The following is a 60,948-nucleotide window of genomic DNA, read 5'->3' on the forward strand; positions in this document are numbered from 1 at the left end:
CTGGATGCTAGAATTTTTGAAATTATTTTATATGCTGAGTTGCATAAAGAGATTGGCCGAAATCTTGAAAAAGTGGAGGGTCGATTCTCTTTTGGGATTAAAGCCAGATAGGTGGAGTTGGTAAATCCCCCCATTTTGCCTTTTTTTAGAACCCAACGAATCATCTTTAAGAGATCTTTTTTAATCATCTGCCAATATTCTCGATAAAAGGAAATGGGAAATCCATCAGGTCCTGGAGCTTTTCTGGGTGTAAACTCCAAATTGCTGCTTGGATTTCTTCTTCTTCTACTTCTTTTCTGAGACTGCTGCTCATTTCTTGTGTGACTCCTTTAGGCAAATGCTGAAGCATGCTTGAGTAATCCTCCGCGCCTTTGTCCTCAGTTAGAAGGTTATTAAAATGCTTGGTAGTTGCTTCCTTTATAGAGTCCTGTGTGTTGTAACGATTCGTTTCATTATCCATTATCGTGCTCACTGTATTTCTGGCCTTTCGAACAGTGGCCTTCTTGTGAAAATAGGATGTGTTTCTGTCTCCCTCCTGCAACCAAAGTTGCCTTGATTTCAGTCTCCATTTTGTTTCTTCGTCTCTAATAGTTTGACTCAGCTGTGAGTATAATCTAGTTTCTTGTTCTTTAGCTTGCTGAGATAGCCCAAGCACTTCGATTCTTTGCTGCACTTCCTCTAGATCTTGCTTATTTTTCTTTTTATTCATCTCAAGCTCTTGATAATTGTTCTTTGCCCAATTTTTTAAAGCTTGTCGCACTCTCTTCAATTTTGTCTCCCAAATATAACTTGGCGAACTTTCTACATGTTGAACTCAAGTCTGTCGCACCACATCTTTAGCAGCTGGGATACGGTTCCAAATGGCGCAGTATTTGAAGGGTATAGGCCCAAGCTGATAGTGACTATGAAGAGTAAGTGTTATTGGGTAGTGGTCGGAGGCAGAGACATTGAGGATGTTTGAGTGACCTGTAGAGAAGGTGGACAGATATGTTATGCTTATAAGGAACCTGTCAAGTCATTCCATGATATTGTCTGCGCCAATCCTTCTGTTGCTCCAGGTGTACCTACGGTTTTTGGGTCTGATATCAACTAGGTCGTGCTCCTGCATGATGGCCTCTAGTCGACTTCTGGATGGATCAGGAGTGAAATTTCCTCCTCTTTTTTTCGTTAGCATGCATCACCAGATTTAAATCTCCTACTATAATAAGATTGTTTTTCTGCTCTTCTTCTATACTTGCTTCCAATGTGTTCCAACACATTTCTTTCTCTCTGTACTGATTCGGAGCATATACGTTATAAACTGTTACCTTTGAGCCTCCAGTTTTACTTTCTAAGGTAGTTCGAATCCAGTTCTGGTGAACGCTGGTGGAGTCACAGATCCATTTATTGCTATCCCATATAGTTAATATACCGCCTGAGGCTCCTCTTGCTTCGCTTGCGCATCCATTAAAATGCTTTTGCTGGCTAATTACTCTACTCATTTCTGATTGATCTTGCTTTGTTTCTTGAATCAGAACAATTTTAGGGTTTTCACTGTGAATTAAGTCCTTGAGGGCAGCTAGCTTGGAGAGGTGCCCTAAGCCCCTACTATTCCAAGATAGTATTTTCATCATGATTTACTGGTTACATGGAGATGTGCTCGCCTCTCATGGCCTTTATTACTATTTTCTTTTTCCAAGTGTCAAAGGATGAAGGACTCTATTGGAGTTTGGGTGCCCAGTGCTATGTCTTTCTGAGCATTTTCATCCCTCTGTTGCTTGGCTGATTTCCTGCCAGGCCCTTGCTTTTTAGGGACATCACTGGGCACTCCATGTTCCTTTGAAGAGCTCCTGGTAATCCTTGAAGAGGGGGGATCAGGAGAGGGTTGCATGATGAGAGGAGGGGAAAGATGAAGAGGGGGATCTGTGGAAGGGACATCATGCCCCGATTCTGCCTCAGAGAGGGTCGCGAAGGGGTTACAAGATGGAGGGAGAGGAGGATCGCGAATCAGAGGAGGGGAGGAAGTATGTTGCTGGGAAGGGCCAGGGGCATCAGGATCCATAGACTTAAGAGAAGGAGATGATTTTTTCCTTTTTACAGTTTCCCATTGCCCCTCCTGATCTTCAGAATCTACATTAACTATTTTGGTGCATCTATTTGCAAAATGTCCATATTCATGGCATACCTTGCATTTGAAGGGTAACTGCTCGTAATCCAGTTACTGAATATGGCACCAATCATCGACTTTCAATTTGATCGCTTTCGGCAGTCCTCGGCCCAGATCGACTTCAACACAAATCTGCGCACACGCCTGCATGTTGTCTTTAGGTTCACTGCGATCTATGTATTTTCCAACCGCATTTCCTATTGCTTTGACCGAGTCATCCCCCCAGCAGTGAAGGGGAAGGTGCGGCAGTCTAACCCAGACTGGTACAACATTCGGTATATCAAGTTCTGGATCAAAATCCGGGGTCCATTTGTTGAGATAGAGACCCCTGGAGTCCATAAAGTAAGGCCCATTCCTGAATATTAGATCTTTGTCCTCTTTGGTTTCGAAATGGAAAGTAAAGTATCCTCTGCCACAGAACCTGATGGATATTTTACCCTGGATCTTGTCCGACCAGTTTCGTTCAACCCACCTTTGCACTATTCTGGGTGATGGCCACAATCCTGTAAATTGCCCAATCAATCCTTTCTCTGCTAGGGAAATGGCTGCCATGCGTGGGATGGTAGGCGGCAGTTGAACTTCCTGTAATACATCAAGCTTTTTCACAAACTTTGTTGCTGCAGGTCTAGGTCTTTGCGGAGGGAGTGACTTTACCAGGTTGGAGAAAGCTCTTTGCAGGTCCGGATCCCCACCAGGAGGGTCCGGAGGGTCCATGTTGAAGCTCGTTCAGGCGGCCCAGGCCAAGGCTCGATCGCGGGTTGCAGTCGCGCGCGCAGCAGTTGCCCTCACACTCTTTCGACTTTGAATGTAATTGTCTACATTCTTATTATTCCAATTTTCCATCATTCAACATTTTTAGTCACTTTGCATTCAATAGTGGTAATAGAAAACAACTACCATTGCAAATTACTTGGGGTTTAAAACTCTATAAGTCACAATGATTAACTTTGGAGAAAATTACTAATAATATTAGAGAGCAAGAGACACAAGGTATAACGTTTACTAAAATAGCTCGAATTAAATATTTGAATGGTCTATGACAAAATAAGATGCAAATTGGGAGTGTGTCATGGAACAATGAGTCGGCAATTGTTCATTGAGAGGACAAGTGGCGCAAGATTGTAGCGCTGGACATTGGATGCAACTTTGACTTAGGCAGTGGATTTTGGATTTCCTAGAAAGGAGGTGAATCCTCGTATTACTTTGAGGGTGGAGGTGCGAGCCTCTGGATTCCCTTGTTGTTGATGCAAGTATCGTACCCTTTATTTGTTGGTTGAGAAAATGTGCATATGTGTATATGTGGTTATTATTGTAAATAGCATAATGATTTGTGTTATTAAGCTCTAGTAAATGGTATGATTGTCGTGTTTAGCAGGATTTCATTGTAAATACTGTAACAAGTTGTGTAATAAAGCTCCATGGTCAGTATGTTTTTATTTTCAGCGGTCTTGCTGGTTATAGGTTTCATTGAACACCGAGGATGGTGTTCCCCAAGGAAGAGGGTTTTCTAATAGCCCTGGTTAAAAATCAATGTAAAAAAAATATAAGACCAAAGTCATGAGACACGTATTCCAAGCTGAATGGTGGACAAAAACATCCTAGTAGGTGTTCATTTGGTTATTATGGCTAAAGGAAATTGGAAAAGGCAATGGCAAAGGTTTTGGAAAGACATGAGGAATTAATTGGCATTTTATTTATGAAAATAATGGAAATTAGGAGAAAAGGAAGGTGAAAGGCCATAGGTTGCATGTGAGGAGGAAAATGAAGGAAAATAATGGAAAATGAATAAATTAGAAGCCTCATTGATAAAAAGTATTATGAGGATTAGTTGGTAAAAAAAATTCAGTTTTAGCTTGGACCTCTCTCTTCTACTTGCTCTCTCATACTCTTAGACACTTAAAGTTTTCTTGGAGAAATCTTGGAGGAGTGTGGCATACCTAGGATTTGGAGCAAGAAGGAAAAGGAAGGGCAAGAAAGCACAAGAGGACATCGATATAAGCAACCACAACAAGTTTTTCTTGCAGGTATCGAGTTCCATGTATGATTTCCTTACTATTTTTGGCATGCATGGCACATGCATGTGGTTTCTTGGTTATGATCTGTCATTTGCATTGACGATTGTGTAGATTGATAATGTATTTGTCGGGCCTTTCCATTTCCTGGATAGCCATGGTGTTGTAGGTTTTCCTTTTTTTTTGGTTGGTTCTCGTGTTCCTTTAGTTGTGGGTTGAATTACTAGTTCCTAGAGCTTTGGTTGGACAAACGCTTTGGAATCCCTGTAACGGATTGGGTTGGGTTACTAGTAATTGAGCCTTGGTTGGAAAAATGTTATGGATCCTTGTAATAGCTCGGGTTGAGTTATTAGTCTTGGAGCCTTGTTTGTACAAACGCTCAGGAGCCCTTGGTGGGTTGAGTTACTAGTCCTAGAGCCTTGGTTCGAAAAACGTCCTGGAGCCTTTAGTGGGTTGAGTTACTAATCCTAGAAGTCAAGTTGGAACAAACACTCTAGAGACCTGGACAACTTCGATAGAGACCAATCTGGTGATGGTTAGTGATGTCTGACCATGAGGTGGAATCACTGGTTGAGGGTTGAGGTGGTTTGGCCTCTGGAAGACCTAGATGGTTTTGATTGATTTGTTTTATGAGATCCCACATTCATGCTTGGAATATGGCACGAGGGTGATTGGTTGAAAGAAAGATTTGGTCTAGCCTAGTCTATAGTCGGGTGGTTCATGGAAGTCCCATACCTAGTCGGATTATGCAATCATCAATAAGAGCTCTCTTTATCCTTGGTATTTTATGGGTAAATATACTTGTTTGTATGTGGCTTATATGCCTATTATATCCCTGGTATTTATGTTGATTGTATGTTGGTTATGAATGAGTTTTATGACAGTGAAAATGTATGGATCTCATCATGTTTTGGTTAACCAATAAATGTATAATGAATATGTTACTTAATAGATGGTAATGTAGTTATTGTGATGAGGCATCAATGCTTCTTAGTGATTCTTAGATAAGTGTGAGACCCCTATGCTCAGATATGTTGTTTAAACTTGTAGAATGCGTATTTGTGATAGATTTGATGAAATGCATGTATGGCTAGTATGGGTCCAATCAAGTCCTTATTCAATTAATTACATGTGTATCATTATTCCTATGTTATCTTTAATTTTTGGAAGTGTCATGGAGTTCTATGCAGACCTGAGCCCTGGGGCTGAAAAAGTGACACATAATTCGAGGTCCCAGGCACAAAACTGCTTGAGAAATTTCCTAATCACAAGCAAACCCATGTTGTGGGAGCGGTTGGAGGGACCTAGTCACACTCATGCCCATGTCATGGGTGCGACTGGTGAATTAATGCAGTAAAAAGTTATTTTGTCTCAGGGGCTAGTCACCTAGAAGGTTTGGATGGCTCCAGGGGGTTCTGCAGTAGGTCTAGAAGATTTGCGTTGTTGTGTTTTGTCAGCTCAACTTCCTTAACTGACATATAGGGAGTTGAATCATATCATAGTAACTCTTCGTCACATGTTCACCCTGGTTGGTTGGTTACTTGGGTAGATGTGGGAGGAGGGTGTTACAGAGTGGTATCAAAGTGAGTTTCATTCTCTTCGGGGAATGTCTAGTTTATGTTCTATTTGAGTGTTATATGATACCATAGAGTGGTATCAGAGCATGCTTCAACACTTGGACTAAATGGGCAGTGCGTTGGTCATGCATACATGTCGGTTGCATATGTGTTATTTATGCTTCTGGTCTATGTGCTTGTTGGGTATGCATGGTGGTTGTCATGGTTACAGTTGTGTTGTCATGTAGGAGTTGATGATTTTGTTTTTGGGATGCCTTAGTCATTAATGCATGTCAATTGTATATGCATTTTTTTATGCATGTTGGTGTCTATATGTTGTTATGCATGCATTATCATGGTTATAGTTATGCATCTATAGTAGGTCAAACATGCATTATGAGGTCATTATATGTAGTTTGTGTCATCGTGATTCTAATCTGTTGGTTGAGATAGAGCGGGAGATGCAGATCATTAGAGAGAGGTTGCAACACTGGAATTCGAGGTAAGAACATATTGTCGTATAGGTTTGTACGTTTGGCATGCAAGTGTTGTCGCTAAATCTTGCACCTGCAACACATGTGCAATAGGAGACAAGAAAGCTCCCTAGAGACAGCCTATGGGTTGATTGTAGACCGGTGCTTATGACATCTTAAATAGAGGAGTGCTTGTAAGGTTATATGTGAGGGGGTTGCAACACTCCAATTATCACGTAAAAAACAAAAAATAAAAGGAAATAGGAGGGCCTGGTTCATTCCTCCAAAGACATGAGTATGTATTTCAGGTATTCCCTCGCACACAAAGTTCCCAGAAGTATCACATAGGACAGTGGAGGTCGATTACTTCAAAGGGGATTACATATTAATAGCCTTTGTTGAGTAAATGAGAGAGGATTAGGAGAAAACATAACTCATAATATAGAGCCCAACACATCCAAAACTCTATATTGAACACATATACCTGCAAGCAATGGGAAATTCTACACTTGTTTGAGTTACAAGTAGAAGTAATGGATTGGAGAGAAGATGGGTGCTATGATTCCTATAGAGTAGTTTAAAGATATAATTTGACCCTTCATACAGGCATTATGCATTAATAAATCAACACACGTGGATCTGTAAGGAAGCATGAAATAATTTCTAGCAGTTATTGTAGCATCAACGCAGAGAGGAATATGAAACATAATGGAATTAACAGAAGGAAAAACATGTTGTAATGCTAAGAAGGAGGAATCACCACAATTTTTGTTATAGTCTATCAAATCTACATGGGTAAACAAATACTATCTCAAATAATAGTCATTCACTTACAAAGTTATGAGCCAAATTGGTATCACAGAGTTCAGACCCCTCGGGTGATAAATTTTGGAACCACTGTATAATATTGCTTCCCCCTATTTATAAGGGGAGGGGGAATTGGAATTACATTTTACAAAATATCTGAGCTTGAGCCCCATCTGTCATGTTAGACTAGTTGTCTTGGTCAGTCTAAGGCTCTGCTACCCCAAAAATATTACAATCAAGATCGAATCTCTTCTTGGAAATAAACAGAAATTAATGAACAGAGAAAGAAAATGGAGAGATGAAGGAGGAGGTGTCCCCTTGCATATGACAAACCTAGATGGCCAAATGTATCACATTATGCAAATGTAGAAAACATTAACTAATAGATGCAATCCCAAAAGTGAAATCAAAGATAAAGCAGATTGTTCATGTAAATACATTTTGTTAGGAAATAATGATTCGGGTTTCCAGCATCTAGAAACATCTCAAACTACTAGCATGCAGGTTCCCTTGGGACAATAACCCTTATCCCGCATTGCTTGGACTTGATTGGACATTTGATAACATGGATATAATTAATATAAAAAGGAGACAAATGATATTCAAAGGGAATAATAGGAGGGTAATTGTTCCCTTAGATCCATCATAAGGAACAAGGTATACAAATCCAATTAGAGAAGAGTATTGCGCAACCGATATAGATAATATCTATCAATTGACAACAAAGGAACAATATTTTGTAAACCCTACTACAGAGGGCAAGCTATCTTGGGAACATGATAGTTCGTATGCATCAAACTCAAAAGAAGAATTAGAGAATTGGCAGAACATGCTACATGAAGTATGTACAAGGCATTATGCAAGAGTTGCTAAATTAGTTCGTTGCATGAGATATGAGGTATGTAACCTGCCTTCTTATGATGGATTAGGTGATGTGAATATTTTTCTTGATGATTATGAGGAACAGTTTCTAGAAATTCAAAGATTGTTAGCTTTGGATATAGCCCTAAAAGCTACTCCTGCTAGATGGTGGGGTACACATAAGAAGAATATAGAAGGTTGGCAGGAATGTCAAAGGTTGATGTGGATAATATTTGGTCAGATAAACACATAGATGGAGTTGAAATATGATGGTGAAACCAGTCCTAGGGAGCATATCCGATTATGTACTACAACATGGAAGGAAATTCCACAACAAGAATGGGTACATGGGTTCATTCATACATTGGAAACAATTCCTCAGAATTGGTACTTGGAAATGGACCTTCGATGTGGTACTGCGAGCTAGGCACGTATGGTTGATGGGTTTATATTGACATTTAGCTTTGAAGATGATTTTCCATATATAGATTCATCCCTTCAGATAGTTAAGAGGAAGATCTTTGAAAATACAGCTCCAAGGACATGGTAGCAACCTGATTGGGTTGTGCAGATAGAACATGCACTAGAATGCTACAACCTTATTGCAAAAGAAGAAGAAGATCCTCGCAACATTGACATAGCAGAATTATAAGGACACCACGAAGTAAATGGACCTGAGCCAGAGATACCAGATATAACAAAGCCAGTAAAGACAAAGAAGGTAAATATAGGATCAGAAGAGGAACCAAAGTTTGCAACTATAGGAGATTATTGGGATGAAGAAACAGTCAGCAAAGTGACAGAATTTCTTCACGAATATCAGGAGTTGTTTCCCACTAAGTTTTCATAAATAAAGGGTATAATAGGAGATTTAGGAGTTATGAAGATACCACTTAAGCTTGATGTGAAGCCAGTCAAGCAAAGACCTTACATATTGAATCCAAAGTATAAGGAGAAAGTAAAAGTTGAGATGGATAAGATTATAGCAGCATGAGTCATTGAACCCATGGAAGAATAAAAATGGGTAAGTCCTATGGTGGTACAAGAAAAGAAAACTCAAGGGGAAATCAGGATCTGTGTTGATTTGAGGAAGTTTAATGATGCGTTCTTACATGATCCTTTCCCTACCCATTTCAAAAATGAAGTATTGGACAATGCGAGAGGTCAATAAGTTTATTCATTCACAGATGGATTTTCAAGATATCATCATATAAGAATTGTACTTGAAGATCGATATAAGACCACCTTTGCTATAGAATGGGGTTCATATCAATACACAGTGATGCCTTTTGGACTTAAGAATACCTCTGCATAGAAAGATTACTGCGCCTATGGAAAAATTGTTGAAGAAAGATGTCACTTTTCAATGGGATGAAGAATGTCAAAAGAGCCTTCACATATTGAAGGAAAAGATGGTAGTTACTCCTATACTAGTATTCCCGGATTGGAATAAGGAATTTCATGTACATGTGGATGCTTCTTGTATAGATTTGGGAGTGGTACTAGCACAACCTGGTACAAGAGAAATTGATCATCCCATAGCCTTTGCAAGTAGAAAACTATATAAACTTGAGAAGAACTACATAACTACAGAAAGGGAAGGATTGGAAATGGTATATGCCTTGCAGAAGTTTAGAAATTATTTGTTAGGATCACATTTCAAGATGTTTACATATCATTATACATTAAAGTATTTGGTTAATAAGCCTGTTTTAGGAGGGAAGATTTGTAGATGGTTATTGTTGTTCCAAGAATATGACTTTGAAATTTTTGTTAAGCCAGGAACACTGAATGCATGACCTGATCATTTGTCAAGATTAGAAACAGGTGAAGAACCAACCAGTATAGAAGATAATCTCCCTGATGCGTAACTATCTGCAATCAGAATTGCAAATAATCATTTTGAAAATATTATTTAGTTTTTTAACACAGGAATGCCTCCTTCGAAATATACTATGAAGTAGAAGAAGGAATTAGTGGTGAATGCAACTGATTTTTCATTGATAGTAGGACACTTATATAAGATGGGACCAGATGAGATACTGCAAAGGTATGTTCCTGAACATGAAAGGTTATTAGAGGGTCACGAGGGCGTAGCTGGTGGACATTATGCAGGGAAGTCTAAGAGAAGGATTTTGGTGGCCTACATTACACAAAGATGTAAAGGAGTATTGCGAAGCTTGTGATGTGTGTGAACGAATAGGAAAACCTTCAAGAAGAGATGATATGCCATTCATACCATAGGTTACATTGCAGGATTTTGACAGATGGGCTATTGATTTTGTGGGACCTATCAATCCACCTGGAAAGAGGACTAGTGTGAGGTACATAATTACTACAATTGATTATTTGATAAGATGGACTGAAGAACAACTAGTAAGAGATTGCAGCGCAGAGACTACTGCAAAGTTCATTTTTGAATACATATTGTCTAGATTTGGGTGTCCAAAGATCTTGATGAGTGACCAAGGCTCACATTTTCTGAACAAGACTATTGAAGCATTGATTGATCACCCTTAGGCCAATGGAATTGTGGAAGCATTCAATATTTTGGAGAATGCACCGACCAAGGTATGTAATGTGAATAGAGATGACTAGGACATTGGGATTCCAATAGTATTATAGGCTTATAAAACTACATGCAGGAAGTTGACAGGTCAGACACCCTTCATATTAGTTTATGGGCAAGAAGTTGTGATGCACATGGAATACATTGTCCCTAGCTTAAGTATTTCAACTTTTACAGACATGGAAGACTCTGACATAATGGAGGAAATAATTTCACAATTGATCACTTTAGAAGAAGACAGATTTATAGCAAAATTTCATCAGCAAGTACAAAAAGCAAGAGAAAAGGCTTGGCATGATAGACATATTAAGAAAAATAAGTTCCACGTAAGAGACCTTGTTCTCTATAATAGTAATTTTGTGAAGTTCCCAGGAAAATTCAAAATGCATTGGTCAGGCCCATATATTATCAAGTATATTACTAATGGAGCCGCAATTTAATTAGTGGAGTCAAATGGAGAAGTGATTAAGGGAAAAGTAAATGGCAGTAGGTTGAAGTTGTGCAAGGACAACCTTGACCCTACAATGTTTCTTTGAGGAAGAAAGGGGAAAATTCTTAGTTCCACATGTAGTTCAAAGTGGGCACTGGACTATAAACTACGCTATAAAGAGAGCTTTGACGTAAGAAGTTACTTTGCTACAGTGTGGAGTATGTCGAAGTTCGCAGAAGCTGAGACAAGAGATGGGATGTGCACTACAATGTGGAATGCATCGAAGTTCACCGAAGAAAAAAAAATGACCGTTAAAAGTGAAAAATACGCGAAAAGTTACATTTATGAGGACAGATTAGCAAAATCTAAGGATTGATATGCAATTAATGAGCCAATATGAACGCAATCTTGACAAAATCAAATCTAATGATGGGGTTCGAAGTGCAAAATTATTATAAATAAGTCGTCTTCCACCCAGAATAAGAACTTTGTTGAATCGAGAGCTTGAGCGTTCATAGTGCGAATAAATATGTAGAGAATTTCTGCATGAATGTTTTATCAACTAAAGAATTTGTGCATATATTCAAGGGAAGAGGCATAAAAGGAGTCATAGAAGCATCTGTCATAGCAACCACTGGTACACTCGCAGCATCAGCCGAGATGCCTGCAGTAGCATCGCCCCAAGTAGCACCAACTGCAGCACCATCACCGCAGAAGCAGCGGAGATCCCATAGAAAGAATCTAATTAAGGAAGTAAGAAGCAAGAAGAAACATGATAAGAAACTCGCTAAACCTTAGCAAAATACAATAACGAGGAAGTGGAGGAAATACCAGAGGAGGAAGGTGGCACAGTATTTTTATCATCCCTACCACCATACATCCTTCTGAGAAAACCAAATGCCAAACCCATCAAAGAATTAAAAGATGCGAAGTATGACATGTTTACAACTTTTTTGCCGAAGGCGGTACCCTGTAAAGGAAAGGTTTTAGGAAAAATTCTACAGCTCTAGTTCATGTATTACAATTTTAACGATAGAAAGAAGTACTCTCAATTTGCACCAAACCGATATTTGAAATAGGTGCACTACCCAGAAAGCAAAGTGACAAGGTTAGATCCATAGTGATGGGCAAATGGGTTGGCGCAGTTAGGGGTGTTAAATATGTTGAATCTACCTCGCTTTGACAGAAGTGTGGGAAGCACAACATGCATGCGGTAGTTGCTTGTGCTGGCAGACAATGGGAATTTATGGATGGGGGATAAGATCCCAATAGACTCTATGTTTATTTTGAGGATCACGTAATTGCCATATCAAGGATGGAACCTCACGAAGGAGTCCGTCGGAAATGATCAGGACTACACTGTAGTGGAGAGTATGAAGAGAAAGTTTGGGCTAGTCAAAGGAAAATGAGGTTATGACATAAATTCAATCAGTGACAAAGCAATTCCCTTCGCGATGCACATATTGGCTGGAAAGATTATGAGGAAATGTCACACAAACGAAGTCCCTACGTTTTTTTTTTTTTTTTCTGAATATGACTACTTCTATTAACTGTGTAAAACATATATACAAAAAGATTACATAGGGCAAGGTTTAAGATTTCTCAGTCTCTTTGGCCTTGCCCACATTGCAGCACCCGCGAGCTCTATTACATGACACTGATAAACTGTCCATGGCTGGACTGAACAAAAGAAACACATAAACATATTGACACTTGGACACAGACATATAACACTGAACACATACATTGGACACTTGGACAGGAAGGCCGACATATGGAAATTGAGACAAAAATCCAAAAATACCATAGCAACATCATTCTTCATTCGTAGACTGGAGCTGCTCTTTAATTCGGCATCCGAAGTGAAGCGTGTTCTCAGAATCCGAGAGCTGGATGATTTTGTGAGGACTGTCATTTCTGGCAAGTTCCCTTGGACCTGGCCAGGGAGCCGCATGCACCAGGGAATCAGCAACATAATCCAAATTGAAATCTAAGTCCTCCATTTTCTGTTTTCCTTTGCTCAAATCCGGCGGATGAAGGTTTACGGGAACCGAGGGGCCTGCGTCTGGATTCATATGGAGGCCTGGTCTTTCCAGTTTCCTCTCTCCTGCAGTATACGGAACAGACCATCCCATCCCCGGTACAAGCACAGGCTGAACTCCTCCGCTCTCTCCACCCATGGGCAGGCAGGCAATAGGGGATTCATCCCTGCTGTTGTGCTGCTTTTGTTGCTGAGGCTCCAAATCATGTTCAACTTCAATTGTCACAATCAGAGAGGAATTAACATGCGGACAGGGGAGGCGATACCTGAGAATTGGAAGCTCCCTGCGACTGTCTCCCTCAGCTGGGCTACTCTCCCCCTGCCCTCCCACTTCGTCGTTGCTGTCCTGAAACCAACGAGGATGGGAGGTGACCTCAATTGAGGAAGAGGGGGAGTGATGGTCATCTCTCGGCGGAGTGCGTCCCTGAATTCCTCCTCTCCTGCTACCCATTCGCAGCCTGTCTCGCGGCATGCTGTCACCGTCAATGCTCTGGATAGTCGCCCAAATCAACGCTGCTCCCAGTGGCAGGTCCGAATGCGGCCTCCAATCTCGCTCAGGAACCAGAACCAGTCCTGAGGGCTCGTTCCACGAGCGGGCGACCAGTGCCCCTTGCCAGAACGCACTCCTAATTCCTAAATCTTCCTCACAGACCTTACCAACCCAGTGACAAAGCAAATGCATCTGGCGTACCCAATGACCCTGCAAATTCACCTCGCTAACAGCAAGGAATGTCAACCAAACGTTCAACAGAGAACTCACCGTCGTTTTCCCTGTGCTCTCCGCCGTCTCACCTTTGCCAGGTTCCCACCTCGGCTCTGCTTTCACCTTGCGGCGAGCACAGTGGAGGGTCACAGAACCAGACGCGCTTGTAACCTGCAAACCCGCCATACTCTTCCACTTAACCTCCTTCCTCCCTCGCATGCTTACCTGCTTCCCTCGAGCCGAGAGGACTGGCATTAATGCCATCCCCTTGCCAGCCTCCGCCTTATTTACTCCCCTTGAATTTCTTGCAACGTGGTACCGTCCCACCTTGAGGTCTTGGCACCCGGCCACGTGATGGCCCGTGCCACTCTTGCTTGTCTTAATCACCCGCATCCGGGTAAGTCCCTACGTTAGTAGTATCACTAGCCACGATAACAATGATAACAAAATAACCAAGGGAATTGCATACATATACCATGCATCCAAAAACCAAGAAGGAAATCACACATGCAACCTATTACCCACAATGGAATATGGATGTAGTTGTTGATCCAACCTTCTCCTTGCACTCCCTTGCGTTAATTTGCTTGTCCTATGCTTGCTTCCTTGCTTGTCTAAGTGCTTGTCTCTCTCCTTTGCTACACCTACTCAAAAGTTGGCCAAAAAGCTGTGAAATGTTTCTCAGGTGCCTTTTTATCATTGATGCCTCTATTTTCTTTATTTTCCTTCATTTTATTTCTAATTTCCCTTGCATGGATATTTGTGTCGCTTCACCTTCCTTTTATCCTATTTTCCTTTTTTTCCATTCACCCCAATGGTCCCAACCAACCCAACTGGTTGTCATATTCTTGCCTTCAACTGCATGTTATTAATGAACCGGGCTTCATCTGGGTCTTACATTCCCTGTTAGGTACTACTCATCTCTCCATGAGCTCCATTATATTTCCTCTTCCCCCAACCAAATCCCAATACTCTCAAAACGTAAAAGGTAAGAACAAGGAGGAAAGATAAAGAAAAACAAGGAAAACTAAACAACGATGCAACACCATAAATAATGTGGCATGGCCATGCACTAAACACAATCAAAATCACAAATCAAGCACAAGCAAATCATAAAACACCAAAAGCACAAACGTTTCAACGGACACCATGACTCAACCCCCGTGCTTCCCAGTGATTCTAAGGGAAAGCTCAACCTGAGCCTTTCTCAAGATCTATGGCAGTCTCTTTGTCATGCAATTCCCTGCATCATACTACCATAAACGCACAATTATCGGTGCATAAATAAATATAACAATATACCAGTTACGTTACCTATTGCTCCCAACACATTGCCCTGCAACTAAGCACATGCACATAACATCCCTCGAGGGATTCCAATTCCCTTGACGAATCCAACCATAACTGAAAACCAGTTGGTATTTTTGCATCTGATCAATCATCTTCCAAGTAGCTTTCTTGGCCCCAAAGTGCTTCCACACACCTTAACTTGCTCTATTGCTCAGTCCCAGATCACGAGCTCCTTCCATTACAAAATGCATTGAGGCTCTGCCTAGAACTCTCCCTTTGGTTCCACATCCACCTCAATGATGGATGCGTGGTGACCTGCCTGCCTGTTATCCACTGCTGCATAGATCTGGTGCAACTTTGACTTTGGTAGTGGATTCTGGACTTCCTAGAAAGGAGGTGAATCATGGTATTACTTTGAGGGTGGAGGTGTGAGGCTTTGAATTCCCTTGTTGTTGATGCAGGCATTGTATCCTCTATTTGTTGGTTGAGAAAATGTGCATATGTGTATATGAGGTTATTATTGTAAATATCATAATGATTTGTGTTATAAAGCTCCATTAGATGGTATGATTGTCATGTTTCAGCAGGATGTCATTGTAAATATTGCAATGAGGTGTCATGGAATAACGAGGACAATGTTCCCCCAAGGGAGAGGATTCTGTAACAACCCTGGTTAAAAATCAATGTAAAAAAAGAAGTATAAGACCAAGGTCATGGGACACGTATTCCAAGATGAATGGTGGGTAAAAACATCCTAGTGGGTGTTCATTTGGTTATTATGGCTAAAGGAAATTGGGAAAGGTTTTGGAAAGGCATAAGGCATTAATTGGAATTTTATTTATGAAAATAATGGAAATTAGGAGAAAAGGAAGGTGAAAGGTCACAAGCTGCTTGTGAGGTGGAAAATGAAGGAAAATAATGGAAAATGAAGAAATTAAAGGCCTCATTGATAAAAAGGATTTTGAGGATCAGTTGGTAGACTTTTTCTAGTTTTGGCTTGGAGCTCTCTCTTCTACTCTCTCTCTCATACAGAAAAGGAAGGTGAAAGGTCACAAGCTGCTTGTGAGGTGGAAAATGAAGGAAAATAATGGAAAATGAAGAAATTAAAGGCCTCATTGATAAAAAGGATTTTGAGGATCAGTTGGTAGACTTTTTCTAGTTTTGGCTTGTAGCTCTCTCTTTCACTCTCTCTCTCATACTCTTGGACACTTAGAATTTTCTTAGAGCAATTTTGGAGGAGACTGACATACTTGGGATTTGGAGCAAGAAGGCAAAGGAAGAGCAAGAAATCGCAAGAGGACATCGGGGTCAATAGCTACAATGGGTTTTTCTTGCAAGTACCAAGTTACATGTATGATTTCCTTACTAGTTTTGGCATGCATGTAGTTTCTTGGTTATGACATGTCATTAGCATGGGGGATTGCCTTGATTGACAGTGGATTTGCCTAGCCTTGCCATTTCCTGTATAGCCATGGTATTGTGTGTTTTCCTTTTGTTTTCTGGTTGGTTCTCATGCTCCTTTCACTATGGATTAAGTTACTAGTTCCTTGAGCCTTGGTTGGAAAAACGCTCTAGAAGCCCTATAACGGCTTGGGTTGAGTTACTAGTCTTAGAGCCTTGGTTGGACAAATGCTCTGGAGCCCTGTAACAACTTGGGTTGAGTTATTAGTCCTGAAGCCTTGGCTGGAGAAACGCTCTGGAGCCCTTGGTGGGTTGAGTTACTAGTCCTGGAGCCTTGGTTGGACAAATTCTCTGGAGCCTGACAACCACTGTGGGTTGAGTTACTAGTCCTGGAGCCTTGGTTGGAAAAATGATCTGGAGACCAGCAACAGTCGTGGGTTGAGTTACTATTCCTGGAAGACAGGTTGGAACAAATGCGCTGGAGCCCTGGACAACTTGGGTAGAGACCAATATGGTGATGGTTAGTCTATTTTCCACAATGAGCAGCAGTAGAAGAGACACAAAGTGGATAATAGTGCATTATGTGGCCATGGAGTTAGACTAGAGCACTCGACTTGTAAGGTGTTGCGTTGATTTGTGTTTAGCAACGTCTTTGGCTTTATCAATGAAGTAAACAACCAAAAAGAATTGTTTGACATGTGGAATTGTGATTTCTTGGCGTAATACACAGATGTAATATGGTGAATATTATGTCTAGTGATTGCTTGGCATTAATATTGCAATAATGAATGCAATAATAACATTATTGTGTAGTGATAACAATTTACATTGTGATAATAATATCAGTGAAGATTACATCTTGCTCGGCGTAGATATACTCTCTAACGTTGAATAACTATTACACAGTAATAAGGCTATTTTGCAGTGACAATAATAATGCCATTGAACACTTGTTGATGCCATCAAACACTTGATAATAATGATAATGCCATCGAACAATAATAACCATCTTGATAATAATAACAATAATAATGCTTAATAATCAATAATGATGCCATTGAACAATAATAATAATGTCGTTGAACAATAATAACCACTAACGTTGCTCCAAGGTAATTAATGTTGAAGGTATCAGTAAAAATTCTCCAATAAACACACTAAAATGAAATATATTAACGTTGCATGTAATTTATTCATGAATAATGTATCAAATGTTAGAGGTATCAATATTTACACCATACTGAATATTAATTTTCCACTGATAGGTTGTCATCGTTGTTTATGCATCATTATTTCATTATCAAATTAGTATTCCACTGCTCTAGGAGATTTCATGTTGTCTCAGGGAATTTTAATGCTGCTCCAATCCCACTAGCTGTCAATACTATGTATGGGCATGTCTTTCTGTCCCTGACATTTCTACTCCAGTCAAATATTGACATTCATAATTGCACATAAGTGTTACTCTTCCTTTTCCTTGCCTTACCTTCCTTGCCACCGTTCATATTTTATCATTACATATAGAAATCATTTGAGCACTCAATTCTCTTTGAGCTCCTCATTCTCAAATTGTTTGGTTACTCCCTTGGTTTTCTCTTATGGACAGTTCACACAAAGTAGATCTGAACCAAATTCTCAATGTATACAATTTTCGTTTTATTCTGCAATACAATAGATTTGAATGCCGACCTTCTGAATTGAATTCTTCAATATGTTTATTTGATAGAATTTTCTCCTAGGGTATTTGATATTGCAAATCCTCATTTTCTTCAAATGACCGTCGTTGCTTGATATGTGACTGATGAGCTCTATTTTCTTCCTTGATATGGAGAATGACCTCTGTGTAGGCTTCAATTTCTTTTGCACATAAACTCTGTATCAAAATAGGTTCAACTTATTTGATCTTATCCAGAAATGATCCAAGTGGCTCCAGACACATGCAGAACTCCCAGAGGACTTAGAAAGGGTAAAAATTCAACGTGGTCAGATTTCTTCCAAACCAGTACCAAATCGAAGTGCTCGTCACCCTGATTCCAACGACACCCAAATCCGAGCTCGTATGAGGGAGAAAAAGACAGTCAAAGTCTTGGTCAAAGTTGGGCAGTGGGCCAAGTTTAGGTATCCTACAAATTCATCGTCAATCGACACGGTAACCTAGCTCCCGAAAATGGGCAAATTTGTTGGATACTTAATTTTTCTAATATCCCTTATATTAGACAAAATCAAAACAATGATTCTAGTATTAAAAAATAATAATAATAAATATATTAAAGAGGTGGCGGACCATGATCCCTGCCACCCCCATCGGACCCAAAACTGTTATAACACATTAAAAATGAAATGGGGTGGGTGGGCCACCTTCGATGGACCTGGCCCACACCCCAACTACAATGCACAACATACACTATTTATGGGTCGTGGGAATCGAACCGCCCAACCACGTGGTCGGCCCAACCTCACCCTAACAGTTACCATGTGACATAACCAAACTTCGCCTATTTAATACAACACTTAAAGCAAATGGTTGCAACAAAATAAATTATGCCCTAATAAAAAATTGCACGCGGATTCTACGGGGAGGCAAGATTTGATCCCCCAACCTCCCCTTAACAAATTGCCCATTTTACCAATGCGCCCAAACAACTTGCTTGTTTTATTTGCCCACGAATTTTAGTATAAACCCACATTTCCTCAGTGCACTGAGGCTAAGGCAGAGCACAAAGTTCGAGACAAATTTTTAATTAATTGCAGGTGGAACTATGATCATGGAGCAAAGGTAGGCAGAACCATGATTGAGCCCAACTTTCAGGAGGGCGAAATTTTTCCAGTGTCTAAATTGGACAAACTTTATGTCGATCCTACACCTCTCGGCGACACGAACCTGATGGCATAAACAAAATTTTGATCGGTGTAGCAGATCTTCAAATGACCCGGAGGAGGGAATATTTGAGGAATCTAGGGGGAATCTTAAAGATTCCTGTAGCCCCAGATTTTCACTTTGTCAAAATTCAAAAATTTGACAATTGATTTTACACTATTCGATGCCACGAATTTGAGGTGTAATCAAATTTTCCATTTTATCATTCCATTTTTCAGACACTTTTCAAAGTGGAGTGGAGGTGTCAGCATTCAATGTGCGAGCAATCATTTCCATGATATTCGATGCGACGAGATTGATGGTACAACGAGATCCAATAGTTTATCATCCTCTTCTTCAGATAACTCCTTGATGTGAGGTATATGCAGCGTGATCATGTACTTCTTTGTCTCTTTGCTTGAGATGCATTGTGTTGTATAGATCCCTGTTCGATGTTTGATGTGGGATCTTGGTTTGTTCTTGATGTGAGATGTACTTATTGTCATGTTTTGATAAAGATCCCTTTGTCACCATGTTGACGAGATACTCATGTGTCACCATGTATGTTTGAAGTGAGATCCCTTTGATGCCATGTTGGCAGGATGCTCATTATTATCATACGTGAAATTATGCCATGTTGATAGGAGTCCTTTTGTGAATGAGAGTTCCTGCAGCGGAACATCTCGTGGAGCCACTCCTGCGTGAGGGCATATTCCTTGCATGATAGAGAAAACACATTCATGTACATCAACTCTTTCCAACATTTAATGCAGCAGCCTACACCATCTTGACATCGGGCCCAGAGATGTAGTCCACATTGGACGAACTCCATTATCAACATCTTGTGTTTTATGTTGTTGATTCTTGTCATGTTTCCTCTTCTTTACGTCATGTATATATGTTCCTTTATGCTATTTTAAATGCAATTATAACAACATCACAAAAGTAAAATATCTTGGTTAAATCCAGGAGTTGAGTCAACTCGGATAAAGTTTGGTATCAGAGCGGTCTTTGCGTGGATGTGAATTCCGATCATGAACAATGAAACGTGCAGCGATGGAGGATGACAAAGCGATGTACGAGACCATGCTCCCAAAAGGTGGAAATAATGTATGAAGCTCTACAAAAAGAGACAGAGGAAAAGCAGTGATTGCAGCTTCAGTTGCAAGCCACAAAAGAGACCCTGGAAGAACTGAAGCACAACAACCAAAGTCTTCAAGCAAATAATGTTGAATTGAAGATGCTTCTACAACAAGAGAAAGAGGATAAACATGGTTTTCTATGACAGCTGCAAGCTAAGGACGAGGCCTTGAAAAAGCTATAGCGTGACCCATGTGAGGTAAAAATTAATTCTCCGAATTCATGTATGTTTCCTGATGATGATTTCACTATTTTTGAAAATCATACCACAGGAATTGGCTCCAAACTGCTGAAGAGAATGGGGTATGAAGGAAAAGTCTTGGGTATTAATGGCCAAGGAATTTTCAACCCCATCAAAGTACACAAATTACTTCATCAAGTAGGACTTGGGTATGTCGAGAAGGAAGTCAGGGAATGCGCCAAGACAACCAATGAACCACTAACAACAGATGATGAGAAGCTCTCATCGGTTCTTTCCAACTCGATAGTGGAGGTAAAAGATGTTTATTTCCCTTCAGTTTCATCTTCACATAGTATGATTTCTATTGGAAATGTGGAGATACCAATTACAGGGACAAACATGAGGCTCCTTACCAGGATGAGGTACAAGGAGGAAGAAGAACTTGGTGATAACAGCCAAGGCATAACTCAGCCATTAGAGGTTGTGTAGAGACCTCGTTTTGCAAGCTTGGGATATACAGAAGGAGAATGCTCAAGAGCGTCAGATTCTTCCAAGACATCGTTGAAATTTTCAAGGAAAGAGAATGATCGGAACACATCCCCATCATCCCATGACAGTGCCCTTTGCAAGGAAAGCGCTGAGGCAAGCTCTCATCACCATAATGGCACTAGAGACGACAAGGAAAGACATAAAAAGTCTCGATATTCAAATGTTCATTTCAATTACAATCATGTTATTAATGATGGATGTAAAACATGGCATAGAAAAACATGTACTTTTTTGTGGATTACATAAACATACATTTGTTGAGTCCTCGAAAAGAATAACAACACAAAAAAGGAGGAGGCATGAAAGACCCTCTCAACAGCATGCAAAGAAGAAGGTAAAGCAGATCTGGAGGAAGAAGACTTATTGTAGCCATTGCAACCGAAGTGGTCATCAAAGGGCTACGTGTTGGAGGCTCCATCCAGAGCAGCGCCTTAAAGATAAAGTGTCGGTGCATGAACTAGTTGAAAAAGACATTCGACAAGAAAAACCACCACAGGGGGATGACCCATTCACATCGATAAGTGAAAAATGGTTTCTAAATATGTTAGCTTGTCATGGTCGTGCTTTTGTAAATCATTTGTTTCATTTTGAGATGTAAAATTGATGATGTGTTTTACATCACCTGTTAAGCAACAATGATGTCTGGTCTTATTTTGTGTGGCATGTTAAACTATGAAAGTGATGTTGTGTTTTCCATCACTTGTTAAAGCAACAATAGTGTTTGGCCTATTTGTTGTAAATCATGTGTTATAGTGATGATGTGTTTTCCATCACTTGTTGAAGCAACAATGATATTTTGGCCTTGCTTTCGTAGTTGGGGTATTGTTTCCATTTTGATGTAAACTTGATCACCGAGTATGTGTTATAAAATCGTCGCAACTATGGGATGCTTGGGTCATTAGTTGGTCATGTAAGTCAACCATGTAATTTGAAAAACAATGTACTATAGATTTGCGGAGGTTGTAGGTGTCGGCTCATCGCTTATGGCTTTGAAGTACAAAGGTGAAGGAGAAGGAAGGGTGACTTATCAGACACTTGTAAGTTCGGACAAGGTACAAAGAAGTTGCATATTATTTTTCATGCTTTTGGAGGACAAAAATCTCCTCAATGGAGAGGATTGATCCAGGTGGCTCCAGACACATGCAGAACTCCCAAAGGACTTAGAAAGGGTAAATATTCAAAGTGGTTAGATTTCTCCAAAACAAGCACCTGACCCACACCCCAACTACAATGCACAACATACACTATTTATGGGCTGGCAGGAATTGAACCTGCCTAGCCACATGGTCGGCCCACTCCATGGGCGACCCAACCTCACCCTAACGGTTACCATGCGACGGAACCAAACTTTGCTCATTAAATACAACACTTAAAGCAAACGGTTGCAACAAAATAAACCGCGTCCTAATAAAAATTGGCACGCGGATTCTATGGGGAGGCGAGATTTGATCCCTCGACCTCCCCTTAACAAATTGCCCATTTTACCAATGTGCCTTGTTGTTGCATAGAATGTCTAGGCACCACAACAACGCTCAGATTGGGGGTTGTCACCCTGATCCCCAATCTCTCCATTTAAGTTGTTTCCCTACAATAGGCTAAGGGGGGTAGACCCTATGGAAAAATGGAATGAAGAAGAACTAGTTAGGAACCAACCAGTTTGGGAGACACATTGAAGCGATCAAGTACTTGATTAAGATTTTAGCAAGACTTAGGGATTTGATTAGATTTTAAATGATTAATATCAGTGCCTTATGGAGTCAACGATCTTGTTAGGGAAACTAAGACCAAGTAATTCATTAGCGACTGCTACTTAGATGAATGACTATCTTATATGAAATGCACTAGATGATGGGATGATTTTAGACTCGAGGAAAGGAAAACTCTTGTGTCGCAAAAGCCTTCAATCACCAAAATGAAAATGTTCCCTTTACGGATAAAGACTTAAAAATAAACTTCTGAAGATACTACAATCAAACCACATGTTTATTTTTAATATTTTCTGATACAATTATAGCTTAAAGAGAACATAAACTTCTTTGCAATTTAATATAGATCTTCACAAATATTTAGCTTAGGAAACAGAGATATGAAATCTATTATAATTCCAAGACAAAATTCTTTAACAATCACTTGAAAATATTTGCAAAATGTATAACATGTAACGAACATTAAATAATTCAAGCAATGACGATAGATGCAAGATATTCAACAAATGCACAATGTTCTAGCAATTAAATTTTTAGAGATCCAAATACTTTAAACAACCATGAAATTTAAATGCTAACCAATTTAGAGCCTAGAATTTAAATGATTATGCTTAATGACCCAAATCTAGGAAATTTACCACATTTCAATGGTTAATCTTTAGATGCAAAAATAAAAATAAAAATAAAAAATAGCGCGTTTAACTATAGAGAAAAAGAAATGTTGATACTACAAAAATTCTCCTCTAGATTTTATCCTTCACAAATTTGATTAGTCTTTAGGAAAACTTTTTTCAATATGCTAAGCAAGACTTAATGTGGTAAGTGATTAATCATTTTTTTTTTAAACCAAAACAAATCACATTGACTTAATAATTGTTTAAAATTTTTAATGGGCTAGAGGCCACATAAAAAATTTAAAAATCTTTAAGTGTGAAAATTAATTTTGATTTATTTCCTAGCCACATAAAATAAACTTTTTAGGGTTTTTTAGATTTTGATTAGATTTTTTTTAATGATTTTTTGAATTTAAATAAAAAAATCAAAGTCAAAATAAAATCAAAATAAAACAAAGTTACAAAAGAAAAAGAAATAAAATAAAACCAAAATCTAAACCCCCCCTTATTTTATTTGCTTCTAGATTAACAAAACTAAAATGGTTCTCTACAAAATCAAATTCATAAACCAAAATGTCGAACCTAACTTAACAAAATAAAAAGGATAATGAAAATCGAAATTGCTAATTGATTTATCTAAACCCTAAACTAACTTATTGAATAGAGAAAAACTATAAAACACAAATAAAGTCAAAGTGTTTGCAGGTTTGGACAGGTTTCGACGACGAGAGGGAAAGAGGAACTCGACGGTAGCTTGGGATGCAGCGAGAGGAGAGAAAGACTGTGAGAACTTGTTTGCAAGTTTGCACAGATGGCAAAGGAGGAGCGATGAAGAGCTTCGACGTAGGAAGGATAGCGGATGCGCAGTGGATGAAGGGACTGCGGGGGTTTGGAGGTGAATGGTGAGGAGATCCACAGGAGATGACGCAAGGCAAGATGATTTGTTGCATGTTTGGACGGAACTGAGGAGTGAATGGGATAGCAGCAAATGGACTGCGGTAGCAACGAAGGAGGCACTACAGGCTTAGAGACAACATGGGTGATTTGCGAGGTAGAAGGACGCAAGATGATGGAGCTGAGAGCTTAGGCAGTAAGGAGAATAGACACATACATGGATGGGGATGCGATGAATGAAGATGTGTGAGGGGGGGCCGCCATTTGAGGGTTGTTGGAAGCACGTAGATGAAGAAATAGATGCAGCAATGAGTCTGGCTGCGGATTCGCAGGTTTGCTGATGATTGAACGACAACAATTTTTTTTTCGAAAATCTCTTAAGAAGAGGTAAAACCCAACAAGCAAAATAACAAGGCACTAAAACAAATCTAAAAATCTTCTGTTGAAAACCCCAGGCAACAGAAACGATTTCAAAATGATTTCAAAAGCCTCAGGAAGATAGCCCAAACTCCAGACAACCCAGAAAAAGCTAATTCCACACTTGTACTTCAGATTTATCAATGACACCCCCGTAAGATTATTTCCAGTGTCACCATGTGCATCAAAGCAAGTAGAGGCTATAATAGAAAGCTTCTTTCTTGAAACGGTTTCTATACAAAGGATTTTTCTAACTGAAACTGTCTTTGCATTTTTTTTGTAGCATAAAATTGCATTTGGGTTTTTTTAAGATGCCTTGATAAGCCACAACACATACAACTTGTGGGTTTTTTGTAGCATAAGATTGCATTTGGGTTTTTTGAATCACACTTGACTTCGAGACGTGAATAATGTTCGTGAGCCTCAATAATAACCTTCCTTGCTTATGTCTCCTTTACCAACATGTCTCTTAACCTACTCATCTCAGTTATAAACAAAAAATTACCGTTGGATACATGTACTGTTGGATACATGTGGACACATGTGGAGGATTGTCGAGAAGTCTCCAACATGTGGCATCAATGGCATCCGACACCAACCGCCAACAATTGACTAATGTGCATGACCAAACTTTAAAACTTTGGATATAAAAAATCTTTGGATACCACAAAACTTGCCCCAACTAGACTTTGGATAAAATAAGGGTTTTGTTTACCGAGACCACAAATTCGCCGAGACGACATATTTCTTATCGGAATCTGGTAAAAGAAATTCAAAAAATCAGAATATTGAAGTGTTTGAATAATTTTAATCCTGAAATTTGAGAAGTGATGCAACTCATTTCCAAAATTTCTGCCAAATTTTATCATAATCTTACATAAATTTCAATTATTTTCCAAACTAATTTATAAATTTTTTAAACTACACCTAAAATAAATTTTGCACAACTTTCCTACAATGAGCTAAACCAAGTTTACAATAAAGGATCGATTTTATTCCATCCAAAAACTTTTATACTTTTATTAAAATTTCAATGGATGAAAAATGACTACAGCCCTAGCCCTAAAAACAATTTAAAACAATTAATATCCGACTCATATAGGTATAAACCTAAATCTCGCGATGCCACGTTCTTTAGTTTCAGGCGTGGTAATTTAATCCATCTACCAATAAAATTTACCGTACTTCACCGCCTTCTGGTTTCAGCGGGGTAATTTAATGCATCCACTGATCTAATAAACCATTCTTTTCAGCTACACCTATGCGTGCAGAACAACTGTCGTTATTAATTGAATGCAGCGATGTTTAAATGGCGTATGAAAATGGGGGGTTATTTTCATTTTCGTTGGGCTTGTCTTCCCACTGAAGGGGTTACAATTCTTCACCTGCCCTGCCTTTACTGCACGGGCTTTCATAGCTCTTTATTTTTCATTTTTCTGTTCCATCATTGAAGTTGCGTTTTGACAAGAATGGAGTTTGGGAGTGCTCTGATAAACTTCAGGAAGAGGGAAAAATCGGCTTCAAACATCTGCCTCTCCGGCTAATTTGGTGGTCTCGTCCCTTCAACAGCAGCTCCAACTCAAGGTGGAAGCAAAAAGAATCAGCGGAGGAGAGATGGGTATTTGGGGAGTCATTCTTGAATCTGAATTTGGGTCTGAACAAGACTGTGAATGCTATGACATCTACAAGAAGAGGGAAAAATCAGCTTCAGTTTCTGGCTCTTCGGCTGATTTGGTGCTCTCTCCCTACTTTCAAGGCCAGCCCCAACTTAGCCACGGCTCCGAAGTAATTATAAATTCACAAATAAGCAATGAAAGGAAAAGGTTGCCCAAGGGTAAAGCCAATGTCAAAACCAGGCCCAGAGTTAAGGCTGACGGAAAGTTGGTTTCTCCTTATTTTGAAAAAGGCAACCGAGGCGAGCGCGAGGGCTCTGAAATAATTATCAACTCACAACTGAGCAATGAAAGGAAAAGGCTTCCTAAGGGCAAAGCCAATGTCAAATCCAGGCCCATAGTTATGGCCGACGGAAAGTTAGTTTCTCCTTATTTTCAAAAACAGAACCGAGGCGAGGGCGACTGCTCTGAAATAATTATCGAGTCAGAAATGAGCAATAAAAGGAAAAGGCTGCCCAAGGACAAAGGCAACGTCAAAGGCAGGCCCATAGTTATGGTTGATGGAAAGTTGGTTTCTCCTTATTTTCTGAAAGATAACCGAGACGAGGGCGACGGCTCTGAAATGATTATCAAGTCAGAAATGAGAAATAAAAGGAAAAGACTGCCCAAGGGCAAAGCCAACGTCAAAACCAGGCCCATAGTTACAGCTGACGGAAAGTTGGTTTCTCCTTATTTTCAAAAGGACAACCGAAGCGAGGGCGAGGGTCAAGGTCTTATGGGTATAATGGTCCGCAACAATAAGGTGGAGATGAAGGCAAAGACGCAGGCCCCGAACAATAAGAGGTTGGTTTCCCCTTACTTCCCCCATGGAGAAAATGACACTGTAGTGGCAAGCAAATCTGAAACAAAGTTTTCCCGTCACTTCCGAGGCGAGGGTGAAGGCTGCATGGGTATAATGGTCTGCAACAATACGGGGGAGACGAAGGCGAAGGCTCAGGCCCCAAACAATGAGATGTTGGTTTCCCCTTACTTTCCCCATGAAGAAAATGACACTGTAATGACAAGCAAGTCTGAAACAAAGGCTTCCCGTCACTTCCAAGTCGAGGACGACGGCGAGGGTGACGGTCGTATGGGTATAAATGTAATGGTCTGCAACAATAAGGTGGAGACGAAGGCGAAGGCGAAAACCAATGAGAAATTGGTTTCCCCTTACTCCGCCCATGGAGATAACGGCACTGTAGGTGCAAGCAAGCCTAAAACAAAGGCTTCCCTTCACTTCGAAGCACAGCAGGACCAGAGTTCCTTGCCTTTGAAGAAAAAGAAGGGAGATGATTCCTCGATGGAAAAGAAGAGGCTGGTTTCTCCCTATTTTCCGCATGGATTCAATGACATCGTAGTGGTAAACAAGCCCACTCTCAAGAAGAAGAAAGAGAAAAATGATGCTTACCTGAGAAAATCACCAGAAAATGCCTGGATTCCGCCTAAATCTGTTCATGGCCTCCTCCAGGAGGAATACTACGAAGATCCTTGGAAGGTTTTGGTCATATGCATTCTTCTCAATAAAACTGCAGGAACCCAGGTACACACACATTACCCTGCTTTCTTCACTCCTTTTTATTAAACACAGTTAATTGTAGAGTAGCCCATTGGTCTGGGTAGCCCACAGTATAATAGTCAGTAGCAGGTTATGGAATGCCATAATAGCGTTGATTTAAAGCCACCCTGATGATGTTTTGAGAGACCAGTCATCCAGCAACTTGCGAGTGAATGAAGGATTTACTATCCAGAACGCAGGGACTAAAGTGGAAATCAATTCTGAAAGCCCTTCAATTTTGACTTTTAGGTTTTTGAAGTTTCTTTTTACTACTATCTATAAACAATTATTTTTTTCTGAAAAGTTCAGTTTGGTTTTATAACACCAATTAGGAAAACCAATCAAAAAAGAATTAACATTACGTCTTTTTAATGGACCACCTATTAGCAGGAGGATATATTATGTAAGAATGTTAGGTTGTTTGATCTACAAAATGCAACCATGACATATGATTTGGTTGACCATGGTATCATACAAGAGTAAATGCAAATCATGGCACATATGAGGAACATTGGATGATTTGTCACAGGGCTATATGAGAACTATAAATTCTTATAAGGGAAGGCATGCAATCACCTTGGCTGTTAGCTTTTAACTTTTGTTCAAACGTAGGTTCAACATAGTAGGTGGCTGGAGCCATTTATAACCTAATGTAGGCTTACATTTAACAGAGTGCTTTGTGTAGTTTGAAGCCCCCTCCTTTCATCAATTGTGTGTGGGAGCAACAAACAATTTAAAAGCAAGGTGATTAGGAACTAGGCTTTGCATTTCTCAAAAATAAGTTTTCGAAATTTCAAGTGTCAAAGCATGCTTTAGTTGGGCCGAAGGGATTTATTTTCTAGTCTATGTGAAGTGATTATCTTGAATAGCTCCAATGCGTTTGTCAAGAAAATGTAGAGGGCTTACTTGCAAAGACGGAAAGTGGAGAGAACTAAATGGATGATTTTAAAATTAGAGGCCACTTTTAAAATGATTTTGGTGCACCATCTTTTTATATGTCCTTACGAGCCAAAGATTCATTTGTCTTGATGAGGCTTTTGGTGATCAACGAGGTTTGTAAGTGTGTTTAGTTGGGCCAAAGGGATTTATTTTCTAGTCTATGTGAAGAGATTATCTTGAATAGCTCCAATGTGTTTGTCAAGAAAATGTAGAGGGCTTACTTGCAAAGAAGGAAAGTGGAGACAACTAAATGGAATGATTTTAAAATTAGAGGCCACTTTTAAAATGATTTTGGTGCACCATCTTTTTATATGTCCTTACAAGCCAAAGATTCATTTGTCTTGATGAGGCTTTTGGTGATCAACGAGGTTTGTAAGTGTGTTTAGTTGGGCCAAAGGGATTTATTTTCTAGTCTATGTGAAGAGATTATCTTGAATAGCTCCAATGCGTTTGTCAAGAAAATGTAGAGGGCTTACTTGCAAAGAAGGAAAGTGGAGACAACTAAATGGAATGATTTTAAAATTAGAGGCCACTTTTAAAATGATTTTGGTGCACCATCTTTTTATATGTCCTTACGAGCCAAAGATTCATTTGTCTTGATGAGGATTTTGGTGATCAACAAGGTTTGTAAGTTAAGGCCACACCACCATCTTTTCTTGCATGGAGCACTTGACACAATACCATGGTGTAACATGGATTTCTAGGCTTTGTTGCATTTTACTAATCAATAATACATTTGATGAACAAAGCAAAACCTTGTGTATTGGCATTGACAATACCTAAGCCTCAATCTTTTGGAGCGAAATGCATGGCATGATGGAAGCCTTTATTGCCTTAATAATTTGTTGGTCCTAGCATAGACAGTGGTAGGATTTTCTTAATAAGAAGATAACTAGGCATGACTTGGTGTTTTTAATAGAATGAAATTGAAATGAGGGGCTTGATTACCCACTAGCCATTTCTTGCTCAATTTTGACTCACCTCGATGTTTTTTTATTCATTTTGGTAGAGCAAAGGGATATAACATCTTTGAATTATCCCCATCTCTTGTATTTGTACCATCTCTAATTGTTTAGTGTAGTGGAATACATCATTTGGTGTCCTTGGTCTTTGAAGAAGTGTTGTGCTTTCTTGTTTGGTTTCCTTGGTCTTTGAAGAAGTGTTGTGCTTTCTTGCATGCATATTACTAAATTCAAATGCAACAAAAGTGGAGACAACCTAACTTATCTATTTACATTATTGTGAGGCCAACATCTTTAGGGACCAATGGTTGCATGCTTAGTTCTAGTTGGGGTTACTTGTGTCAGGGATTTGGTGTGTAGGTCGATATTATAGACTAAGAGGCAACTAGAGGCTACACCAACATTGAAGCCTTTCTTACAAGTTGTAACCACAATGCAACCATCTTGGCTATTTTTAGGAGCTTGTGGGGCTTGAATTTTTTGAAGGGCTTGAGGATTACAATTAGTGGATCCTTGAAGTAGGTATTATGACCTTGGCAGCGAAAGCAAGTACTTGTGAGATTGAGATATTGTACAAGTTGTTAGACATTTCTATCCCCAACTTGTATATTGGTGAATTTATTCAAATTGCTAGAGACTCGATAGATTGACTTGAATGCAAATACATTTATAGGATTGAGGTTGGAAGGTTTATTCGTGCTCATGCTAGACAAATTTACCAATGGGTTAAACAAGCCTTTTTAAGAAATCATTGGTAGTGCTTTTTTTTTTTTTAATTTAATAATTTGTTTCCTTCTTTAAATTTTAGATAACAATGGTATGTTCTATGTTTAGGACAATTTACTTCAATGTTCCTTTTAGTAGTAGCAATCACATCAACCATTAATCATATTGGCAGTAAATGCAAATAGATCATAAAAACAAATGCAGAAGATAAGCCAAGACAAGAGGACACCAGAGTTGGCGGATGCCAGGGGAAAACCTTAATGTGGGGAAAACCCTTTGATAAAATCTTCTTATTATTATTCAATAGTTCAAAAGAGAGAGAGTACACAAGTCAAATAGACTAGCCCAATACAAAGTCAAATCAGTCCTGTCAAATTTTGTAGTCAAACTTCAGCCCTAACTAGAAAGTCAATGTTGGTCAAATCAACAACAAAACACCTCCTCAAAGGTAGTTCTATTTGACCTCCAACAAAGGTCAACCCAAAATATTCCCAAAACTTAGGTCAAACTCGGTCAAATAGTAGTCAGCCTTGAGGTCAAATAGTCCTGTGGTCAACGCAAGCCGAATAATCCCAAACTTCTTGATTTTCATGCCAAACAATGCGGCCTCAAGAAAGCAAAAATTTGCCTTCGAAAATGCAGTCAAATTTGGTCAAAACATCAGTGATCAACGTGGTCAACAGTTTGAAAATTTCGGTTCTGTTTTAGCCCAAAAAATTGTCGTCTTAGTCGCACGTGTGAGAGAGAGAGAGAAGATGCCCAAGTTGTACGAACCAATCTATTGAAGAGAGAGAAGAATGAATGAGTGATTGATGTCCAAATGAGGAGAGAGGTCTCTTCTATTTATATACTTCGTTGTGGGTGAAGAGACACATTTATTGGGCTGCTTGAGCCTACATTAAGTTGGGGTCAACCTGAACAATTTGTATATGTGAGAGAATAAATTCAAAATCACACTTCTGCTTGTCCAAATGAGATGATCTTTATATCAATCTTGGACCTCTCAAAAAGAGGAATCCAATGCAATAATCATCTCCCATCATATGAGCTGTCCAAGGTGGAATTTGGCCCTAGTTGCCAATTTTAACACTCCCTCTCAACTAGGGATAATTCCACTTGCCAATCCATCTGTCATGATAATGCGATCTTGTCGTCATGTACCATCTTTGTAATCACTGTTGTGCTTTGCTCTATTGAACCATGAAGTAATAATGAAGAAGAAGTGATCGAGCATGAGTCACAAGACCTTACCACTCTCGACTGACAAAAGTTAGTCCATTATCCCAAATAAGTTGTTGAACACCATGCATCCTAGTCATAGGGAATACGACAATACACAATGCGTCCATCGACAGTGCTATGGTGCCTAACCATTTTTCCTAACTCATTACCCATATGAGAGGTACTTCTCATGAGTCCCAGACTCCATGGGTGGGATGTATGCTGGGGCATCAACAGGAGAAGGTGAACCACTCATCTTATGCATGTGTCAATCACAGGGGAAGGTGAACAACTCACCCTACATACTTGTGTCCGCAATTGGAGGGGAAGGTGAGTCGCTTATCCTACACACATGTCAACCATCATAGGGTATCATAAGGGAAGGTGAACCATTCACCCTATACATAACGCAACACTAGCGGAAGGTGAACCACTCACCCTGTGGTTGTTCGTAGCTCCAAGAAGTACCCCAAGCCCCCAGGAGCTCCCAGAGCTTAGTGTCCAACACATGCGAGACCCTCATAGGAGGGTATTTCCACGACTCCAAGTCTCTCTCAGAAGGTTAAGATTTTGACCTTCCGTAAGGGCTTCGTGAGGATATCTGCGACTTACTCGTCTGTCCTGATGTGTTGGAGCCTTATTGCTCCATGTTGTACCATATCTTGGATAAAGTGGTACTTGATATTAATGTGCTTGGAGCGGTTGTGGAACACAAAATTCTCTGAAAGGCGAATCTCACTTTGGTTGTCGCAGAAGATCATGGTGGTATCTAGCACATGCTCAAATAGCTCACCGAAGAGCTTCTTCAACCAAACAACTTCACAACAGGGCATACTCGCAACAATGTATTCGGCCTCGGTGGTGCTTAAAGCAATCGATTTTTGCTTCCTACTCATTTAAGATATTGAAGCAGACCCTAAAGAAAAGCAACACCCAGGCGTGCTCTTATGATCCACCACACTGCCAGCCTAGTCAGCATCAGTCTATCCATGTAGCTTCAAATTCTCAACAGTGTATCTCAGTCCATAATGGATTGTGCCCTGGAGATATCTCAAGAGATTCTTAGCAACAATCTAATGAATGTGATGAGGCTCACCCATAAATTGACTCAACGTGTTCACCATGAAGCATATGTCAGGACAAGGGTTTACCAAGAACATTAGGGCCCCCAAAAGTTGTCGATTCTCGGAAGGGTTCACTAATCCAAGCCCAACAACACTTCCACATAACTTCTTGAAGTTGAGTTCCTTTAGAGTAGACATGGACTTGCAATACACCATCACACATCTCTCAGGGAGCTTCACAATGTATTTTCCTTGAGAAAGGAAAATCTCACTTGGCTTTTGCCAGGCCTCTAGCTCTAGGAAGTAGTGCATCAGTCCTAGGTCCTTCATTTGAATTCGGAAGCCAACTCCCTCTTGCATTGGCAAATGAGAGGGTCATCACCTGTCAAAAAGAGATCATCCACATAAAGGACTTGAATGAGAGGCATGTCCTTTTCAACCTTGAAGTATAGGTTTTCGTCAACTTCACTCTTGGTAAAACCTAGCTTCATAAGATAACTATCTATCCTCTCATACCAAGCCTTGGGGGCTTGCTTCAACGCATAGAGGGCTTTTTTCAACCTGCATACATGTGTCTTACGATCTTGAACTTCGAACCCCTCGGGTTGTTCTACATAGACTTCCTCCTTAAGCGAGCCATGCAAGAAAGCAATTTTGACATCCATTTGGTGTAGGCTCCATCCTTGAGAGGTAGCAAGAGCTATAATCGAACGGATAGTGGTATATCGGGCAATTGGTGCAAATATCTCATCATAGTCTACTCCTTCCTTTTGAGAGAAGCTTTGAGCAATGAACTTGGCCTTGAACTTTTCAACACTCCCATAAGCTCCATGTTTGATTCTATAAAGCCATTTTAAATTGACCACTGACTTGTCCTTGTTCATCACATCCTTCCAAACTTGGTGCTTCACGACTTCTTTGAATGTACATTGCTCATATTGAACTATGGTACTCATAGCAGCTAAGTACCCTTAGTACTTATTCGACTTCTTGCTTTCATGAAATTTCCCCCTTGGTGCAACTTGTCTTTTGACATCTTCAAGAGTATCTTTGAGCCACAAAGGTCTTTTTCTTGAAGTAAAGGGCTTGCTAGGAGGTGGATCAATGGGATCCATCAGACCTTCAACATCGGGCATTAGATCATCTGTCGAAGATTCATTCTGCTTTCCTGCATCATCATCATTGTCCTTCCTAGGGATAGGAAGATCTTTGACTTGCCCAAGGGCAAAATCTTCATCGAAAGTGACATCATGACTTATTTCCACTTCTCTTTGACCAAGCACATATATTCTATATGCCTTCGAAGTTTCACTGTAGCCCACAAATGTTCCTTTCTTCCCAGAAGCATTTAGGTTGTTTCTTTTCTTTTTCGGCACATGACAATGTACGGGACAACCAAAAATTCTAAAATGAGAAACATTAGGTTTCTTACCAGTGAAAACTTATTTTGGTGTCTTGAAGTCCAATGCTTGATATGGGCATCTATTTTGAACATACACAACATTGTTAGCAACTTCTTCCTATAAGAACTTCAATTGGCCTTGGTTATGAAGCATGGCACGAGTGGCTTCTATGATAGTTCAATTCTTCCTTTCAACAACACCATTTTGCTCAGGAGTATATGCAATAGTGGTCTCCCTCTTAATGCCAACTTCTCTACAATAGTCATTGAATTCATTTGACAAATATTTGGTTCCATTATCGGTCCTCAATATTTTGATTTTTTTCCCTGTTTGATTTTCGATCAAGGCTTTGAAAGAGCAGAACCATTTGAACACTTCTTTCTTCTTCAAGAAATAGATCCATGTTTTGCGAGAGAAGTCATCCACACAAATTGCATAGTACAAGTATCCTCCTAAAGAAGTTACAGGCAACATACTTGATAGATCAGAATGGATCAATTGAAGAAGATCAGTAGCTTGACTTTCACTTGAGGGGAATGGTCCCCTTGTATGTTTTCTAGTTGCACAACCCTGACAACTCTTTCATGATCTATGCTGAATTCAGGCATACCTGTGATCATCTTCCTTACATCAGGTAAGGCTTTGTAATGAAGGTGAGTAAATCTTCAGTGCCATAATTCTGATTGAAGAGAAGTATAGCAAGTCATTGCTCCCGAAGGACTTCCTCCAACTTGATAGAGACCTTCAACCCTAAATCCAAGTGTAAATGCATCTTTCGGGTTCCTTTGCTAAACACGTACCTTCCCATCAATGGATGTCACCTTGAAACCTTTATCTTCCATTGCAAAAATAGAGACCAAGTTCTTTTTCAGATCAGGTAAATACACCACTTCTTGTAAATGAAGAGTTTGACCTTAATTTAAGTGAAGACTAATAGTCCCCATCCCTTTCATGAGATAGGTGGCATTGTCCCCAAGTAAATCTCCAAATTTGGCTTCTTTTCAACGAAGTTTGAGAGGGCCTCCTTGTACCCAGTGAAGTGACTTGAGGCACCACTATCTATCAACCAACGATCCAATGTATTCGGAGGAGAGGCAGTGATGAGGGTAGAAATAAGATAAAATTCTTTTTGCTTATCTACACCTTTAGTTTCTTCATACTTGGAGTTTCTCTTATCTACACCTTTAGTTTCTTCATACTTGGAGTTTCTCGACTTCTTGGGAGGACGAACATTACCATATTGAGCAACGAGAGCATTCCTCTTTCCTTTGTTGTTGAACTTGTTGTTCCTTTGATTGTCGTTTCTTTTGTAGTTGTTGTGGTTGTTGTTGTCAGCATCCTTAGAGTATCCTTCTTGTGAGGACACACTAGCAAAGTGGCCAAACCTGTTGCAATTGAAGCATCTTCCCTTTCTTCCTTCTTTGAATCCCGACTTAAACCCTTCACCTTGTCTTCTTGGACCAACATTGTTCTTTCTTTTAGCATGAGTGGAGAACGTGGTAGGATTATTTCCAATTGAGGGCTTATCTCTTTCTATCATCCTTATTTCTTCTTGAGTGCATCTAGCCAATAATTCATTAAATCCTGGAATCTTGTCATTGTTGATGATTGTAGTGTTAAACACATCCCATTCTCTTGTAAGGCCTCCAAGTGCAATAAGAGTGGGCTCTCTGTCACTAACAACTACTCCAATAGATAGGAGATCATTCTTGATTTCGATAATCCTCATGAAATAAGATTGAATGGACTCTCCTTTATCCATCTTGATGTCTTTCAACTTGTTCTTGAGAAAGAGAACTTGATTTGCATTATTTACTTTGAACATCCCAACCAGGCTGTCATACATCTCCTTAGATGTTTCCAAATCAGAAATATAGGCAACCAAAGGCTTGTGAATAGAATCAATAATGATTTTCTTAGCTTTGACCTTACCTTTCTTATACTTTTTTTTTGCAACAACGGGTGCATTTGAAGGAGGCTCCACCACTCTTCCTTTGACATAGCCCATAACATCATTTTCTTCCAAAGTCAAATGCAGGGACATTTTCCATGCATGATAGTCGGATTTGTCCTTAAGCTTGTCCTTAGATTTGAAGTAAGATGTAGTCGTCATTGAGGCTAGATCTAAATTCTTGTCCAACAACTTCCCTTAGTGATTGCTTTTCTCACTCTTGCTTGGGCTTTGTCTTCACCTGAGCTCTAGTACCATGTTAATTTTAGATATAACAATGGTATGTTCTATGCTTAACACAATTTACTTCAATGTTCCTTTAGCAGTAGCAATCACTTCAACTATTAATCATATTGATAGTAGATGCAGATAGAAAGTAAAAACAAATGAAAGAGATAAGCCAAGACAAGAAGACACCAGATTTGGCGGATGCCAGGGAAAAACCCTAATTTGGGGAAAACACTTGGATCAAATATTTTTATTATTATTCAATAGTTTAGTAGAGAGAGTACAAAAGTCAAATAGACTAGCCCAATACATAGTCAAATCAATCCTGTCAAATTCTTCAGTCAACTGTAGTCAAACTTCAACCCTAACCAGAGAGTCAACACTGTTCAAGTCAGCAACAAAACAACTCCTTTAAAGCTCGATCAAAGACAATTCAATTCGGCCTCCAGCAAAGTTGAAAGTCAACCAAAACAGTCCCACAAACTCTAGTCAAACTCGGTCAAACAACAATAAGCCTTGCGGTCAAACAATCATGTGGTCAACACAGGTCAAACAATCCCAAACTTCTTGATTTTTGTGCCAATCAATGTGGCCTCAAGAAAGCGAAATTTTGCCTCCAAAAACACTATCAAATTCAATCAAAACAATAGTGTTCAGTAGTATGAAATCTTCAGTTTTGTTTTAGCCCAAAAAAAGTCCTCTTAACTGCACGTGTGGGGGAGAGAGAGAGAAGATGCCCAAGTTGTACGAACCATTCTGTCGAAGAGAGAGAAGAATGAGCCAGTGATTGATGTCCAAATGAGGAGAGAGGTCTCTTCTATTTATACACTTTGTTGTGGGTGAAGAGACACATTTATTGGGCTTCTTAAGCCTACATTAAGCTGAGGTCGACTTGAACAATTTGTACATGTGAGAGAAGAAATTCAAAATCATATTTTTGCTTGTCAGAATGAGATGATCTTTATATCAATCTTGGACCTCTCGAAAAGAGGAATCCAATGCAATAATCATCTCCATCATATGAGTTGTCCCAAGTTGGAATTTTGCCCTAGTTGCCAATTTTAACAACCTTGATATACCAAATGAGGTAGTGAAGTAAAGCTAAAGTTTGTGTTGAGAAAATTTCAGTCTAATGAGAAAAGAAAATTCGGGTATTGCAAGGCCAAGACATTTACCATAAGACAACCATGTAGTTTGAGGGGTCCCTAAATGTTAACATAAAAATGCATTAGTCATATTATATCTATTTTTATTGTGTTGGTCGTAAGGTTCCCATGGCTCTTGGACCCTAGTTCGAACTATACCTGGTGAACATTTGGATGCGGTATGTGCCTTAGAGGTAGTGTGGCAGCTCATGTAAAGCCACCTAGCATAATGCTTTCAAATGAGGATGAGTTTGTCAAGGCCTTCAAGGATAATGTTGGTTATGATATAGATGCTTGACAAAGATGGCTTATCCATTGGACTCATCTTATGAGAATGCTTCAAGAATTGGGATTCCTTGTACCAAGTAATGGTATTATGAATACCTTTTTAGTTAAGAGGGAGTGTTGGAAACTGTAACTAGGTTCAGTCTTTATAAAGACTTATTTTGTAATTATGACATCGTATATTTTGTATAAGGAAAGAAAAGGAAAAAAAAATAACGATTTTGTTTTATGTAAAGCATGGGTTTCATGCTCACGTCTAGGTCAAAGCATGTTCTTCGTGCTTCCAGGTCTTTTTAGGACAAAGAATAAATTATTTTGTGTCATAGTCCCATTTGAATTCATTTTAATAAAGAGGTATATTTATTTTATCAAGAAAAAAACCATTTTTGTATCTGAAGTCCAAGTCAGTCTAAAGGAGGATAAGTCAACCCTTGAGAAAGGCTATATAAAGGAGGAATTTGGCTCACATGGAGGACATCTCATCTCAAGTTCAATTTGCAATAGCAAAGAGTAGAATGAGTAGCAAGGAGGACGAAGAAGAGGAGTAGAAGTTGAAATCTTTGGAAGATAATCTTTTCTTGTCCACACGTGTGAAGTTGCAGGAGGTCGAAGTTGCAAGGTCAAAATTTGAGAAGTAGTTGCAAGGCTAGAATTTTGGGACGAAATTGTAGCAGGTTGAAGATTGGAAGTTGCCTTGAAGAAGACTTTGTTGGGGGTTGACTTGGTGCTTGGGAGGATCTTGGGCTTTGGTCTTTGGGTCTTGGAAGTCTCCTTGGCTTAGAGCCTATATCTTCTGTACTTTGTCTTCTTGTGATCTTCATTGTTTTGGTAATTGCGTGATGAACAAGATCTAATAAAGTAATAAAAGACCAACACACATGACAAGTAATTATCAAGTTAAAGAAAATCCATATAATCCCTAAGTCTCTTGATTTTCCAACAATCCTCTTGACCCTCAAAGGGTCTTAAGGCATACTCGGCCTTCTCCTCCACAAGATTGTCCCTTGCCAACAATAAGACAACAAGAATGAATCTCTCACCCCTGTACTATTCCAAAGTGCGCAATACCATGGGTATATCCTATTGGTGATCAAAATACCATGTGTCATCAAAATACCACGGGTCATAAGAATACCATGTGTTTATCACTTAGCCCACATGCCCCACATGCCCCACACATGTGAATATTCTCAATGCTACCCAAAACATCAACACTCCCTCTTAGGGAGGGATTTATTCTCACAACACCACCTGGAAGTGGCTCTGTCAAATGTAGAACACATTTCCACATTTGATCCGCTACCATAGTTGCTCCATATGACACATAAGAAATTCCTACTACATGACAAGGACGCTTCTTTGAAGACATCCCACTCATAGAAGCCTTTCGCTCTTGAGGATCCTACATAGCCATCTTGTATTGTGACTCTTGTTGAGAAATCTATAAGGCAATGATTAGATTGATTTCGCTTTCCTTGATATTTGCTTGTGATTTTTTTTTAACTTTTTCTTATTTATTAACTTCTTTACTTATGTTTGTATATCATCAAACAACTACCAAAACAAGAAGAACAATAACACAAAATATAGGTTGCAAGCCAAGGCCAAAACCTCTCCAATTGAGAGGAAAATCGGCTAATACCTTCTCTTCCTTATAGATTCTTCAATTGACGAATTCCAAGACCTCTACACCAAGACCAATACCCTCCAAGACCAAGTCCAACCTTTCTGGATGATGTGCTTTCTTTAAACAAGTCAAACCTAGTCAAATCTCTTCCAGTGGCACAACTTTGACTGCCAACTGTAGAATTTCTACCTCCACAACAAACCTAAAATTTTCGGCCCTCCTGTAGTGGCTGTTGCCACACGTGTGAGCTTTGTTTAGCCTTCCAAGGCTTCCTTAGACCTTTGCTAGGCTTTTCTCTTCCTTTTAGAGTTTGGGGATGACTTCTTGTGACCTTCTTTCCTTCCCTCCTTCAAGATCAAACTTGTAGAAGAAAACCCTAGATCTGCTTTAAAAACCCTAGCCTTCCTTTGCATGTGCGAGAGAGAAATAGCCCAAAATAAGTCTCCTTTGTCCTCTTCCTTCTTCGTTGCCTTCTTCTTGTCCCTCCGTCACTTGGATGAGTGATTGATGAATGTGCTTCAAGGAGGTCGAGTTTCCTCCTTTATATAGGCTTCTCAAGGTGGACGTGGCTCCTCAAATTAGGTTGACTTGCTAGTTGCTAGGCCAACATGGCCTTGCAGGGTATTTTGACACTTTTAAGGACAAAAATAATTTTCTTTACAAGTTACAATGTGCTTGCTTGATGGGGTCTTCAACTTACGACAATGACTCTTTTGACTTCTTGACCGAGGACCACCCCTAGAAACACTCTATAGGTGCCTGACTTATAAAATAAAGACCTTGAGCATGAAGCCCATGCTTTGAAAGTAATAATAATAATAATAATAATAATTTTCTTTTGTTTTACAATTTACAAGAATCAAAAGTACATTTCATATTTATGAAGACCAAACCTAGCTACATAGTTTTCAACACTCCCTCTTAACTAGGGGGGTATTCATAAATGGTACATGGACATTCTCAATCTGAAGAGATCTGATAAGAAGAGTTAGATTGGTAACCCATTTGTTTAGCATCATAACAACCAACATTGTCATATAGCAAGGCCTTAACTAACAACTTTGTCTCTTCACAAGGTCAGAGCACAATGTTGGCGAGACCAATGATTTATACACACCATAATCTTCGTCTTTAAAAATACATACCCCACCCGTGTGTTCACAGAGTATGACCTTCTTTGGACTATTCTTATCTTGGATAGGCCTACCACATCCTCAAAGCGCATCAGAGGGCAGATGTTTACCCAATTCAACATTCTGTCTTCCTAAGTGAAGACAAGAATGATGTGCCTTTCTCTCCCTCTTAATCGAGGAGGATACATCAACCAAATCAAACTTGTCTCTTAGATATACAAGCTTCTTATTAGGAAGAAATTTCATCAATACGTCAGTTATCTACTCATCAGTGGAGCTATATTGTAGCCGCAACACACCGTCTTGTACTAGCTTCCAAATCTGGTGATACTTGTTGTTGATATGCTCTATCTTTCCATGAAATACTAGGTCTTCAGACAATCATATACAACTGGTGTTATCACAATGTATCACTGTAGGGTCCATTGGTCCTTCAAATAGATCCCATAGCAGCTTCCTTAACTAGACAAATTCTCTGCTTACTTCATAGGTTGCAATGTACTCAACTTCAACACTACTCAAAGCAAATGTATCTTTGTTAATTTTAGGTATGTTCTATGCTTAGAGTAATTTATTTCAATTTTCACAGTTAGCGCAATATCTTTTCCAGATTAGCAATCACATCAACATTAAAGTAAACTGCAAATAGAACATAAACATAAATCGCAGACGACAAGCCAAGGCAAAAGGATAGAAGATGTGGCGTTAGCCAAGGACAAACCCCAATGTGGGGAACCCTTAATCAATTCTTTTTATATGTTCTTCAATAGTTCAGCAGAGAGAGAGAGAGAGAGAGATAGTACTTTTACAACGGAAGTCGACACTTTGACTTATCTAGATAAGAGCATAGATCATCTCTAAGAAGATGATACATGAGATCAGTTGAAGACATGCTGCTTCAACTGATTCTCCAAGGTGACTCCTTCACCTATTGTTGTGCTGCATTTCGTCATCATGCTGCACCCATCATCACTATGCTACATTTCATCATGCTTCATTAATCATGACTGTACCCATCATTGTACGACATTATGTGCCATTGCTGCACCATGTTGCCATACTAACCTATGTGCTGGCTGCATCTTGCTTGCTTGTTGTCCCTAGCATGCTTGTTGTCCTTTGCATGCTTGCTGTTGCATGCTAGCTGTCCCTTGCATGCTAGCTGTAACATTGCATGCTTGGTGTATTTGCTGCTAAGTACCATACAATCGTCCCAATGTTAGTTAGTTGTCCCTTGCATGCTGCTCTCCTTTGGAGACAGATGCTCTTGTTGTTCTAGCAATTTTGGCTGTTCTGGCAATTTCAGCTATTTCGGCTATTCTCGGCTTTTCCTGGCAGTTCTCGACAGTTCTGACTTTTGCCCTTTGTGTCAGCTTTCTCGGCTGTTCCGGCAATTCTGGGAGTTTTGACTATTCACGGTAGTTTCGACAGTTTCGGCAATTCCGGCTATTCTCTATAGTTCTGCTAGTTCCCGGCAGTTTCGGCTTTTCCCGGCAGTTCTGACTTTTCCCGGCAGTTCCGACTTTTCTCGGCAGTTTCGACTGTTTCGGCTTTTCTCGGCAGTTCCGGCAGTTTCGGTTATTTCGGCTATTCTCGACAGTTCTGGTTATTCTGGCTATTCCCGACATTTCCAACAATTTCGGCTATTCTCGACAGTTTGAGTAATTCCGGCTATTCCCGACAGTTTTGGACAATTTTGGCTTTTCCCAGTAGTTTTGGATTTTCTTGGCAGCCAGCGTTTCCCGACAATTCCGGTTTTTCCCGGCAGTTCTGGATTTTCCCGGCAGTTTTGGATTTTCTAGGCAGTTCCAGCTTGTCCCGACAATTTTGGCTTTTCCCGGCAGTTCCGACTTTTCCATGTAGTTTCGGATTTTCTCGACAGTTCCGTCTTTTCCTGGCAGTTCCGACAATTCTGGCTATTCCCGGCAGTTTCGACAATTCTGGCAATTTCGGCTATTCTCGGCAGTTCCGACTTTTGCCCTTTGGATTAGGGTAGCATTATCCCTTAGGATCTCTCCTCCTACTAAAACCAAAAGACAAGTAGAGAGGAAGAGATCTCAAGTGTGTTGAAATGACTTGAAGGCCACCTCTATTTGTACTAAAACGTTGAGCACAAGTGGGGTTTATTTGGTTGCGGACTAACCTTGACGAATTGTCCCATAACACAAATAAATTCATATTTCCATGAATATTTATCGGAATCAGATGATCTTTAGATCAATCCTACACCTCTCGACGAGAGGGATCCAAGAAAAATATCAGCTTCCATTAATAAGATGACCCACATGGAGTTTGGCTCTAGTTGCCAATTTTAACGCTCCCTCTAAACTAGCGAGAACTCCATTTGCTGATCCATATGTCTGATTGTACTATCTCTGCCATCAGTGCCTTGCATTGCTTTGCTCTCTGAACCATGAAGAAGAAGAATTAATCGAGAATGTCTCATACCATTCTCTATTGACCCGCAGTCAGTTTCATTTGAAGAGAGTGTGTCACATCACTCTTACTGGCCCGAAGTCAGTTTTATTGATCCCAGATCAATATCACAAGAATGTCTCAAACCACTCATACTGATCCCATATCAATTTCATTGATCCCATATCAATGGAGGTCATCCTAGCATAGGCAATACGGTAGATACATCGATGCGTCCATCGATAGTACTAGTATGGTCTCTAACCCCATTTCCTTGTTCATTTATCAGATGAGAGGTACTTCCCATGAGTCCCAGACTGTAGGGGTAGGATGCCTCGACAGGAGAACTAATCATCCTGTCCACAGGAGAATGAATCATCCTACCCCACAGTTGCCACGAGAGAACTAATCATCCAGGCCCACAGGAGAAGTAATCATCCTGTTTCATAGTTGCCACAAGAGAACTAATCATCTCGGCCCACAGGAGAACTAATCAATTTGTTCCACAGTTGCCACGGGAGAACTAATCATCCCGGCCCACAGGAGAACTAATCATCCTGTTCCACAGTTAATCATCCTGGCCCACAGGAGAACTAATCATCTTGTACATAGCGCACCACCAGGGGAGGGTGAATTGCCCTGTGGTCGTATGTTGCTCCAGTAAGTACCCCAAGCCCCCCAGAGCTCCCAGAGATCAATGCATGCAACATGCAAGACCCTTATAAGGTCTCTCAATGGCTCCAAGTCGTTTGGGAAAGTCACAGATTTGACCTTTCCCTGGGGCTTTGACAAAATGTTTGCGACTTTTACATCAGTCTCAATGCGATGGAGCCTCCTCGCTCATCGACTTACCATATTCCAGATAAGGCAGTATCTGATGTCTATCTGTTGGAGCAATCATCGAATACGTGATTCCTCAATAATCGAATCCCCCCTCTGGTTGTCACAGAGAATCACACTGGTATTCATCATGTTTACAAACAACCCACTTAAGAGCTTCTGCAACCATGTAGCTTCACATGAGATCATACTCGTAGCTATGTATTCAGTCTTGGTGCTTATAGCAATCGACTTCTGCTTCCTGCTCATCCATGATATCAAATCAGAATCTAAAGAGAACTAGCACTAAGAAGTGTTCTAGTGATCCTCCACATTGCCTGCCCAATCAACATTCGAATAATCATGCAGTTTCATATTTCCGGCAATGTATCTCAATCCATGAGAGATTGTGCCCCGAAGATATCTTAGAAGATTCTTGGCACCAATCCAGTGAGGCTCAACCAAATATGAGCTCGCCATGCTAACTGCAAAACATATATCCGGACGAAAGTTCACCAAGAACATCAACGCGAATGAGTTTATGAAACTTAGAGGCATTTCCCAAATCTGTTTCGACATCACTACCATATAACTTTTGAAAGTTAAGATCCTCGAGGTAGTCACAGGCTTGCAGTTTATCATTCCACATCCGGAATCCAACTCCCTCTCACTTCTGCAAATGAGACGATCTGCACCTGTCAGAAATAGGTCGTACTCATAAGGTGCTGGTATGAGAGGTCTATCATCCACAACCTTCAAACAATGGTTTGGATCGGCTTCACTCTTAGTGAACCTCAGCTTTATTTGACAACTATCAATCCTCTCATACTACGCACGGGGAGTTTTGCTTCAAGCCATAGAGGGCTTTCTTCCACCTGCATACGTGAGATTTTTGATCATCAATCTCAAACCCCTCGGGTTGTTCCAAACCTGTGGACCTAGTACATGAGGGGAATGGTCCCTTTGTAATATTTTCCTTCGGTACATCTCAGACATGTACTTTCATGCTCTTTTTGAATTCAGGCATCCCTGCCATCATTTGACTCACAGACCTCTGGTGTTATGTGTCAATGGACATGGTCCCTAATGGACTTCCTGCAACTTGATACAACCCTAAACTCAAAAACATCTTTGAAAATTCTATTTTCAAACACGTTCCTTTCCACCGATGAGTGCCCCCTCGTAACCTTTGACTTCGATTGCTGAAATGGGCACCAGGTTCTTGCGATTAGGTACATGAAAGAGATTCTGTAAATGAATCGAGTTACCCTCATTCAATTGAGGGGTAACATTCCCTACACCCTTTTTGGGATAGGTGGCATCTGCTCCAAGTATAATCCCATGATTGTTTCCATCTTTACCAAATTAGAGAGTGCACCCTTTTATCCGATGAAGTGCCTTGAAGCACTGGTGTTCCTTGCTTTCTTTGAAGAGTCGGCCATTTCCTTGATGACCTACGTTACCTGTCATTCCTTTGATCATTGAAGATGTCCTTGGAATGATTGTTATCTTCATCAAGAGATGTGTCTCTGCCATTCGGACACTCCTTTACATAATGGCCGAACTTATTACAACCAAGGCATCTGCAATTCCTTCCACCCTTAGATCCGGACTTCCCATTGAAGTGATCTTTAGGTAGGCCATCAAAAACTTCTGCTGTGACATTCTGATAATATTCTTTGCTTCGACTTCACCCTTGGTGAATTTGAAGAGGGATGAGGAATCCACTGATCCTTTTGTCCTTTCCCAACTGTCTTCGGTGATTGCTCTTTCACTCTTGCTTGGGCATTGTCTTCACCTCAGCTCTGATACCATGTTAATTTTAGGTATGTTCTATGCTTAAAGCAATTTATTTGAATTTTCACAGTTAGCTCAATATCTTTTCCAGATTAGCAATCACATAAGCATTAAAGTAAACTGCAGATAGAACATGAACATAAATTGCAGAAGACAAGCCAAGACAAGAGGACAAAAGATGTGGCGTTAGCCAGGGACAAACCCCAATGTGGGGAAACCCTTGATCAAATCTTCTTATATGTTCTTCAATAGTTCAGCACAGAGAGAGAGAGAATATGTTTATAACGGAAGTCAACACTTTGACTTATCTAGATAAGAGCATAGATCATCTCTAAGAAGATGATACATGAGATCAGTTGAAGACATGCTGCTTCAACTGATTCTCCAAGGTGACTCCTTCACCTATCGTTGTGCTACATTTCATCATCACGCTGCATCTCATCATGCTTCATTAATCATGATTGTACCCGTCACTGTACTCTATGTCACAGGGTTCGGCAAACCTGAAGCTTCAGGTTCGAAATTCCGTGAACCTGAAAAAAAATTGAAGTTCGTTTAGGTTCTTCGAACCTGAAATTCGAACCTCAAGTCGAACTCGAACCTCATCGAACTTCATCGAACCTAATCGAACCTCAACGAACCTCAATGCGAACTTAAACGATTTTTTTGAGGTTCGACGGTTTTCTTGACAGTTTTATTTGACGGTTTAGAAGAAAAACCAGGGGCTGCATACCGCTTTTTAGCAACTCTTCCCGCCAAATAATTCTTTATAAACGATGGCTGGCTACCATTTTGGCACACACTGTGGGGAAGGGAGTATTGAGTGAGGCTGAGTGTTTGTTTGTAGAGTTCTCAATTGATAGCGCTGTGCAGTTTGCACTTTGCAGACGTGCAGGCAGCAAATGCACTCTTCGAAGTTTCATAAACACTTTTGAACTGCTACTTTTGCAACAACTAGGTTGAAACTAGTCCCTTCACTGTCGGGTTGTTACTCGCTTCACTGCTAGTCTGCTAGAAATGAAATGATAAAAATTGAAGGGTGAATTGGTCTTTTGGACATAGGTGAAAAATTCACCAAAAAAAGTGATTCAAAACCCAAAATGATATATCAATCGCAAGGCTACAATACAGCAAAAACTAGAAGCACAACTAAATGTCATATATATTAAGTAACAAACACTGAATCGAATTTAACCTAACTTAGTTAGTATAAAAAACGCTCATCTGAGAAGAGGTGTTAATTTGAAAGCCAAATTTCCATGCTTATCATTTCTTTTTTCTGTTTATTGACTGTTTGTAGTCATTGCTGAAACTAGGCACACATAAATGTCATATAAATAAGTAAAAAGTATTGGATCAATTTTAACTTATTTTAATTTAGTATAAAGGATAAGCGTTTGAGAAGAGGCGTTAATTTGAAATCCAGAGGATTTCCATGTTTCTCATTTCCTTATTATGCTTATTGGCTGTTGGTAATCATTGCTGAAAGCAATGTCTTTAAATTTCCTATTTCATGTATGTTTACTAATAAGAATTTGTATTCATGTGTTTATGGATCGATATTGAATTTTCTATTATTTTGTCATATATATATATATATATATATATACATATATACATACATATAGATATATATATATAGATATATACATATACATATATATATATATATATATATATATATATATATATATATATATATATATATATATATATATATATATATCATATAGTCGATCCTAATGCCGAACCTCATTCGAACCTGATTGGAAAATTCGAATTTGAATCGAACTTAATAGTTGTCGAACTCGAATTCGAACTCGAATCGTGTGACATAGACTGTACTGCATTATGTGCCATTGTTGCACCATGCTGCCATACTGACCTATGTGCTGGCAGCATCTTGCTTGCTTGTTGTCCTTAGCTTGCTTGTTGTCCCTAGCATGCTTGTTGTCCTTTGCATGCTTGCTGTTGCATGCTAGCTGTGCCTTGCATGCTAGCTGCAACATTGCATGCTTGGTGAATTTGTTGCTAAGTGCCATACAACTGTCCCAATGTTAGTTAGTTGTCCCTTGCATGCTGCTCTCCTTCGGAGACAGATGCTCTGGCTATTTCGGTAGTTTTGGCAATTTTTGCTGTTTCGGCAGTTCTGGAAATTTTGGCTATTCCCGGCAATTCCGACAATTCCGGCAGTTCTCGGCAGTTTTCGCTTTTGCCTCTGTGTCAGCTTTTCTGGCTGTTCCGGCAATTCTGATTATTCTCGGCAGTTTCGGCTATTCTCGGCAGTTCCGACAGTTTCGACAATTTCAGCGATTCCCAGTAGTTCCGGCAATTTCGGCTATTCACGACAGTTCTGAGACTTTCCCCGGTAGTTTCGAATTTTCTCGACAGTTTCGGTTATTCTGGCTATTCTCGACTGTTCCGGTTATTTCGGCTATTCCCGACAATTCCTATCATTCCGGCTATTCTCGGTAGTTTCAGCTTTTCTAGGTAGTTTTGGATTTTCTCGGTAGTTTCGGCTTTTCCCGACAGTTCCGGCAATTTTGGCTATTCCCGATAGTTTTGGCCCCGATAGTTTCGAATTTTCTCGACAGTTTCGGTTATTCTGGCTATTCTCGACTGTTCCGGTTATTTCGGCTATTCCCGACAATTCCTATCATTCCGGCTATTCCCGGTAGTTTCAGCTTTTCTAGGTAGTTTTGGATTTTCTCGGTAGTTTCGGCTTTTCCCGGCAGTTCCGGCTATTCCCGACAGTTTTGGCTTCTGCGCTCTAGATTAGGGCAACGTTATCCCTTAGGATCTCTCCTCCTACTAAAACCTAAAGACAAGTAGAGAGGAAGAGATCCCAAGTGTGTTGAAATGACTTGAAGGCCACCTCTATTTATACTAAAACATTGAGCACAAGTGGGGTTTATTTGGTTGTTGGCCGACCTTGACGAATTGTCCCATAACACAAATAAATTCATATCTCCATGAATGCTTATGGGAATCAGATGGTCTTTAGATCAATCCTACACCTCTCGATGAGAGGGATCCAAGAAAAATATCAGCTTCCATTAATAAGATGACCCACATGGAGTTTGGCCCTAGTTGCCAATTTTAACAATCTTGCTTTATGCTCATCCATGAGATCATGGAGGATACCAAACTAAAACATCCTCTTATAGTGCTTCTTCCGTTCTGCTGACTACCTCCCCGGTAGGAATTTGTATATCCAATCAAGTGGACATCATTCCTCTTATGATATTTTAGGCAGTAATAGATTGTTCCTTGTAGATATCTCAATATGTATTTTGTTAGATATCATTTTGGGATTCAACTGCGTTAAGTCAATCATTTATGACCATTTCCATGAGGAGTAGTCGTAACTGACTAATTTCTCATGATTTTTGAATAGTTCACTTAGCCCTCATTGCATCGGGTGATGCTCACAGGGGTGAAGAAGTGGGATTGAAACTAGTGAAATGAATCACATAGCGTCAATCATCACTTTCGGGGCTTGCACTTGGTGACTAGGACTTCCCGGGAGGTCACCCATCCCAGATCGCCTCTGGTGCAAGCGCACTTAATTGTGGAGTTTTCCCCACAATCAAGCCCACTTAGCTTGCTACCCCATTTGAAAAACTTTAGCAAGTATTATGCCTCATGAACCATTCAAGTAGAGTTCCCTTTACTCTTTTGAATTTAAGTATTGAGGGGTTTCCACAGTGCATTATATTATATATCATTTTGGGATTCAACTGCGTTAAGTAAGTCAATTATCTATGACCATTTCCATGAGAAGTAGTCGTAATTGACTAATTGCTCATGATTTTTAAATAGTTCACTTAACACTCATTGCATCGGGTGATGCTCACATGGGTGAAGAAGTGGGATTGAAACTAGTGAAATGAATCACATAGCGTCAATCATGCTATCTAATGATCATGCTTTGACTCCGCTTGGAAGTAACTGAGAATATTTACTACAACACATGTCTGGTCGAGTATTCACCAAGTACATTAGTGAGCCAATCAATTGCCTATACCTAGAAGGATCCACAGGGCTTGATTAAAAAATCCTTAGTCTTTTCAAGTTTGTGATCATTGGGGTTGTCATTGGTTTGCAATCCATCATGTCAAACCTCTTCAACATCTTGGTCACATACTTTTCTTGACATAAATAGATTCCATCAAGTCCTTGCCAGACTTCCAGTCCCAAATAGTAGTGCATCAACCCTAGATCCTTCATGTCAAATTCTGCAGCTAGATGCTTCTTACATTCTTCAATTCGACCTTCCACACTTGTCAAGAGAAGATCATTCACATACACAAGAATGATTACCGACTCTCTCTTCACAACCGTTTGCCGACTCTCCCTTCACAATCGTAATATAAAGGTTTGGATCAGCAAAACTCTTTGAGAAGCCTAATCTTTGTAGGTATGCATCCATCCTAGCATACCATGCCCTTGGTGTTGGCTTGAGGCCATATAGTGCCTTCTTCAACCTGCAAACATATGCCTTTTTGTCTTTACCTTCAAATCCCAAGGGTTGCTCTATATAGACTTCCTCATCAATTGTGCCATATAGGAATGTAGTCTTGACATCCATTTGGTGGATGTTCTGTCCCATTGATGTTGCCAAAGAAACCAACGAACGAATAGTTGTATACCTTGCTGTTGGAGCAAATGTCTCTTCATAATCAATGCCTTCTTATTGAGAGAAGCCTTTAGCCACAAATCTTGCCTTATATTTATTAATAATTCCATTTGTTGCATGTTTGATCTTGTAGAGCCACTTGGAAGTTACTGTAGATTTGTCTTTAGGCCTAGGTACGATCTCCCAGACTCCATTCTTCGTTATAGATTGGTATTCTTCATTCATGGCATCCTTCCATTCTTGGTGATTGACAACTTCTTCAAAAGTGAATGGCTTTGCTTCGATTAGTTTTCTCATGTAGGTTGCATACCTAGAATATCGTTTGGGCTTCTTGCTTTCCCTGAATGTACCTTGAGTTGCTCCATGATCTTTTGCATTTAGAAGTGTAGACTTCAACCAGTTAGTTCTTTTTCTAGTTTCGGGAATTACCACAGGTTGTATTGGTTCACAAGGTTCTTCATCTTCATGGTTTGATTCTTCTTCTTGCCTAGTAATTTCTATTTTGAATTCCAGAAGTTCTTCATCATCAAAGTTCCATAGCGAGATCCTTTGATTTCTTGAATACAATACTTTCGTTAAATATCACATCTGGATTGACTTCTATTACGTTTCCTTCCTTTATATAGATCATATAGGCCTTAGAAGATTTATTGTAGCCCACAAAGGTTCCCTTCATGCCAAATGGATCCAACTTCTTTCTTTTGTCCTTAGGTATATGTATATAGACAGGACAACAAAAAAGTCAGAGATGATCTACAGTTGGTTTCTTCCTAGTGAACACCTCTTTGGGAGTCTTGTTATCTAGAGACTTGTGGGGACTTCGATTTTGTATGTATACAATTGCCTTTGTAGCTTCACCCCATAGAAATTTTGGTAAGTTTTGATCATGTAATATTGCTTTTACACTTTAATGGATCATTTCTTTCGTTTCGCAACTCCATTTTTGTTTTGGATTATATGGGACAATCAACTCCCTCTTAATCCTAGACTCCTTACAGAAAGCTATGATTTCCTTGGATGTATATTCTCCTCCATTATTAGATCTTAATATCTTGATTCTTCTTTCTGGAAGGTTCTCTACTTTAGCTTTGAATTTTTGAACTAGTAAATACTTCATCCTTGGATTTCATTAAGTAAACCTAAGTCTTCCTTGAATGATCATCTATAAATGTGACATAATATAGATGACCTCTAAGTGATTTAGGAGTCATATGACCATAAACATTGGAATGAATAAGACCCAAGATTTATTTTGACTGTGAAGCACTGATTCCAAATGGTCTCTTGGTGTTCTTACCCAATGCACATCCTTTGCATACTCCTTCGTGATCTTCTTTTAGTTTGGGGATTCCATCTACTATAGAGCTTACAATTGGAAGAATTTTGAAATGGAGATGACCAAATCTCCTATGCCAAGGTTCAAATGGGTTGATTTCAATGTGAACTAAAGCTTGCGCAAGAGGGGATAACAACTTGTAGAGTCTTCCTTCTCGAATACCAATCACTCTAGCATTCTCTATGCTTGAGTTTTTACTCCATACTACTACTTTTCCATCAATGAAAGACACTCTATCACCTTTATCTTCTAGACTTGAAATGGAGTAAGTTCTTATGAAAATTTGGAACAAATAGGATGTTGAGATGAATATTGCCTCCATTCTCCAGCTCTATTAAGGTTGATCCAATTCCTCTCAGTTCTTATGCAAATTTGGAACAAATAGGATGTTGAGATGAATATTGCCTCCATTCTCCAGCTCTATTAAGGTTGATCCAATTCCTCTCATAGGATAGGATAGCTCTTATTATCTCCAAGCTCTATGGAGTAAGAAGACTTTCCTTTTGACAATGTTTTTAGTTGCTTGTGATGATTGGTCATGTGCCTTAATGCTCCACTATCGATTACACAAATGTTCTCATCTTGAAATGTGCTAGTGAGTGCTAAGAAGAGTCCTTCGTCCTTTGTCTTGGTTACTTTCTTCTTTGGAGTAAATAGGAGATTCCACGCTTCTTTGATACCCTTCTTGAGATGACTTGCTACCTCTAAACACTTCTCTAAGGACTTCTTCAATGTAGTAGAGATCTTCATAATACTCTCTGCCAACCTTAGCTCTGAAGCCATGCTAAAAACTCTATAGGGAAATGATTAAAGTGATTTCTCTTTCCTTGATAATTGCTTGTGATGTATTTTGACTTTTTATTACTTATTAACTTCTTTACTTGTTATTATGTTTGTATATCATCAAACAACTACCAAAACAAGAAGAATAAGAACACAAAACATAGGCTGCAAGCCAGGGCCAAAACCTTTCCAATTGAGAGGAAAACCCGCAAATCTTCTTCTCTTCCTATGGATTCTTCAATTGACGAATTCCAAGACCTCTAGATCAAGACCAATACCCTCTAAGACCAAGTCCAACATTTCTGGATGATGTGCTTTCCTTGAACAAGTCAAACCTATTCAAATCTTTTCTAATAGCACAACTTTGACTCCCAACTGCAAAATTTTGGCCTCCATTGCAGAATTGAAATTTTCGGCCGTCCTGCAGTTGCTGGTGCCACACGTTTGAGCTTCGTTTAGCCTTCCAAGGCTTCCTCAGACCTTCACTTGGCTTTTCTCTTCCTTCTAGAGCTTGAGGCTGGCTTCTTGTGACCTTCACTTGACCTTATTTCCTTCCCTTCTTCAAGATCAAACTTGTAAAAGAAAACCCTAGAACTGCTGTAAAAACCTAGCCTTCCTTTGCACATGTGAGAGAGAAATAGCCCAAAACAAGTCGCCTTTGTCCTCTTCCTTCTTCGCTGCCTTCTTCTTGTTCCTCCTTCGCTTGGATGAGTGATTGATGAATGTGCTTTAGGTAGGTCGAATTTCCTCCTTTATATAGGCTTCTCAAGGTGGATGTGGCTCCTCAAATTAGGCAATCTTGCCAACTGCCAGGTCGACGTGGTCTTGAAGGGTATTTTGACACTTTTAAGGACAAAAATAATTTTCTTTACGAGTTACAATGTGCTTGACTTCTTGACCTAAGACCAACCCTAGAAGCACTTAATGGGTGCTTGACCTATAAAGTAAAAGACCTTGAGCATGAAACCCATGCTCCAAAAATAATAATAATAATTTTCTTTCATTTACAATTTACAAGAATCAAAAGTACATTTCATATTTATGAAAACTGAACAACTCCATGAAACTTGAAGGTTGTATTCCTTCGAGTTGTTGACTCTTTCTAAGCTTGCTAACTCCCTCTAAAGCTTGTCTCCCTTTAATGCTAGATTACAAGGCTTCTTAGTCGTTAAGGCCTTTGCTTGACCTTCACTTCAAGTTTCTCACTCTGGTCTCCAATGGCTATCTTAGTTGTTTGAACATCTCAGTTGTGCCTTTCGGTAGAGCTTGAAGAAGACTCTTGCCCCTTCTAATCTATAGGCTGTCTCCTTGTTGTCAATGTTGTTTGTCTTTGCTCAACCTTAGGAGCCTCTTGCATATCCTCCTCTACCCTTGTTGGGTCTATGTCTCACTAGGCTTGTTGATCTTGGCCTTTAGGGCCTACACATGCAATGTGCCATACTTAGCTAACTCTCTTGGCACAGTTCTTCAATAGGTCCTATGGCTTCCTTTTAGAGTTGTCACATGTGCAAATCTTAGATCTAATTGCCCTTCCCAAAGATGGGTTTTTGATACCATGTTAGATTTCTTGGCACTAGACAAATTGTACACACACACACACACACCAATTTGGTAATAGTGTCAAACTAGCTTTACTTAGCTAATTAACTAAAACACACTAATGCCAAATGTGCCTAATTAGAAGCAAATTTGACACAACGAAACTCATAAAACCAATAATAAAATCATGCATGATAAAGATATTGCCCGCAAGTTTTGCGCAATCAACAATTCTTTGTGAATTATTCTCGGAACCTACTTGCACTCCCTTATTGGGATAATGGTCCTCGAGGAAATTACGTATGCAACAATTACCTTGGATCTAATCCAATAGATCAAGCCCTAAATCTGTCCTCAATCTAAATGGTGTAGATGTCCTTTGTTGTGTTTTGCTCTTTCTCTAGACATGACACAATTAAGTCTTCCACTCACAACAAACTTGCAATATTACTCATGCAAATCTCTTGCTTACTTGAGAGAGTCTTTTTCAATGTGTCACACTCCCAAATGTAGTGGACAAGGGGCTGGCCCCTTGTTCTCCAAGTAATAAACATGTGGTGCTCCAAAATGGATGTGGGGGCACACAAACGTCTTCATGGGTCTCCAAACAGATCAAAGATGCGGGCTAGGATGATGATATAAGTGATGCCACATCATCATATAGATCCTAGACCACTTGCCAAGTGTATGGTGCAATTGTCGAGTCGAATGGGCATGGTGAACTAGGTGCATCTTCTTTGTCCAATAGGTGAAGCATGAGCAATCTCTAAATGAATTTAAGGATCCATGGAATGCTGTCTATTACTGTGGAGGCCCATGGCTTTCTACACACACCCTACATGTGCCAATTTAGCCCTCTAGAGGGTTAGGATGCCATATAGGGAGACCAAACCCAAAATGGAGACCATCTCTAATCTTGCATAAGGTCCAATGCGTCCCCGGTCCAATGCGTCCCCTTGCCCTCTAGTAAACCAATTCATTAAAGAAATCAAGTAAAAGAGTTTACAAACCATGGAAAATAGGTGGGCACTTCATAATGGCATGCTCTTCCATAGTGGGCTTTGGCATGTGAAAATGTCTCGAAGCTGAAAGGGGGGGGGGGGGTTAACCAAGAACCCTATTAGGTGGTTTATTAGGTGGTTTTTTGCTTCTAAAGGGGGTGATATGTCCATGGTACATCCTTCAAATGGTGGTGGTAGGTGATAAAGTGATGGAACATGGTAGGGGATGAAGGGGAAAACCTGGGTCACATGCCATGGTTCAAGGGTAGCTAATGAAAGGGAAGCCCATACTTGGGTAAATGATGTGTTGTGTAGGAGGGAGCAATTGTGGTACATGAGTTACCCCGACTTTGATTTTCCACCTTTTTTCATATGCTTTTTCCCTTTTATGATTTTTCCTTGGTTAATTGCTCGAGGCTCAAGGGAATGAGAGCATGATGTGTAAAGTATACCAGTGGATACCCCTTTTAAGGTGGGGCAGTTCATCGCCCTCTAGGGTTTGGGACAATCATGGGTTCCTAAATGATAAATGAGGCTCATCTAGGGCCTATAGGAAAAAGGGTGATGGCCATGGAAGGGGGTAGAGCTCATGTATTGACTTTTGCCCACGTACTGAATGTGTTTGTCCAACCATCTTTTTCATTTTGTGGTACAATTTCTTGTGGAATGTGGCCAATTTTTTATTTTTTTATTTTTTGGCATCAACCTCCAGGCATTGTTCTAGGCCTGACTCAAGGTGTGGGCAAAGGGGAGGGGGTGGTTGATTCTTTGTGGACCTAGTGGAGGAATGTGGACTCAGGCGGGAGGAGTGATTAATAGGATTATAATGAGCAGAAATAGGGTGATATATGTGGATCGGGGAACGGGGACCACACAACCAAATTCAGGGTTTCCCATGTAGTACCATCCCAAAAGCCCGAAGGCCAGTGAAAGAGATCCCACGGGACTAGGGTCCAAGCTTAACATTGAAAAGAGACCTAGGGGACAAGAGCACAGACCTAGCCTACTCTTTCCGCCAAATCCCCCCATTAATCCATGCCCAAGAGTTTCCATGATAAGCAAATTAAAATACTCAAATCACCAAAAGACAAGGCATACCTTTAGGTTTGGGAGGCGCACCTTCAAACATACGATCATGACAGATGGGTGAGGGACCTCATGGCTGGCTTAAGTGGTGGAGAAGTGGCACAATGAGCTAGTTGGTGGCTGCAAGGGGCTGCTGGTTGAGGACCATCATTGATAAATTTTTTCTCCTAGGGATATCGCCCACAAAATGGTGGATAACAGATACTTTGGTAATGCTAGCCATGTGATTCTCGTACCTCCATCTAGATATGAATAATGACATTTAGAGGTGCAGGCAACCAAGTACACAAGTATTTTGTGCTTTTTATATGTCTCACAAATAGTTTCACATTTGGAAGCTAAGGGACAAGAAGAATGTGTCTCGATGTAGGTTATTATTTCCTCGTGGTAGACTTTTTGGCTGAACTGTTGAGGTTGTTTTAGGGGAACATTTGTTTACCTTGTGTCTAGTAACAATGTTGTTTTGAATTACCAGAGTTGAGTTCAGATCAAATGATATGTCCTTAGGCCTTGATTGAGCTGCAGTTGGTTCCAAATAGTCCAATTGCATGTTGGAATTGTGTGAGTGAAGGCCACCACATGTTATTTAATCAGTCAGGACAGGGATTAATGGTGATGAGCATACTGCCAAACAGAAAAGGCATGCACTTCAAGCTCCCTCTTATCCTACCTTAGAAAACCAATTCACAGTAATTGTATTGTGGTTGGGAGCTTTTCATTAACATATATAAAGCTTTTGTTGCTGTGCATTTTTGGTTCAGTTTGTTTGTATGAAAATGTCTGCATTATATCTGTCTTGATGTAAATCATTCACATAAACAATTCTTCCTAATAGCACATGCTTTACTTGTTTTATAAACCTTGTTGTCTAGTCACGTTGAAATATGATTTGCTTTGATATGCAATTTTTGTCTTTTAAACCTAGTTTTCTGATCAAATTGAAAGATGAGTTGCTTTGGTATGCTGTTTGGGTTATGCTCATTTCCGTTTGTTTGTATGAATAATCGTTGTTCCCATTGAAAATATTCAATATTCTGCTCAAGCGTCAAGTTGCTTTCAATCAAGAGAATTGCCACCTAGTAATGAAGGTTGGAAATGATTGTCAGAGAGGAGAATATTTTCATTTAACAATGAACATATAAAAAACACAAATTCTAGATTAGAGTCAAGATCCTACCTCTTTGGCCTTCAATCCCAAGCTCCAATCTCCTTTGCAAGCTCGTCAAGCTCCCAAACAATCCTCCCAATCTTCCTCCTCAACTCAAGCTCCAATTCCAAAAGCCCTCTCTTGCTCTCTCAAAATACAAATGGTGAATTATGGGAGGGGAGGGGAGGGGAGGAGGGCCTTTTATTTCTTTTGGCCTTTCCCCTCCCTCCCTTTCTCGCCATGCGGCCACCCAATTTGCCCAAGGGGAACGATTTTTTGAAGGCGGGAGCGATTGGGAACTCCTGGCTTAAAAAAACTGCTCCTGGAGAAACAGCTCCCTTGGTCGCTCCCGAAAAAGCATTTTTTTTTTCGACTGGAGTGCGCTTTGGGAGTGGGTTTGAGGGGGGGGGGGGGGGGGGGCGTTCCCCCGCAACCCTGGTTGAGCTTCTAACTAGTATATTGTTGTAACAATCTATAATGGGGTTGAGCCTTGTTGTATTGCCTTGAGCCTGCAGGATCTCTTACCCTTGGCTACAGGTTGGGGGGTGGGGTGCATGGCTACATGGAAAAAAATGTAAAAAAATTGAGAGAAGACTTAGAATTGTAGTTAGGTCCTTCGCCTGTAAAAACATGTTTTTGGAGTGCCATATATGGATTTAAAAAAAAACAAGTCTCAGCTTTAATTTTCTTTAACAGTTTGAATTTGTTTATGCTGTATGTATTCCTGTAAAAACATCCTTTGTATTTGTTTTGGCATGAAATAATCCTTGTTGAAGATCTCGACTGCTTTTTGGTACAGGCCAAAAAGGTTATACAAGATTTTTTTGAGCTATGTCCAAATGCGGAGGCTGCAACGATGGTTGATATAAATGAAATAAAGAAAGTCATTTGCACTCTAGGTCTACAAAATCAGCGCTCTGAAAAGATTCAAAAGCTTTCTAAGCAGTATCTTAGAGATGACTGGACACATGTTGAGGACCTGCATGGAATTGGCAAGTATGGGATCTCACTAAATATTTTTTTTTCAACTCCTTTTTCTGTTGCTATCTTGAGGTGTGGTCTTGGGACTATTATGATACCATCCAAAATGATCTTGTTGCACAGGTATGCTTCAGATGCATATGCCATTTTCTGCACAGGCAAATGGAAGGATGTGGTACCAAAGGACCATAAGCTGGTTCCATATTGGGAAGACCTTTGGAAATCTGAAAAGACTGGAAATGGTTGTAAAGATAAAAGCATGGACCCTGGGTCATCTTGATTTGTTTGTTTCTGTTTTCATGATCCATACGATGGTAAAGGAATATTTTGCATTTCATTTTTTTCCAAGTAATTTTGAACCAATGACCGTTTAGGAGGAAAACATTTTCTTAACCCTTGGGCCCACTAAAGAATTTGTAGTACATATTGTATGAAAACAGTAGATCTTGCAGGATTTAACCTGACCGTTTAGGAAGAAAACATTTTCTAAACCATTAGGCCCACTAAAGAATTTGTAGTACATATTTTATGAAAACAGTCGCACCAGTTATTATCTATTGATTGGTTCTTCCTAGGATAAAATGACGTTACATTGAAATAGTTTACTGCTACCATTTGGCTGACGAAGGCTATGTCGTATTATTAGTATTTATATATTTGCTTGTTTAACGTGTAATACGTTGGATTTGCAGAAGGCTGAAGTTCTTGTTTACACGTGATCCATTCATATCCTTGTCTTCAGAGTATATCGTTCAAGGTGTTCAAAGGATCAAACGATTGGGATGTGTATCTTGAGAATCATAAACTGGAGGATTTTTGTCCAATCTTGATTTTGCTAAGGGTCTTCAATTGGAGTAGCCTTTAGCTTCAATGCCATAGGCAGCTTCCATTGCCTCTTGAGTACACTAGACCGCTGAAGATCAGATGAGGCACACTTCCTTTTTCCAGTGTCCTAATATTTCAAAAGTTGTGTTTCCTAAACATGTACGTGATTTGAAAAGTTCGTTGCCCTGTTTCAGTTGACGTAGGTGCATATGCATTCTACAAGATAACCATGGAGTCTGTGATCACCAGATCTTAATTTGTTTGCTTTAAACAATAAACCATGCAACCTTTCCATGTATCTTTGCCGGCTTTCCAAAGACTGAACAGTCAACCAAGTTCAAGCAACCTCGTCAATGTTAGCTACCAATGACGTAAAATGCAATGAAATCAGAGAAAATGGTCTCAGTAACCCCGAAAGGCTCCTTGCCTAAACTTAAACAGTTGCTCTCTATCAATCAACAACCGAAATCTCATGTAGTGCTGGTTTAATTGGCATTTTAACCATGTAATTTCGTTTAAAAGATACAATGTCAAAATCTGATGCAGAAATCTGCGGTACTATTGTAACTAACATAATACCAGAGTTTGAATGTTCACCCATTAAAGTTGGATGCAATGTTGCCCTCGAAGGAATTTGGAACTATTGTAACTAACATAATACCAGATTTTGTATGTTCACCCATTAAAGTTGGATGCTATGTTGCACTCGAAGGAATTTGGAACTGTACGAAGTGTTTTTTTAAACCGGTAATATCAAGACCCCCCTTCTATGGTACTCAAGTTAATTCGACAGATACATTGATGTAAATATTTGCTCATATACGATTTTATATTCGATAGTCTTTCAATTAGTAAGACCAACTAACACGATGAAACACCCGACATATCTATCCTAAATATTTGCTCATAAAAGATTTTATATTAGATAGTCTTTCAATTAGTAAGACCAACTAACGCGACGAAGCATCTAACATATCTATCAATGAAGTGGTATGCTATGTTGCCCTCGAGGGAATTTAGAATGGTATAAATTGATCGACAAGGAGCAAGCTATCACAAGTAAGAAGTAATTGCGGGTAGAACTAATTGTGGGTAGGATGGCTATATTGGAATTATGATTGTCGTTAGACCATAAGACCAACTAACGCGACAAAGCACCTAACATATCTATCCTATGAAGTGGTTTGCTATGTTGCCCTCAAAGGAATTTAGAATGGTATAAATTGATCGACAAGGAGCAAGCTATCACAAGTAAGAAGTAATTGCGGGTAGAACTAATTGTGGGTAGGATGGCTATGTTGGAATTATGATTGCTGTTAGACCAAATCCCGCAAGTATTAGTCCCCGCTACGATTGCCAAAGTTAGGATCCACGAGAGGCAGTTAGTTGATGTTGCGGAACACATGTGAAGCGTTGCACCCAGTGTTCAACAATCTCCTACAGTGTTAGTTGGATGAGTTTCGAACTCGAGACCTATCACTTTGATAACACTTGTTGGAATCTCAATTGTCGTTAGATCAAAACTTGTAATGATTAGTCTCTGCCACAATCGCTAGAGTTATGATCCATGAGAGGCGGTTAGTCCATGTTGCAGAACACATGGGGAGCAATGAACCCAATGTCCAATAGGACAACATTTTGTGTTAACCATTGATTTGATTGACTAATGCTTTTATTTTTAAAAAGAAAATTATACTATTTATATTGTTTAAAATATTTTATTTTCATGTGAAATTAATTTTGTTTGACAATAACATGTTTGTGACAACATGGATTTTCATTTTGTTGATTCATTAGGACTTTTTGTTTGACATCTATTTTGCTTTGGATCTCTGCAAAGTGTTGAGTAATCTCCATTTATCAATGTGGATGAGAATGATGTTAGCCAATTTGTATTGTTATTGCAAATGAATCTTTTGAAGATGGATGAAGTTATTTTATGCAATTTTCAATAGATTCTAATAACAAACTATGGATTTATGTGATATGCTCATATGCATAGGGAGCAATGAACCCAATGTCCAATAGGACAACATTTTGTG

General features: G+C 39.7%; 1 protein-coding gene across 1 annotated transcript; it reads left to right on the plus strand.

Annotated features, from left to right (window-relative positions):
- The first annotated feature begins 25,671 nt into the window (after window positions 1-25,671).
- On the plus strand, window positions 25,672-59,455 carry LOC149242011 (uncharacterized). The gene is made up of 4 exons (XM_089374120.1): window positions 25,672-27,839; window positions 57,900-58,096; window positions 58,205-58,395; window positions 58,774-59,455. Exons 1-3 carry the CDS (start codon window positions 26,262-26,264, stop codon window positions 58,359-58,361), a joined length of 1,932 nt encoding a protein of 643 aa, XP_089230246.1. The 5' UTR covers window positions 25,672-26,261; the 3' UTR covers window positions 58,362-58,395; window positions 58,774-59,455.
- Window positions 59,456-60,948: the final 1,493 nt, after the last annotated feature.

This window comes from Pinus tabuliformis, chromosome 8 (assembly GCF_031772625.1).
Source record: "Pinus tabuliformis cultivar Carrire ecotype Pingquan chromosome 8, CPIR1, whole genome shotgun sequence".
NCBI lineage: Eukaryota > Viridiplantae > Streptophyta > Pinopsida > Pinales > Pinaceae > Pinus > Pinus tabuliformis.

Bases quoted from the DNA above. Each gene is read 5' to 3' on its own strand.
- LOC149242011 (XM_089374120.1), top strand. From the start codon at position 26,262: ATGGGTATTTGGGGAGTCATTCTTGAATCTGAATTTGGGTCTGAACAA. The intron at 27,840-57,899 runs GTACACACACAT...TTTTTGGTACAG, and splicing joins ATAAAACTGCAGGAACCCAG to GCCAAAAAGGTTATACAAGA. The intron at 58,097-58,204 runs GTATGGGATCTC...CTTGTTGCACAG, and splicing joins GACCTGCATGGAATTGGCAA to GTATGCTTCAGATGCATATG.